General features: G+C 33.0%; 1 protein-coding gene and 1 pseudogene across 1 annotated transcript; both read right to left on the bottom strand.

The window, feature by feature from the left end:
* Positions 1-35107: 35107 nt before the first annotated feature.
* LOC134264896 (uncharacterized) lies at positions 35108-36538 on the bottom strand (annotated as a pseudogene).
* A 3699-nt stretch (positions 36539-40237) lies between these two features.
* Positions 40238-41409, bottom strand: LOC134264893 (leukocyte elastase inhibitor-like). Its single transcript, XM_062747149.1, has one exon. It carries the CDS (start codon positions 41366-41368, stop codon positions 40238-40240), a length of 1131 nt encoding a protein of 376 aa, XP_062603133.1. The 5' UTR covers positions 41369-41409.
* Between the last annotated feature and the right edge of the window lie 30680 nt (positions 41410-72089).

The raw sequence follows: 72089 nt of genomic DNA, 5'->3' as shown, positions 1-72089 counted from the left end.
AAGCTTCATTAAAGCTTCTGTAAAACGTGTTAAAAATCCCAAAGAAATTTTCATTGAAATATGTGACATAAACAGCAACCAATGCCTGTTTTATGGACAAATGAGCAGGTGGATTTCAATGATTAAAAATTATATAATGGGCATCAAAAATGGGTACCGTCCTTGCCAACAAAAATTATAAGAACTTATGTACTATTTGCCCAATTTCAACAAATAATATCTGATGATGTATCACTGACTTTAAGACACATATTAAATTTGATATACATCATATCGAGAGAAGTTTACAATGTTTTTAAGAAACGTTTGATAGTAAAAAAGCTTCGTACTCAAAGATCACCCTTTATTTTGAAAAAATGAGTGAAAAACGACAGCGTGTAGGAATGTCTTAACAATTATTTTAAAATATCAGTAACTGTAGTTATTCAAGTTTGTTTCATATTCAAACAGATAATGGAACATGAATCTATTGCTTAAAACACGCAATACAAAATTTACCATAAGATGTACTTGATAAAAACAGTAATGGTCCGAAAAGAGCAAAGGTATGCAAGAACACAAAGACAGATTTATATGCAATTTTCTTTAAGGAGGCTCAATACACCACTTTTTGATGACGTACTACACAAAAAATAAACCTCCATTGTGTCGACCAATTCCCTCTGGGGACGAAATGTACAGATACCTCTATAATATGAACCTGACCTTTAAAACGCTTTAAAAATAGATGAAACATGTGGTGTTATAAACAGTGAAAACAAAGTAACGGATTCATTTTACATAAACCAAGAAGAATTGCTTTTACGCAGAAACCAAAGAAAACAACAGTCAAATCTTTGTCAAACAAGTAATGTCAGTTTTATAGCGATGCATGCCGTGAGCTCTATCTATTAATGACATGTTTGTATGGAGGAAATTCGTATTTAAAGTTCAACCTTGTTGAAATTAAAAAGTTATTTAATTGCACTATTTATTGTGTTGGTGTTAATTTATATATTTGTTTCATATATTTAAATGTATACTCTGGCAATTCAAAGCTTTGTGTTCTGAATTTTAGATCTAATGGCAAACGTTCCTTTGTGTTTTGAGTCTTGGGTAATTAGGAAATATAACTCTTGAAAGTGGACTTTTTATACCAAATATTTTTTAAATTGGATTTTTCATTTCGTTTAAACATTCTTCATTCAAATTGACACATTTAATTCATTGTTATACATTCCTTGTCTCTTCAGAACTCATTTTCCTAATGTTTTATGCATAGATGAAAAAGAAAATGACATTAATTTTTTTTAGGAGAAAATTATTTTTTCTAATGAAATTATTATTAGGTATTATGAGGTATTTTCACTATGTATACTTGTCTTAAGAAGATACCCATCATTTGACACTGAAAGTTCTAAAATTCTGTTAATAATAAACTTGAAATAAAACATTTAACTAAAACTAGACAAAAACTAAAAAATTCTATAAAAAATATTTATGATATCAATACCCCCATCTGGATATTTGACATCTTCATTATAAGTGGTGCTGTATCGAAATCTAAAATAAACTGTGGATGTAATGAGCCACCTTAATATCAGTGGTACTGTTGTTCAATTTCGTATTCGGGGAGACAGTTTAATTTTTGGAGGAGTCTAAAAAGCAATCTTTTTGCAAAAAAATTGAAAGTTTATTAGAGGAAGGACCTAGAATCAGGAATCCAGTACATTAAATTTCTTCATGACAGCGTCCAAACCCTGCACTCCTGAAGAGTAAAGGGGTTTTCGGGATAAAAAGAAAGTTTATACATTTTCACATTAACAATATTCGCTAGACTTTTTACCTTTTGACTTGTTTTTATTTCCAAACTTGAAAAACCACCTTTCAGGAAGAAAAAAAACAAGTCCAGGAAATCATTGAATCTGCTATTTTCCAGTATACTAAGGGTCATACCCAAAAATGTGTTCCAAATACAATCAGAAATTAAATAAAAACTTTAACTATTTAAATCAAAAGAGATTAATAAGTAAAATCATAAAGACTAAATTATTAAAAAGCTTCTTTTGCTTCTTTCCGAGCCCTGATGACATTATTTATTGAACGTCCCTCGTATGTAGATATGGATTCCACTTTGTATGGCTTTATCAAGGTGTAGGGGATAATGTATTATTTTTAAAAGAGTTTGTACAAAGAGTTCAGGATAACTATATGCAAGAATGACACTCCTCATTGAGCTCTTACAGTAAACTGGATTTTTATTGTAAATTCAAAATTCTTTTTGAAACGGAGAGGTATCTAGATGTCATAAACAATGCATCTTTTAGAGAATCACTTTGTAAATTAAGAACCCCTAGTCATGGTTTGGATATTGAACATAGTCGATTTAAAGGTATTCCTAGAAAATATACTTTGTCTCTTCTCATTGTATACAAAGTACTTATCGAAAATTTTCTTGATTTAGATCACTTGCTATATTGCTTTGGGTACTCTGATGCATTATGGGTAAAAAAGAAAATCCAGCAGGACAAATATGGGTAAAAGTAACTTTAAGAAATTAGACAACTTATTAAACCTTTATAGAATCAATGTAAATTTATTTGAGAAATTTTTTTAGATGAAACATTTTAAAAATTCGATACCATTCTCATTTACTAAGTTAAAATCGGATTTTCGCTCATTTTGAATTATTACAATTGTTCTTAATTTTTTCAAATTATATTCTGTTGTAAAAGTGATTGTATCTAAGTTTTCGCCTCAATTCACCCACGAAACATCATCTGATTTCTATAAATTACGTTTTTTAGGGAAATTGAGCTATTCTTGTTTTAGTGAATGCTATTCTATGTTTGCAACATATTTTTGTGATAGCTATACTTTTTTCGGACCCTTTTTGTGATTTGCTTGAAATTAAGATTTATTGTTTTTTGATAAAATCATCGCAATTTAAACAGTTCTGAAAAAAATTGGCATTTTTTATCACAAGAGAAACAATTATCAGTCGAAAGAAGTTAAACAGAAATAAATAAATATAGAATTTGATGAAATGTGCTATCATTGCTGGTGTTTGTGCGATACTTGATTTGCGTTTTGTCGCGATTGATACAGAAATGCTATGCTTGATTTGAGTAGAATACTTTTTGAAGAATGAAGGCGTATATAGGGGGAGTATAATCCAAAGACACTGTCTCAAGTTTATATAATTAAATATCTTGTTGATGAATACACGTAATATATTTTCACTTATGTTTTAAAGGTATGTAAAACGGAAAAAAGGGTTTCACAAACTATTGGAACTTTTTCCAAAGCTCATAATAGGTGTAAGACTGAATGCATTAACCACGATATGCTACGTTGTCTTCTTGTTGTTTATGTGTAAGTTTGCTTAAAAAGAAACGAATTTGTTGAGAAGAATAAGGTTTTTCAACCTATCATTAAATTTATCTTGGGTCGTTTTGTTTTGGCTTACTTCTTTCACTCATCTGTTAGACCTTTGTTTTTATACTAAATTTGATTACGAAATGTTCCGTTTACTTGATCAATACACAGAGCTCACAGCGGATGTGACCGATCAACAAGGGATGCTTACTCCTCCTAGGCACCTGATCCCATCTCTGGTATTCCGGGGGGGGGGGTCCATATTTATGTCCTGCTCAAATGTTTGTATTGTTTGTATATTTTTCGACTAAATTAATGCTCATTATCTTCACTTTTTTCTCCATTTCGGAAATATTCGACTTTTAGATCGAATGGGTTCAGACGCCATTAAAAAACACACAATGCATTTACTTTTTCGTAATTTAAACACAAGACTTCGAATAGAAACCCGGTCCGTACATATTCAAAAATAAATCTTTATAGCTAAAGTCATTTGATATAAACGTACCCATTTTCGACAAAATAAGTCTAAAACATTTTCAATCAATATGTCTTTCAGTACAATATATGAATAATGCAACTTTTGTAATATTTCACATATTTTCATACCATCATCAGACCTCAGAACTTAAAACTAAGAATCTGAAACAGAATCTATGAAGATTAAAGTTTAATTTAAAAAAAAGTGGCATTATATCCCCATAGACAGATCCAGAAAAGCGGATATAGGTCAGGTGATCAAGACCTGACACAAAGGAAAAAATATCAATAACATAATTAATATATACTGAAATAAAGTTTTCCCTTTCTGTATCTGTATAACAAACTATCAAAGCAATGCTTACCTATCGAGTTTTTGAAATAGTGATGAAATAATGAAATCAATTTCTGCATAAAATCGTTCAATTCCTGTCCGTTACTTCATATGAAATGAATGATCTAATCCTGCACCTTTTATAAACCACCTGTAGATGTGGAGATCATGTTTTTTTATCTATACATTTATGTGATGTAAAAGATGAAGATAAAGAAAAGCAATCGATCTAAAAAATTTATTTAAAATACAAAAGCAAAAGGCTAATTTTAGCTTATTTAATATTATCAAATTGTAAAGGTTTGACATCTTCAAATCCAATGGATTATGACGTCAAACTAATCTTAAAAATCTATTTAAAATACAAATATGTGAAGAGGGCAACAAAATTGACCTCTGGGAGTTCTAGAGGTAGGATCAAGTGCCCAAGAGAAGTAAAAATATTGACCGGTTAAACCCATCGTGAGGATGTGATTTGATGAACAAAGACTTAATTGATTAAAGGTCTCTTTCAAAGCTTTAGTTTACACGAATAAGAGTTGTTCTTTTCTGATTAGATCAATAAGTCATGAATACGGCAAAAAGGTATGAAATTTTTTTAAATAATGTATTTTTTATCTATTCGAAATTAATTATACATGCATCATTGTTTTAAGGAAATATCGGTTGTAATAAACCACTGATGTTTCCCATAAGCCTATTCACCCCGTTTCTTATACGAATAAAATAGTTGTTTTTAATGAAAGGCTTGCTATTGACAAATACGTTTATGATACAAGAACAATAACAATCTTCCTTTAGGTTAATACTACGCACATTCCAGGGTGGGTATAATGACATGGTTTGAAAACACAGTCTTTCATAAGGTGGAATGCTGACTGATTCAACAGATTTTCAAGCTCATGCTATAGGAAAGAAGAAACAGTAATAGATGCTTACTCCTTCACGACATTTTATTCCACCTTAATTTCAGAGGTCCATGTTGGTTCTGCTTATAATACATATTGTTTTTTTTTTAATCTGGTTGATCATTGCAAGTTATCATAACACCTTATTTTCTTCTTTCAGTTTCACTGTATATCACTTGGACCATTAAAATAAATAAAGATACTTATCGATTTTTTTTACAGGAACATGTCTCACTTTAAAATTGATAGTAGTCAGAGCATGCTCAAATGTATAAGATAAAGACTCATGATAGGATGAATTTAGAAGCTAATTAAGGGTTCCATCATCAACAAAACTTCCATTGTAGATGTTTATTGGCATACAAAAAAGAAAGCATTAAAAAAACTTTTTCGGGCCCTTAAACTGTAGTATTGAGGCTGCTGGCGATGCTCGTTGTGTTAAATAAGGTAAAGAATTTGTATGGAAAATCGAACAAGTAATGGCGTCTAGTCTGTTGCAATCAACATCAGGATCTGTGAAATTTGTATGTATTTCATGCATTTTATCTAAAGGAATTAAACATACTACAGATGAAGATGAATATTTTTTACAAATATTGAATCATATTTTCCTTGTTGACTCCTTTATTGTACTTGGTCTGAATTTTTAACGCACAGTCTAATTTTGAAGGAAATTTTATTGTTTACCCTAAAAATTATCAATATTTTTCGCAAAATATGGAACAATAGACACCATCGACTTCTAAACTTCTAAAAAAGGTCCCTTATTAGCTCTGACGTTATTGCACCATACCCCAAGGGTGAGGACCAAAATTTATACAAACTTTGATTTGAACTTTTTAATATATATATATATATATATATATATATATATATATATATATATATATATATATATATATATATATATATATATATATATATATATATATATATATAGTTGAAAATAGTTCACAGTCGATGTCACACAGGTGAAAATAATTATAAAAGAAAAAGAAAATGAAGTTTCCAAATTTCATTTAACACAAGCGCTTTCTGGATTTCATAATCCGTCTTCAGGTGTACATAAATTGAACTGATTGTTTTGCTTAGTAACGTTAACTATGACGTCATGACGTCATGAGAGTCTTTGCAGGGAAGGAGGTAATCTATGACGTCATAGTATGGCTACGTTACGTAAAAGTTAGGGAAAATCAAATTGGACTAAGCAAAACAATCAGTTCAATTTATGTACACCTGAAGACGGATTATGAAATCCAGAAAGCGCTTGTGTTAAATGAAATTTGGAAACTTCATTTTCTTTTTCTTTTATAATATATATATATATATATATATATATATATATATATATATATATATATATATATATATATATATATATATATATATATATATATATATATATATAAAGCACTAAAAATGACCAACGACACGAACGATAAAAATTGTCAAATTTTCGGGACGCCCTGTCCCTTCCTCAGGACAAAGAAAAAAGTTAAAAAGTCATAAGAACAAAGGAAAAAGAGAAACAAAAACAACTAGCACTACTACTAAACTACTAAACACTAGATATTTACATACTTAATTACATGATGAATTGGAAATTTTTAAAAACACTAATAAAGAAAGAAATCCGGACCGCTATGAAATGCGTCCGGTCTATCGGGTATACTCGGGCGAAGTGCGATTTACATAATTGAACGAATTAATTATGCTAATTAATTACGACAATCAGTAAATCGTACATTGTTTCATTCTCTCAAAATGGCGTAACTTTACTTAATAAAGAAAAATCGAAGAAAAATAATATAGCAGGGATATTTAAACATATGAATTATGATCAATTATAAATTTTGAAATATTTAAGGACTTATTACCGGGAAAAATAATAAACAAAGGTGTAAGCAATACGTAGTTATGAGAGTTGTTCAAAAGTTGGTGACGCAAATTAACTGTAGAGTTTACACTAAATTGAGAGAATAATCTTGTTTAGTATCATCAGGAATTGGGTCTAGTTTACGTTCATTCTGGTGAAGTCATTCAGTTTGTTAATACCATTAGGGCGGAATGACTTCAATCTGTGCATCCAGAACTTTTCTTTGCTTTTTCTCTGAGCATCTGTCCATCTTGGGTTATGGTCAATCACCACTACTGTCATGTCCTCCCATTTGTGACCCTCAAGGTTGAAATGTTCCCCAACGGGTTCATTGAGTTTTTTGGTCCTAATGGTCGAACGGTGGTTATTGACTCTCCTGCGGAGATCTCCTGTTTCACCAATATACTGTTTGGAGCAAACTTTGCAACTGATGAGATAAATGCAGTTGTCAGTATGACAGGACAAATTCCCTAGTATTTTGTAGCTGCGGCCTGTAACAGGGCTGTTAAAACTGTCTGTGTCAGTGCTGTGCTTACAAAGAAGACATCTTCTGTCAGAGCAAGTTTTAAAGCCCCCATTAGGTAATGGGTTGTCCAGTCTGGTTCTTACTACCATGTCCTTTAGGTTCCTTGGGCGTCTGTATGCAGCCAATGGGGGTTCCTTAAAGACCTCTGCCATTCGTTTGTTTGAATGGAGAATTGGTAGGTTCTTTTGAAGGATACCGCTAAGGTTCTTAAGGACGGGATGGTATGTGGTTACCAGAGGGACCCTGCCGCTATTGTCTTTCTCCTTGTAGCGTAATAGGTTTTGCCTGTCATGTCCCGCCATCTCATCAATAGCTGTTTGTACGGTGCGGGCATTGTAGCCTCTTTTGCATAAGTGGGACTTAAGAAGACCACTTTGCTCCTGATATAAGGCAGGGGACGAGCAGATGCGTCGAATTCTGGTGGCTAGACCTTTAGGCACTCCCTTAAAAGTGTGTGGGGGATGACAGCTAGAGGGCATAAGATATAGGTGGGAGTCTGTGGGTTTGGTGTGGAGACTGAATTCGATTTCACCATCAATCAGGGTAGATGTAGTATCTAGGAATACGTTTTTCGAATTGGATACGTCTACTGTAAATTTGATCGATTGATGAAAGGTGTTGGCAAACGTAATGAATGCCTCGAGGCTCTCGCGACATTCCACCCACTTCATCTCTATATCGTCTATGAAACGCAACCAGCTATGGGGCCTAAATGGTGCTTGAAGTAACAAGTTGCGTTCCAGTTATTGACGCCGTTGAGTCAGACATAGAGAAGCTCCTTTCAATGCCAGACAAGACTCCCGACAATTTGAGTAAGGAAGAGAGATCTGCCTTACAATCATTAAAAAATCGGGATGACATTGTAATCAAGAAAGCAGACAAAGGCTCTACAGTTGTAGTAATGGATAAAGAGACTTACATGGCGGAAGCCCAAAGACAACTCTCAGACGAACGTTTCTATAAGAAACTGGACTCTGACCCTACTAAAGAATTCTCCACCGCCATTACCAAAACTCTTGACGATATGTTTGAGAAAAATGAGATTGGTATCAACGTCTATGAGACCTTAAATCCTATTGACTGTAGACCAGGACAATTCTATCTGCTTCCTAAAATACACAAAGAAGGCATGCCAGGTCGCCCCATAGTCAGCGCAATTGGACACCCCACGGAGAAAATTTCTGAATTCATTGATTTACATCTCCGTCCACACGTAGAGAATTTGCCATCCTATCTCAAGGACACCACGGACTACATTAACAAGACGCCCTCTACTGGCCTCCCAAATCATACCCTCCTCGTGACTATGGACGTCACATCTTTGTACACCAATATTCCACACGATGAGGGTATCGAAGCCTGTAGAGAAGTCTGGGATAGTAGGTCCATACAAATTCCTTCTACAGAGTCCCTTGCTAAGCTCCTTGAACATGTTCTCAAGTTCAACAACTTCATGTTTAATGGAGAACATTACCTGCAGGTTAATGGCACTGCTATGGGTACGAAAATGGCACCGTCTTATGCCAATGTCTTCATGGGCAGACTGGAACGCAACTTGTTACTTCAAGCACCATTTAGGCCCCATAGCTGGTTGCGTTTCATAGACGATATAGAGATGAAGTGGGTGGAATGTCGCGAGAGCCTCGAGGCATTCATTACGTTTGCCAACACCTTTCATCAATCGATCAAATTTACAGTAGACGTATCCAATTCGAAAAACGTATTCCTAGATACTACATCTACCCTGATTGATGGTGAAATCGAATTCAGTCTCCACACCAAACCCACAGACTCCCACCTATATCTTATGCCCTCTAGCTGTCATCCCCCACACACTTTTAAGGGAGTGCCTAAAGGTCTAGCCACCAGAATTCGACGCATCTGCTCGTCCCCTGCCTTATATCAGGAGCAAAGTGGTCTTCTTAAGTCCCACTTATGCAAAAGAGGCTACAATGCCCGCACCGTACAAACAGCTATTGATGAGATGGCGGGACATGACAGGCAAAACCTATTACGCTACAAGGAGAAAGACAATAGCGGCAGGGTCCCTCTGGTAACCACATACCATCCCGTCCTTAAGAACCTTAGCGGTATCCTTCAAAAGAACCTACCAATTCTCCATTCAAACAAACGAATGGCAGAGGTCTTTAAGGAACCCCCATTGGCTGCATACAGACGCCCAAGGAACCTAAAGGACATGGTAGTAAGAACCAGACTGGACAACCCATTACCTAATGGGGGCTTTAAAACTTGCTCTGACAGAAGATGTCTTCTTTGTAAGCACAGCACTGACACAGACAGTTTTAACAGCCCTGTTACAGGCCGCAGCTACAAAATACTAGGGAATTTGTCCTGTCATACTGACAACTGCATTTATCTCATCAGTTGCAAAGTTTGCTCCAAACAGTATATTGGTGAAACAGGAGATCTCCGCAGGAGAGTCAATAACCACCGTTCGACCATTAGGACCAAAAAACTCAATGAACCCGTTGGGGAACATTTCAACCTTGAGGGTCACAAATGGGAGGACATGACAGTAGTGGTGATTGACCATAACCCAAGATGGACAGATGCTCAGAGAAAAAGCAAAGAAAAGTTCTGGATGCACAGATTGAAGTCATTCCGCCCTAATGGTATTAACAAACTGAATGACTTCACCAGAATGAACGTAAACTAGACCCAATTCCTGATGATACTAAACAAGATTATTCTCTCAATTTAGTGTAAACTCTACAGTTAATTTGCGTCACCAACTTTTGAACAACTCTAATAACTACGTATTGCTTACACCTTTGTTTATTATTTTTCCCGGTAATAAGTCCTTAAATATTTCAAAATTTATAATTGATCATAATTCATATGTTTAAATATCCCTGCTATATTATTTTTCTTCGATTTTTCTTTATTAAGTAAAGTTACGCCATTTTGAGAGAATGAAACAATGTACGATTTACTGATTGTCGTAATTAATTAGCATAATTAATTCGTTCAATTATGTAAATCGCACTTCGCCCGAGTATACCCGATAGACCGGACGCATTTCATAGCGGTCCGGATTTCTTTCTTTATTAGTGTTTTTAAAAATTTCCAATTCATCATGTAATTAAGTATGTAAATATCTAGTGTTTAGTAGTTTAGTAGTAGTGCTAGTTGTTTTTGTTTCTCTTTTTCCTTTGTTCTTATGTCTTTTTAACTTGTTTATTTGTACTGAGGAAGGGACAGGGCGTCCCGAAAATTTGACAATTTTTATCGTTCGTGTCGTTGGTCATTTTTAGTGCTTTATATAAATTTCCATCCGTGACCTTGTATCTACTTGGTAGATCCGACATTTAGGATATACAGTGTTGTTGGTTTTTTAGTGCTTTATATATATATATATATATATATATATATATATATATATATTATTTATTTATATATATATATATATATTAGTATTCATATTGATGTTATAAATGATGAGCAGTTTATTTTGGGAAAATAAATTGATATAAATTTCCATGTTAAACTTTTTACAGAATGATTCTTGGAGCACCCACTGTGACGATTTTGTTGTCATTAAAGTACAAGTTGTAAAAATAATTACGTAATATAAAAGGACGGAGAAAAATAATGAAAATTGCTAATACTTTAAAAATTTAAAATAATTGACAAAATGAATTGCTGATTTCTTCATTATAAATATTATTTTCTAATTGTTTTGACAAGTTGTATATGTTATACACTGTTGGTTAGGGAATACAACATAGTATGTTTAACTGTTCCTAACTATTGCTGTTACTTGCTTGTTTTCTCTCGGGCAAATGTTTGTCAAGCCAGTGCCTGATATTTTGCTGGAAGACCCTTTTTTATATATTTTTTTGAAAATCAAAAATGAGATTTCAAAACCACATTTAATGATCAAGGTTTTAAACTATAAGCGGTAAATAAATTGCCTTAGTTCACAGTCATACATTGTACGTATATTGGTCAAGTAACTTCCTTATTCCGGGTCTGCACTTTAAAGCAAGAAGAAATATTCTCCTGAAAATATTTAACTCTAAATTCATAATGTCCTAATATTAAATTAATTGTTCCTGGTTTCTAAACTGATATGATTAGAAGGTATTGTACACAACCCAAGCCTTAGCTTAAATATGACATACATTTGGCTAATGCACGGTCTCCAATTTGTCTGTACTTCCCAGAGCTATTGTGGGAACGACAACATCTTAAAGAATATATAACTTTAAAGCTGTGTTTTAGCACTTCAACTTATCGCAACAGCTAAAACGTCGAACGTTTAGCGTAGTGGAAGAGCGTCTGTTCTAGAGTCGCGGAGTGTAAGGGGTTGGTTTTAATTACGTCGCTGGTTCAAATCCTACTGTTGGACCTTGAGATTAGTCCTTTAGTGGATGCCGTATAATATTAGTTACACAGTCAGTTAGTGACCTAATACGGATTCATACAGGGTGTGAAAAGGAAATCCGTATTGGGCGAGGCGAAGCCGAGTCCCAATACGGATTTCCATTTCACACCCTGTATGAATCCGTATTAGGTCACTAACTGACTGTGTTACGAATTTATCCCGCTGAAGACCTTTTTCAATATAAAAATAAATATTTGTGCATATTATTATAATAGTCAGTTTTAATCAAATAACAATCAATATAAAATATCGTTACGGTAACAAGAAATTCAACTACATGCATGTAAACTACCTATGTAAACCGTTTCTTAGCCGCCATTTTTATTTACAATAACAACGCTTCGAACGGAATCGCGTGCCCGATTTTCATATTACTCCTCGACGGAGACGTAATACGGAAAATTTCAGGGCGTCATGTGATTAGCTCTTATCCAATCAGTAATCTACAAATTTGTCTGAAGCGGGATAAACAGAGGTTCCGTATCGCGGTACCTGGATGCTGGCACGAAAATGATATTTCATTGCTCATTGGACATGAGTCCGGAATATGTCTAAACGATACATTGTAAAGACACCTTAAAGAAATCCCACAAGACTTACTTCATATGTTGCCATATTCTCTAGAAACCAGGTATTCTGCATCCTAATGTCTGCTGTTGCCTTAAGGTCAGTACAAAATAAAATCGACAAATAAAGTAAAGTAGAAGATTCAATGAATACCTTTTATCAAGTCGCGCGGTAAAATTCCCTTTTTCATTCCGTATTTCTTTTTTTTTTAACTTTTATTGCCCATGTATCATATTCGTTTGATATACTAAATTTACTTACAAAAAGAATTTTTTTTTACAACATATTTTTTGTCAGACTTATAACAATAAATGAGATATCTAACATTAATAATTAAGTGTGAATCATGAATGTTACAATACAGGAATATTTACATTAATTTTACTTTGTTTGACCCTAATAAAAAGCATTATAAAATTACAAGTGATAAATGCACATAACACACAAGATCTAATCACCAAAGTCTGTCTTGCGTATAAATACAGGGACTGTGCCGTTATTGTTTTAAAAAGCGAAAAAAAAATTGTCTGTTATACGACCCATTAGTATTTCTTTGTTGAAAAAATATAGTTTATCATTTTAGATTGAAAAAATAAATAACACTTTGATTATTGTTATCTGTTATCATTGTGCACTATTTTCGTTTCCGGATTAAGCTGTTCCAAGGGCTGTTCTATCAGCTGCAAGTTACATGAGGGATAGGGCGGAGAATTTAATTAGAAAATCAAAATTGCGGAAAAACAGGAGATAAAAAATGTAAATATAAGCATTGAATTGTCATTTTGGGAAAGATGCAGTCTTATAACTGCAACATTATACATCTATTGACTGAGTTTGAGGGCAACATGTGTTTTGTCGGACCCAAGAACAAAATTGTCTGTCTGAGACCGTCAGGCCGAAGGCAGACAGTTTGGTTCGAGTGTCCGACAAAACGCATTTTGACCTCGAACTCTGTAAATAAATGTTTTGTTTTACCTTTTATTTTTAATTTTTTTGACATACATGTATTTTATACTATATTCCGTGATGTAATATCAGGTCTGTCACTGTTTAAACCAACGAATGAAAATGAGATTAAGCTCCGCCCATTCTGTGACGTAAGCGGTCAAACATCTCTCCGAGCGGTCCAACATCTCACTCAGCGGTCCAACCTCGATTTTTTATGCCCGTTCAGCAAAACATTAAGTATGATAGACTTTTTTTTAGTTTAGATTTGTATAGGAACAATTTTTAAAGATATAACAATATGGTGTGTACATTCAAATTTTCCTAGCGCGCTAAAGTGCGTTACTCAATTTGTTTGCACACGCCATTGCAGTTATGAGACTGCATATTTCCAAAAATAATAATTCAATGTTTAAATAAACGGAGAAAGATTACATTGTCACAAATTAAAAGCTGGAGTATGGTTAACAGGTAAAAGTTCATCGAAATTTGTAAGCACATTCTATGCTAAATTAAGATCTCTATTGAAATTGTACTTTCCTTTTTTATAATTAATTTCTTCTCCTTTTTGAATTCTTTCTAGAGCATTGAAGTAGCAAACGTTTTATTTTCATATCTCATATTGTTATCTCTTAAGAAATTGTGTCCACAATAACTTAATGCTTAAAGGGGCATGGACACAGTTTCAGTTACAAATTTCAAATTCATTTTTTCATTTTTAAAATATATAAGTAAGGTCATTCTAATGATCATAAAACATTTGAACGTCAGTTGTCGAGATACAAGACATATTTACAGCCTCAAAACTTTGTATTGTAAACAGGGACCGTGTCATGGTTTTGTTTACATACATGTAAGTTAATGTGCTAATATATGTTAGTTCAATGCAGATAATTCAATAAAGATGTAAATTCTTAATTCGATTCAAAAGTTTCTAGTGATTTGCTAAATTTAATTTTGTTATGAATATGATATTTTCTATTTGTAAACAAAAGCAAGGCACGAGTCTTGTTTACATTATGAAGAACTTTAAGTTCAGTATCTCGTTTATTAATCAACAATTAAATGATGTTCAAATTTTTGCAGTTGGTTAGATGATGCTTTAGTTAGGAATTGTAAACATTAAAATTGGTTTTAAAAATTCAGTGGAAACTGTGTTCTTACCCCTTCAAAGAAGCCCAACATTTCTGATGTTTTACTGAGCGGGCTTGAGAAAAATCGACGTTTAATGACCGCAGATCAGAGTGAGATCGATGTTTGACCTCTTGCAATGCTGGGCCCATAACGTCATAATCACTGGTATATCTTATTAAGGTTGTTGACAATGGATAGGATTTAACTGCGGATAGACGAAATCTGCCTCGTGATATGTCAAAAACAGTAATATATAACAAAAACTTTATTAACGGTGTTCTAGAACAAAATGCATTTTGTCGACCCCTTTAAAAACTGTTTAGTCTGTTTTGGTCTGAGAAAATATATGTTGCCCTTGAAATCGGTATATAAACTTGTTTTTCATATTAACCATTTGTATACACATGCATATATATCAATATATGTGTAAATATATTTTTGGGTTCACCAGCAAATCCAAGTTAAACAAGACTTTCATCACATTTGATTAAATTCATTGTCTTAGTAGTTCCGTAGGGTAAGTCTAAGATTCGAAAAATTTACAGACAAAAAATGGTTGCTGGAAATACTTTTAAAATGTACAAATTCTAAGAATAGTTTAGCGTGTTTACATTCGTAAAATGATGTTTTTTTTACTCTCAATATTCGATTAACAGAAAATAGCCTTTCCATTTGATAAACCCATTTTGCCAACTTTTTCTGCATTATATAAGAAAGGCAAACATTTACATTCTACTTGGTCGAGTGATATAAAAGGAAATCTGTTAAACACGATCGTGTGTTTTTTTTTAAAGATAACAGTAACATTAATATTATTTATGCAAAAAAAAAAAAAATAAATAAATAAAATAAGAAAAACGACAGTTCCCAAAAAGGCAAAATGCAAAAATAATCAAAAGCCAGAGTTTTCGACAAAGAGTGGATGATTGAAATTAAATATATTGAAATAATAAGAAAATAAATTTGGGCATATGTTAAACCATCTTTTGTATTTATGCAGTCAAAAAAGAAGTTTATAAACATTTTATGTCAGACAAAACTATGCATTGTATAAAAGGAAACATATGGCGATTAAGTACACTATTCAAAAACAAATTCCATAATTCGGATGCTGGATTAAAATAGAAAGGACAATATGTTCCATGGACTAACTTTGGGTTAGTCTAAAGGTTCACTTTACAAATATTGGCCGTTTTCCCAAAGGGATTTTTATAAAAATCAATCATGTAAAATATGAACTTAATTAATCACACGTTACTTTAATATTACATGATTATTTATATGTTTGTGTTTATAATCACTACATGCCAATGTTGGAACTGAATAAAATTCCATGGTAAATTGCATCACAGATGACCATGTTATAGCAATTGAAGTATGCAAGAAATTTCAATTCTCTGAATGTTAATTTGGTTTCAATTATTGAAAAGGATAGAGTCATTGTGAGTCTTTTGTTAATATCAATTATTCAAGTAAAGATATACAGAAATCGGTAATACAAGATTCTATACAGATGATGGTACCTTTACTTTAAACATGATTAGATTATCTTTTATTTAGTTATATACAGATAAGATAATGCTCTCTTTTAAAGCTAATAAATAGCAAGAAATATTTTATTTTCTTAAAGTTTAAATAAAAATTACAGCCACTATAGTCTTGAGAATGTAATACCATTTGACATACATGATGACTTTATTTATGTATTTTTGGTGTCAAACTAATCCAACATTTACATAGTGCTAAATAATTAATTTATATTTCCTAGTACAAATGATTCAACATAAAGTCTAGGATATACTCTTGACCACGCTCCGTTGCAATTTCAATAGCCTTGCTCATGACAGCACCATGTTCAAGATATTCAACAACCGGAAATTTCCACTCTCTACAGCACAACATAGAGGACTGTCATTAGAGAAATAAGCAAATTAACGTTTGCCCCATGCTCAACTAGATATTTCACAATATCGAAATGACCTTCACCACAAGCACAATGAAGTGAAGACTCACAAATGTCATTAACCTTGTTAACATCCATCTGATCAATAAGAAATTCTACATGTACCATGATATTTAAATGACTGTCTTAACAAGCGAAAGATAAACAACTGGCACCTACATTGATATCGGCATCATTTTCTATCAGAAACTTCACGGTCTTGATGGCTAGATTTAGCTGCGTAACATAATGGAGACTGTCCTTTGCGGTCACATTGATTAACATCAGCACCACGTTTCATATTTTTCTACTTTTTTGTGGTCAGAATATATCAAAATTTATATTATGATACATTTTTTGTTTTTCTTTTTTATGTGTTTCAACCTGAAAGTAAAGATGTTCTTTTGTCCACGTTCCCTTGCAATTTCAATAGCCTGGTTCATGTCCGCACCATGTTCTATAAGATATTCAACGACTGAAATTTGTTTATTCTCCATAGCACAATATAATGGATTGTCATTAGAGAAACCATGTAAATTGATATCGGCCCCATGCTCTACTAAATATTTAACAATATCGAGATGACCTTCACCACAAGCACAATGGAGTGGAGGATCACAAATGTCATTAACTTCGTTAACATCCATCTTATCAATGAGAAATTCTACAACATCTAAATGTCCACCTTTACTAGCGAAAGATAGACAACTAGCACCGACGTTGATATCGGCACCATTTTGTAGCAAAAACTCCACAATCTCCAGATGTCCAGATTTTGATGCGTAGTATAATGGAGTATGTCCGCTTACGTCACACAGATTGACTTTAGCCCTATGTTCTACAAGATATTCTACAATACCAAGATGACCTGAACTGGCAGCAGAATGAAGTGCAGGATCACATTTGTCACACACGTCATTGACATCTACCTTATCGATTAGATATTGAACAACAGTACGCTTGCCATTTTCACAGGCGTTAGATAGACAGTTGGCATCAATATTCACATCAGGATAATTGTGAATCAAAAGTTTTAGAAGATCTAGATTGCCTTTCCGGGATGCAGTATTTAAAGTAGGGGGCTACTCGTGTCAAACCGGAAGCCGGAATTACCGTTTTCGGTTTAAAAATTATGGTACATATAACATTAGCAAAAATGTAAACAACGTCTACAGAAGTGTTGGAGGGGTGTATAAAGATGATTGAGGGTATTTTTTTGCAAGGATTGAGATTCATACAGTATGTAGCAGAAAATTGAATAGATTTAAAACACAAGCGCGAGGTCAAATGCCGGACATGCTTTTCAGATGCGGTATATTTATTGCCTAGGAGGTTACACTGATACTAGACGTTTATGATTGCATTGGTATACCTCAGATATTTCCGATACATATGTACAGAAAACGTGGTGAATAATTTGCTATTATGTCGTTGAATAAAACTTTTCGTTTGTTGTTTTTATTTATGCACAATTTGTATGCTGTGCAGATGGGATTTTCCTACTTTCGTTTTTGACGGCAAATTTTCTACATACGAACTCAGGTACTCAGTTATAATTAAAAACCAACAACACATGTTTCTAATGATGTATTTGCAATTTCAGACATAATTTTGCTTGAAAGACACCACTTATAATTTTTTCATAACTAGTAATAAGCATCCAGGAAAGTCAGATCATCAGTAGTGGACATGTTCACAGTACATAATGAATAAAGAATTAAATTGAGAATAAAATTTATGTTTGTGGTTAGGAAAGGGTGTGTAAATAATGAAAAAATTGTTCTTAAGAAGAATATTTCACTTTTTAGCTGATTTATAAATATCTTTGTCAACATAAAAGGCTTCAGCTATTGAACTGCGATGGGGGTACCTGTATGTTTTACCCCATATCTCGGTGAAAAAACAGATGACCAATACATTTATCATGCCTATAAGATACTTCAAGCATTGGTTGCTATGATTTAAGACAAAAAAATCAGGGTAAACAAATTAATTATTCTAATAGAGAGCTTTCTTTGAGTTTTGAGCTCTGTTACTTTATTAGTGAAATGAGATTAATTATTCAATATTTTCTTAATTTTAAGCAGAAATGTGTACCATAGCCTGAAATTATTAAGTATTATCCTTATCCTTGAAATTTATGTTCAAAAGAATTTATTTGCCATGTGCTATGACATAAAATGAAGACAGTCTTTATAACAGTGATGATTTTGTTTTTTCTACAAGAGGGTACATGAGTGTTTCACATCCTATCTCAGTAAAAATATCGATTATCTTTGTACTTTTTGTGCTTTTGAAGTAGATAAAGTATCTATTTATGTAAATCAGGACAAAAATTGCACCATTATCCAATTAGTTCTACGAGTAGGGACCTACCTTAATGGAAACTGTTCATCCCTCTTCAAGAGATTCCTAACAGCACCGTTTGTAATAAGGTGCTTCACTATACGTGCATCTCCTGATATAACTGCTGCAGTAAGAGGGGAATCCCCATCTGCTCTACACAAATTAACGTCAGCGCCTTCCTTTATTAATGTTTTGACTACGTCGTAATGACCAATAAAACAAGACAAATACAGGCATGAAAAGTTGTTCTTATCACACTTATTGACGTTAGCTCCTTCTTTAAGCAGAAATTTGACAACGTCAGTACAACCAAGAACAGAAGCAATCACTAACGGCCACATTCCCTGGTCATCAAAGTAATTAATACATTCATATTTCACGCAACTCAATATCAGTTTGACCATATCAAGACTGCGGCTAGAACAAGCGAGATTTAAACAAAACGACTGTGATTTTAAATCATTACCAAATATGACTCCCATAATGTCCTGACCACTTTTATAATTGATGAGACAAATCTTTTTTTCGACAGACAGGCTTTTTTCTCTGACAATTTCTATGAGACCTGAGAGTAAACGAAGATGTTTATATGCAATTATCCAGCTTACAACTCGTGTATGAGATGTGTTCAAAACAGCAAGCACGGTATTAACTGCAAAATATTCCTTTGCTTCTAAAATGTTTTCTGAATGACCTGGATCTATGTCATGAAAAAAGTTTCTTTGTGCTATTATTCAAATGTTTATTAGTCTTGACCTCAAAAAACAAGTTTTTAATATCATTATAATTGTATTTTTTCAAAGTTTTACAAAATACCGAAACAAATGCTTCGTTCTGTGAAAATTGTCCAATGCTGCTGAACACTTCATGAAGATTGAATCGTTTTATGTCACAAATGATACGGTCTACCAACCCAGGAAAGTAATCAACACCGACAGGAATAAGATTTTCACTGTATGTTGACCCCTCCTCTACGAATGTTAAAAGGTTGTAAATAGAACTTGAGGTACAATGTTCAATAAAAAAGTCTTGAAAACATCTTCCAAAGTGAACTGTCACTATTTCGAATAAGCTGTCATGAATTAAAAAATATTTACCATCTGTGTCCTGCACCAGATATGACCCTTTCAAGACCTGCAATGCATGTACAAGCTCTGAATTAGATGTTGACCTGTCTAATCTACAGCATTCATAGACTTCTCTCAGACATTTCTGATCTAAAGATTTTGGAGAAACACAATTATCTCTGATGACACAGTACACCAAGCCTGCATAATGTATTTTGTTTATCTCTCGCACATGATCAAGTTCTGAAAATATACACTGGTATGGATGCAGAAAGAAATGTTCACCCTCAGATTGATATTTTTGAGAAGACGAAAATAATCTAGGGTAGGGTGGTGTAACTTCGACCACCTGGTTAATTTCGACCGTTCAGAAATACCCCCGGTACCATTTTCTTTTTGGCGTATAATTGTGTATGTACATTTATATAATGCAGAAAGAAAACGTATTTTTAATATATTGTGTCCAAAATAATTTTATTTCCATGAGCGTTATTAAGATCGTTTTTGGAAAATTACATCAAAGAATAGGTTTTATCACCCGAAAAATTACAGTCGAGTATATTTTTGCCACTACGGCGAACTATCACCTCAGAAAAATCTTGCATGGAAAGACAATTAATGGATATCCCTGACGTGAGATTTATCAAATATTATTTTGAAAATGAAATTTATACCCTTTTAATTTATAGTATTTAGTTTTTATAAATTAAATTGCAAACCAGCTGAACAGAAATCGGCCAAAGTTATCCCTACATGAATACGGCGGGCGTCAGTGGGTAACTTCGACCAATGTAAAATGACGCAATTTACTATCTGTCACCAGAAAGAATTAATGACCGTCCGGAAAAAATATTAGGATAAGAATTATGTACATTAATACCTGGTAGAAACTAGTACTAGTACTACTAGTGAAAAATCATTTGTTTTATTTACATGCGGTTTAGATGCCTGTACATGTACTTTTGCTGCATGCCTTAACCATATTGGTATATCGGCGTCATAGACATCTGGTGCACTCGATGTCTTCGAATTAGGTACATTTAGAAAATTGTCCTTTTTTTGGTCAGTATTTTTACTCGATTTTTTGTGCTGTACAGTAGTAAAATTTAAAAATTAATATTTTTTAAAACTATATTTAGAGCTGACGCCAATTATTTCCTTTGTATTGACTCATCGGTCGAAAATACCCCGTGTGCGGTCGAAATTACCCAACACACGTATCTTGTTAATCGAACGCATTTATTTCATATTATGACCACAAAAATATACAAAATCGATGTAATCTGAAAGATATAAGGTGTTTCAAAGGTAAAAGGATCCAGTTAAAGTTGTTGCATAACATAGCAGTGACATACTTTAACAAATTTTAGGTACAAAAAAATAATCGGTCGAAATTACACCACCCTACCCTACATAACAGTGGAAACATTGACAATTTTCTCGGTAGCTTTAAATCTTCAAAATATTTATTCTGTAAGTGACCATTTTTACAGTGATTTTCTAGCATACTTTTTATGCTTTCATCATTGAGCTCATTTTCTTCGTCATCTAAATCGATGGTATGATTGATATATGTAACAAAACTATTCAAAGACTTCGACTCCTTAAACACAACAGATCTGCAACTCATAAGTAGTTTAGATCCCGACTCTAATAAACTTAGCACATTTTCAGACTGTCTGCTTAGATTGTTATGTAAACTCATATCTAAACCATATACTTCTAGCTCATCATCTAAAACGAATAACTGCTTGAAATTCAATTTTCCATAATCTTCTTCAATAACTGAGACTGGAATGATCTCATATCCCTCGTGTGCAAGCTCCAGAGCGATATGACGGATGAGAAACGTTTTTCTTCTACCACCACTGCCGGTCACTGTCACGAAAGGCAAGGACTTGAGTTTATCACGAACGGACTGATAAGCAGGAACTTTCGCAAAAACTTTATTCTCTTCTTTCCACTTTCCTACTTTTTTCTGAAGTTGTTCTGAGATAGAAACAAAATATACCTTTTTACAAGTTTCTGTGTAATTAACAAATAAATCAAGCGATTGCAAAATGATGGCTACATCATATCTCTGACAGATGCTTTTGATAACAGTGGGTTTTTGTTCGCTTTTTCACATACTTTTGACGATTTAGAATTGAAACCACATACTCACCCTACCCCCTCCCAGTTCACACACCCTATTATACATTCCGATACACACACACGCACACATCACACAGACTCCCACCAGCCTTACACCCCTCCCCCCACACACAGATTCTCACACACATAACTACATTCAAATACATTTAATAAACTTGATGCAGAAATTATTATTACGACTGCAAACAGTTGTAAAGACAAAATGACGTAGCCATCAAAATGAAATCTGATTTCCCCTCTCAATTAAGAAACTATAAACTCCCTTCTAAACCATGCTGATGGTGTAAGGGAGTAGAATATGTACCTCTTATGTTCTTTGGGATGTGATCGTCGACGCATTTCTCTACAGTTTGAAGTCTTTCTGTGAAACCTGCCAGACTTTGTTTAACAGAAGACCGTGCTGAGTGATCTAGATCTTTGTTTTAAAGAGAATCTATTTCTCCATCCAGTTGACCCCCAGCGAGTCTTTGAACAATTTTGAATTTGAAATAAATGTGTTTAAAAGATTTTTGGAAGTTCTATTTCAAACAATTAATAGAAAGCTACGTTTGTGACGGTAAATATTTTTTTTCGTCCTTGGCATATTGTCACCGGCAGCAATATGCATCGATGGACGATAATATATGAAGTAAGGGTAGGTACATATTGTCGTCAACGTTTTCCTTATTTCTCAGTATATTTATCAGAAGTTTATATGCAGATAAGGACATTCTGACATTTTAAGTCACACAATTTTAAATACAATATGGTGTATTTTGACGTGTTGATCAGATTAGCTTTAAATTATATGCGGTATAGTCTTTTCACAGTGTAGATAACAAGGTTGGATTTTAAAGGGGCCGACTGTTGTTTCATTGCGCAATATTTCGCGCATCATAGTAAAATGAAGCGTGTTCACTGTTTTAAAGCAACATTTTTCGCTTAATTATTAAAATTAACCAAAATTAAGAAATAATAGTAATGAAAATGTAACTACGATTCCATATAACTGATTTTTAACCGATTTTGAAATTGATATGTAAGTTGACGTTGACGTGTGTTTTGACGTTATGATAAACTAAAGCTCTTAGAGAAAGGGTAATAAAAACGTTATTGAAGAAATAGTAATAAACATATACGCTCTTGAAATTTAAAACATAGATATTTGAGAATATCTACATTATTTTTGTTATGTTTTCAAATGAATCCTTTAATTTGTGCCCGTCATATTTTGTAGGACTCTAATAAAGCAGAAAAATTCGTTTATTTTTGGCATTTCGAGATGCCCCCTCTGTTAACAAGACCGTAGAATTTTGTGTTTCTTACGTATATTGTATAATATAGAATGAGTCATCAAATATTATAGTTTGAAAAAAAAAGTCCATTGAAGTATATGTATACTTTGCTTTAAAGTGCTGAAAATTGTTATTTTCCTATATCATCCTATGGTAAATGAACCTCTATTTTGAGACGGTCCCTCAAAAATACCTGGACGGCAGATTTCCCTTAAACTCTGCATATACATTGAAGTTAATGTAAGCTACATATGATATGAAAATGAAGATTTTCGCTATTGTAGTTTTCGCACTACAAAACCACAGTCGGCCCCTTAATTCTAATGCAATTGTTTTGTAAAACACTTTTTGTTTGGCTAATGCACTGATGTTGAAGCAGTAAAACTAGCCTGGTTCCCTAGCTGCCCCTGTTTTGCTTCGTTTACTCCGTGCATTGTTCTGACCAATAAAAGGAAAGCATAGAATCTAATCCAGGTGGCTTTCCTGCCTTGGCAAGGATGAGACAGGGGGCCAGGCTACAGTAAAACGCGCATTAACGAGCGTGAGATCTTTTTCATTGTGACGTTATAATAGGGCGGAAGCATTAGAATGGGCATAACTAATCTTCTAATTTGGTATTTGACTATACACGTCTCCGGTAAAACTCAGTTTACCACCCTTAAATCAGCATTAATGGTCGCAAATATCAAATTAGAAGATGGTGTATTTTTAAAGTGTAGATCACAAATTAAAATTAAATGTAAAGTTGCGCATAATAAATGTGTAGGATACAGAAGTTAAAATATTTTAAATTTTGACAATGATGTTTCTTTAATTTAAAGAATCTCAAAGTTTACTATAAAAATTATCACTTAAATAATAATAAAAAAAATATTTTTATTTAACAATATTTTGTCTTCAATTTGGTCCCATCGGCATATGATGCACTGATTTTTTTTTTCTAAAATAATTTGATTCTATTCCCCATTTGAAAATTCGAGTTGTTTCTAGTTTTTGTAGTGAGCAGGAGCCATTCATCATGAATACCAAATGACTTGAATTATTGCTCAAATATTTATTATAAAATTCTTCCAGCTTTATAATGTTATTTAAAAGAGCAGAAGATTTCTCATAAAATTTTCGAAAAACCTATGTCCTTTTGTACTCCGAAAATATAAGGATGGCAAAGAAAAAACATTCCTTTACCTCCTTCAATTCTTTCCATTTTATTTCAAATTCGGTATCGTTAATTGACTGAGGTCCATGACAAACTGAGTTTCGACAGATCCGGACTCGCTCCAGATCGTCAGATGGATTTATATCCAAGGGATCTGGAGTTCCTCCCCAATCTTTTCTGGGTTTTCTAACTTCTGTCGTTTTTCCTATTATTTTGTACAACAATGATATGTCATAACTTGCTGATGTTACTGTTCCAGATCCTGTAAAACAGAGGCTAATTAGCAAAGCTATATGACAAATGCCTTGTGTATAGAATTCGGAGCTGAATTATTTAGAAAATCTGCTTGTAATTGTTTTTTTATTAAAATATATTGAACTGTGTTTATCATCCAATTTAATTGCTTCTATTTTTAGATAAAAAGTATAGAACTAGCTAAATGTCATTTTTCTTTAAACAATTAAATCCAGTGATTTGTCAAAATATTCCGTCCCTTTAAACAAACATTGAAAAAATAATAAACTTAAGAGACTATCTAATAGCAAGTTACCTATATAGCTAAGGGTCACAAGGGGTTGACTTGCATTAAGTTAGCCCCCCTTGTTCTTCAGAGTAGCAGATCAAAGAAAGATTGTGTATCTGTATTGTGAACCAAACAAAGCCTTTGGGGTTATCATTTACTAGTAATCTATTTGTAATATTAACAACACTTGGATGCTTAGTTATCAACATGATTTTTGTAGGTTTTTTTTAATCCCGTATACACACCCCATTCCATGTCTTTAGACAAAGCCATTATATAAATGAAGCCAAAACGTATTTTTGTTTTTACTTTCTTATACATTGAAAATAAAAGTCAAAATGGTTGATATTCATTTTTTTCAAATTATTTCTTAGTGTCGTTTACATAGGAGAAATGATTTGTGAATATCGAACTGAGTGTAGTTCACCTATGTAAAATGTCAACAGAACTCTAATATTATCAGAAATTTGGCCGTTTAAGTGTTGGTATATAAATTTGACATAATGATAAATCTTATTTGCTGAAAAGGTCATTGTATCGACCATAGAAATTACGAAATGAGGACTTTTATATCATCTTCACATTAATTATGTGTACAATCAGAATTAAAAAAAAAATAATTTTATAAATGATACATTACAGAGTTATATATTAATTGACAAAGCATATATCAATAATATGAATAAGCTAGGACTTATCGTGGGGAATGGTTGTATATAAAGCTGAAAAGTTTTATGCTGTCAAATATTCCACAAGTTCCATACAATCAAATAAATGTTCGTGTTGTAAAAAGTTACATTTTTTCATATTTCGTGATTTCAGAATGTTTCAAGTCCTTTTAAGTATCTAAATTGGAAATATTGCTATGACATCAAAATTCGATGAATATATTAATAACTTTAGTTGGTTCGTGAGGTGTGTGAAGTTCAAATTAGCTCAAATGTAGGACAATATTTCCAAGAAATACATCTGTAAATTATTCCAAACTTCTTCTCATTTCCAATCATTCCAAAATTTCACAATGATCAGCGGCAGTAACGTAAATACTTTCTATCTGTTAATCAATGATAATATTTATAATCTGCAAAGGTATAAACTTTATACCTCATATAGATTTGGAGCTATTTTAAAAATAAATTTTTGGTTATCTTGACGTTCGGCAAATCCTTAAACGAAACATAGAATGTAATTTTAAAAGGACAATCTTTGATGTTACAACGAATACATATTTTAAATCAATAACCTACAATTTTTAATCTAACTGACAAAAAATAAAATAAATTTGAAATTTTATGTACCTCAAGACAAGTAAATTTTTGAAAGCGTATTGTCAGTATTCTTTAGAATTGGCCATACAGCTCTTTTCCCTCATTTAATGGTTTTTCGCTTCAAATTTCGATTTTTTTCATAAAAGTGCTATTCGATCCAGATCACACAATTAAAAAAAAAACAAACATGAATAAGAAATAAATCCCAGCTGATATTTTTCACTGTGTTTTTTTAAATTAATTTTGTTTTTGAGCTATCGAGTTAAAGGGGAAAATATAAAAATGAATATTTTGAAGCAAGATCCAGATAAAATACAATCTCATAAATCACTGGATATAAAAATTATCAACAAACTACTTACCAATAAAACGTTGTCGTTAAAGCGTACCCGTCTGACTTAATGGAAAATAAAACAAAAGCTGATTATTAGCTTTCTACCTTTCTGGTTACCTGAAACTAATTTAAGAAAAGAAGTCTCGTGAGAACTTAAGTCATAGATCCAGATACGGTTTATAGGTTATCGGACAGTGTTATACATTATCTACTAAGGGTTTAATCAACTTCAAGGTGAAATCTCTTTATGAATGTATTTCTCCAATTATTTTCAGTTTAATACAGAATTTACATTGATTTAAGATTTCTAAAAAAAAAAAGAGTTAGATGCATGCCTCAACTTCAGAATTATTGTATGAAATCTTCTCATTTAGGTTTCCTTGACTGCTACACTTGTATGCGTGCATTTCCAACAATTATGCCTAGACTGTTCTGTTCACTATCAACCCTTAAATCTATACCTCTCATCTTTTGTCCTAGAGTTGCCCTGGTTTTAATGTTTCAAGTATCTCTAATTTTGATTCTGAATCAGGTGTTTACCAAAAATATGGAAGTAGGAGGGTTGTTCAAAACGTTCATGAACGATGTCGTTATATTACTCACAAGAAATTTAAAATAAGCACAACATAATGCTTAAAAATATTTGTTTTGTTGATGTGTAAAGGTTCATAAACATGTTTTGTACCTGCAGAGCACACAAATGTTACGTCAAATCATAGAGTCAATAATATCTAAAAAATACTTTCCCAATACATTTCACACAGTATAATTCTATGCCCAGTCATTAATTTTTTTTTCTCATACTTAACATTTATTTTTTAAGATTTGCTCTTGTTGCATAATTTCCTCTGTTAAGATTTTAATTTCTTTTATTACCTAACCCCGCTTCACAGGATAAACCCTTCCGAGGCTCCTATGTCTTTACTTGAAGTTCTAACTTTTTAAAATTTATGTTCAGACATTTACAGTTCAACAGTTTCTTCACAGATTGTCCTCGTCTGATACAGAGTCTCTGTCACTCAAATACTGCCTGTACTATTCGTACACACATGTTTAACTCGCTGATGAAATATCCCATAGGTACCAATGGCGCCCAGTTATTTGCAGACCTATTTTTGCATTCACATGAAACAGAATTTGTGCAAAATCTTATGCGTAAAAAGAAGAAAACACTTGCTGTAGCCTTCAACTCAGCATTTAGATATATCGATGTGTTGTCAATTAACAATTGTAATTTCTATTCTTATGTCGATACGATATATCCTGGTGAGCTTGATAAAAAAGATGCCACAGAGACTGATGAAGGATATGGAGATAAATAACAGTATTCAATATCAAAGTCCATAAAACAGTACAATTGAAAATAGGAGCAGAGCAAACATGGACTTCCGAATCATCATAGGTGGGATCAGGTTCTAGGGAGGTGTGAGCATCCCCTGCTGATCGGACACACCCTCCTTGTTATGATGGGGAAATAATATATGTTTCATTTTTGGATATTATTCTTGAAAAAGACGTTAACGGTAATCTAACAACCAAGCTCTAAGATAAACGTGATGACTTTAACTTTTCTATCGCCAACTTCCCTTACTTAGCAGCAACATACTCTCATGATCTCATCACCTGCATATGGAGTTTATGTATCTCAGTTGATTCGATACGCAAGAGCATCTTCTACGTATGAACAATTTCTTGAACGAGGTGACTTATTGACAAACAAGTTTATGAAAGAAAAATATCAGCAGTCTCGTTTGAAGTCATCATTTCGTAAGTTCTGTGGTCGATACAATGACTTTGTCAGCAAATACAATTTTTCATTTCGTCAAATGCTGACTGACGTTTTTCATACTATTGTAAGTCCATTACAAAGTGTGTTTTGAAAGTTCATTCCACATTTTTCTTTTATTTCCGTAAAGAAATGCGATAAGATATTTATAATTTCGGATTTTTAATGTTAACGGTCCATTAATGCTACCGATAAGGTCTAATTGTCTTTTGTTGAAACTAAGAGGGAAGGGTTGCCATTAAAACAGTTGATGTCTGTGAGAAAAGTTAGGGATAAACCATATTTGTGATATAGACTATGAGATTATAGTCTCATACTATATATAGATAACAGACTATGAATTGTCGATTGCGGTGATTTAAATGTGTACAAAAAGATCTTGTATTTTGGAGGTTCTATGTGAATAGTTTGGAAAACCTAGTAAAGCTTTTACATGAAGGCTTTGTGTTTCGAAATACCAGTGCGAATGTTTATGATTTAAACCCCTTTTTCTGCGGGTATTTCTAGCCCAAATGAGGATGTAATGAAAATATCCGTCAAGGCTGTCCATCTATCACTCGATGATGATGAAGTGATGAAAATGCTTCAAAACTTTTAATCTTAACTTTACTAGTGAGCTCAAATATGAGAAAATCCGCCTTCCGGAAACTCACAGGATGACAGGAATTCTAAATGGCAACAGGTTTATTTGTGCGAAAGCTTTTCTGGCCGAAAATTTTCTCCCAACTATCATATGCGCTGGCCTAAAATGCTACATCTATCAGATGGACAGCCCTCCAACAAACGCATTCCTTTTTGTACTCACTGCTGGGAAGATAGGCACTTCAAAAAGGACTGTCCTAACAAACCTAGATGCATGGTATGTATGAAAGAAGAACATAAGCAAGATGACCCTGAATGTGAGCACTTTACAGAGCCTAATGCCGATATAATTCCATTCTCTGGAGAGGCAAAATTTCTACTATTGTAGCATTAACATCTTTGGTTTTGACCACAAATCATACCAATACGCAAAATTAATGTAAAGCGGCGACATTCCATAAAGTAAGTTATCCAATCGGCAAAATCAGCGCTGAAAGCGAAGAAAATCATCAATATGGTCACCCCGTCCCCTTTCTTCCAATCAAGTATCCTTGATTACAGAGATAATTGAAGCCAAGGGTGCTTAGGTCCTAACGTTTGCCGAAACGCTAAGAAGCTCTGAAAATTCCACCGTGTTTGTAGAAACGACCTATAACAATTTCTGGGCATCTGGACTTGACGCGACCCAGATAAGTCAGACTTGTTCCAAGTCGTGGCCGGGGAAGAACGCCCCGGGCATAATTATTGGAGAGCTGACTTTGTGTCTTCGTTCTAAACCAGTCGTAAGTCTAGGTCTTTGTCCACATCTAGAATACGAAGCAAGGACTCGTCCCAATGAACGTCTCAGAAATTATCAAAGAGCTAAAAAAATTACGTGAAAAGGAAACAAGGAGTCTCCCGTAGGAAAGTCCAAAAGTCGACAAGTGACGATAGATAGACACTTTTTCTACTCTATGACATGTAAGGTATTCATGGTTGATATGTTTATAATATTGTCATATTCATTACGAAATATCTACAATAAAAACAATGATTTATATATGTCATATCCAAGAAAAATGAATTCCAATATTATTGTAAATGGTCCGTTTCATGATTATTCATATTCAAGCTATAGTAGAGGTGTTTCTATTTTATTGAAAACAATTTAAACGCTGAAATACTTGATACGCTGTTCGAGATAAAAAGAAAATAGAAAGTTTAGATAGAAGGAAGGTTGTCAAGCTAAGGGTTGATCAGAGTAACAACATAATTCCTGAAGTTTCTTCAGAAAAAATAGGTATGCATATAGAGACGGTTGGATCTTTTATCGTTATATAAACCATTCTTAAAGATTTTGTTAGAGTTGTTTTGTTTCTCCATGATATTAATTTTCTTCATTATTTTTTCTACATAAAGGACGCAACTCTATTTCATAAGTGACTGCTTTATTTAATGATTTTTGTTTTTTGTTGAAAATAACAAGTGTGTATTGGATGTAGAAGTCTACCATTTAACCACTGACGTCTTGGAAATCAATTTATAAACTGCTTATCAGATTTTTGGAGAATAAAAGATTCTTTACTTTTCAGGTTTTTGTCTGTTTGTTTCTTTGTTTGCTTGTTGTTTGACATACCTCTCGATAGTTTTTCTCTCATTTGGAGACACCATCACTTGTTTTCTCTGAAATCAGAGCCATTGATCGATGAGTGATCTTTTTCGTGCCAAAGCCTTCTGCAACTTAGGGCATCGGTTTATATGGTCTGATCCAAAGGACCGGTCTCCACATCCCGCAGTGGATTCGAGCCCACAAAATAAGGATCAGCTCCTTAATTAATCAACGACTTTAGAGCTAACGTTCTTACCACTGCGCCACACCGGCGACCTTTTTTCAGGTGTATAGTGTATATGCAATCATGAATCGCATTCGTAAACAATTTCAAGGTCGCAGTTTGTAATTATTTACTTCTTTAATAAGTAGTAAAATAAACTTGCATTTAAGTTTACTTAATTTGACTTTTGTCGGAAGGTATTCTTTATAATTTCAAACATTGGTGTCCCCATCAAAAACACACTAATTATTATCATATCTCAAGAGAAAATCATGAAATTCATGTTTCATGTAAAATTAAATATTATACCTAATTTATCACATGTATATATAGGGTTTCTGCCTCCGAGTCATACGCGAGTGAATGCCCCATATTCGTTCAAATTTAAAAAAAAACGTGTAAGGTATTGACTAATATGTAAATGGATTTCAATATTTAAAGGATATGAAGACTCCCAATGAAAGGGACCGTAACACAGCTGCATAAAGTACAATTCATATTTATATTTATTTTTAAAAAATTTCACTTTAATAATAAGAGTTTTCCGATTCTTAAAAAAATTGATGACATCAATATTCTCCAAAATATAATGAGCCCTCCTCCAAGCATCCTTTAGGATGTACAGGATGAGGGCCATTCTATGTAATGAGCCTGAGGCTCAAAAAGGGTATCATATAGCATTTTCCTTCGAGCCAGCGAAGCGAATCTCATTTTTAAAGAAGTTAAAAATATCTTTATGACGTATGTATTACCTGAATACCTGTAGTATATAAGGCACAACTCCACGTGCCAAATCATTTTTTAAAAGAAATGTTTGTGACAACTCTACATATAACTTGGGTGGGAAATTTGTATCCATGCTGTATTATGGGATGGGTATATGATACCCTTTTTGAACCTCAGGCTCATTACATAGAATGGCCCTCATCCTGTACATCCTAAAGGATGCTTGGAGAGGGCTCATTCTATTACATATCGCCTTTCGGCTCTGCAAAGGGTATCATATAGCATGTTTAAAGTGTTGATCACAAACATCAAGACTCCTTAGTGCGATCAGTAATGTAAACATATTTCAATGAAATCATACATCATGGTTGAACTTTTAAAATCGTTCCTTTATATTATTAAGTTCAAAAAACATGTTGAAATAAATTCATTGAAATTAACTATTGAAGTCATACTATTATATCAATTTAACCAAATTCAATTTAGAATCAATAATACCAAATTTAACATTATAAAAATTTACAATTAACTCTGGTTGACTACCAGTATTGGTACTGTAATACGTATAAAACTAATAATTGAAATTCTCAACCATGTCATTATCAAATGCAAAAGCATTTGGAAATAAAAAGAGAATCATTTTTTATAATTTAATAAAGACAAAGAAATCAACTCACATGTAGATTATATAATGCAATAATCAAAACATCATTTAGAAAATATAAACATTAAATCGACAAATTATAATATCATTCTTCTCACACCAAAGTTCATTATTCCGCACACAGTCAAATTTATCTATTTAATATCGCTGTTGCAAATTGTCCATCACTTGACTGAATCACATTAGGTTCTTTAAAATAAAACTTGAAAAAAGTCTTTGAAGATGTCCAGTTCGCAGTTTCTAACAGATCCTTCATGGAAACTCCTGAGAGATAGGCGGCAGAAGCAGAAGCTCCACGAAAAGAATGCGCTGTAAAGTTCTCAATGCCGGAGAGTTCCAAAACTGTCCTGAGCCATCTAGCTAACGTACAAGTTGTCACAGGAAGAAAAGTTTTATATGAAACAAATAAAGTTGAAGATTTCCTGTATTCTTTTGTCCTCCTCAAGTACTCTTTCAATGTAGAATAAACACAAATGCTTTTGTCAGAATATTTACACAGTGTCACTTTATGTGCAGGACTACCTGGTTTACAAGTTTTTAGCAATTTGTTAATAATAAAAACAACTTTATCACTAAACATTTCCATATTCTGTAAATCTAAAGCCAATAATGTTTGTGCTCTAGAAGCTGTAGTGAGTGCAATAAGGGATATTAACTTAAGAGTCAACATATGTAAATTTACCTTACTCAGAGGCATTAAAGTACGTAAAAATCCTAAAACTTTTGAAACATCCCAAGTACGTTTTACTTTTGGTCTCGAGGGATTAATATTAAAATAACCTTTCATAAGTTTTGGTATCAATAATGAGGTTTTTATCCATTGAATACCGAAAAAAGGCAAGGTATTTACTAGCATAGATTTTTGAGTATTTATCACGGAATAGGAAAGTTTTAACTTCATTAACGATGTCAAATATGTTATAACATTCACTTCAGACGGTTTATAGGGATTAATACACCATTTATAACACCAAAAAATCCCTCTTTTCCAACAACACTGATATTGTTTGTTTGTTGCTCCCCGTAAAGATGCTGTGATGATTTTTGCATCCAAGTTTGAAAGTCCTGAATTCTGGAGTGCTCGCCTGATACAATACAAGCGATCAATTTCATTTTCCGAAGGGGATGTACTTCGCCTGTGTGAGTCATTGTCAACAAGTCCTTGTGCCGAGGCAGCCTGATTGGAATAGAAACAAGAGCAGACATTACTAATGGAAACCATGTCTGTGTTTTCCATAATGGAATTATGATAATGGCTTCTTTGACACAGTCATCAAAAATTTTATTTATAATTCTACCGATCAGTTTGAAAGGTGGAAAGATATAAGGACGAAAATTGGACCATGACATTGTAAATGCATCAACGTGATATGCTTCCGGGTCAAAATTCCATGATACAAATTTATTCAACTGTTTATTCAACCTTGAAGCAAATAAATCGATATCTGGTTTAAAAAACTGATCACAAATTCTTTCAAAAATTTCTGATTTTAGCATCCATTCAGTTGAATCTGAAAATTTTCTAGATAATGAATCGGCATAAACATTTTCAATGCCTGGAATATATTGTGCAGAAATTAGTAAATTTCTTTCAAAACACCAATTCCACACTTCAACTGTTAATTTGTCGAGTTGCTTAGATTGCATACCACCCATTGCATTAATATATGAAACAACTGTTGTATTATCAGTTTTGAAACAGATATGTTTTGAAGAAAACTTCTTGAAAAAAGATTTCAATGCAAAAAATATTGCAGGAAGTTCCAAAACATTAATATGGAATTTCGCTTCCTCACATGTCCATCTACCTCCTGTCATTTTATTTTGAAATCTCGCACCCCATCCTTTTAATGATGCATCTGTTTCAACCCAAAAATCAACAGAAATGGGTTTAATCGGTTTACCATTCAAACTCCTAAGATTTGTATGCCACCAATCTATTTCGTGAAGACTAATATCAGAGCAAACCATATAAGAATCATAATTGTCATTGTTCAGTTTTAAATTCTTATCCTTATCCCTTTCTAAATTTCTGTAATGCAAGGGACCTTGCATAATAGCATTACAAGCATGTACTAACAAACCAATCAAGGATGAAAATTTTCGAATCTTACAATGTTTTGTTGATTTTATTTCTTCACAGCAATTTAAGATTTTTTGTATCTTTTCCTCTGTTAAATAAATTTTATATTCAACAGTATCAATTATAATTCCAAAGAAAATTCTTTGTGTTGGAATACTAACCGATTTCTTGATATTTACAGTAAATCCAAGATTATGTAACCCTGAAGTTACCAAATTTGTTTGGTTTAAACAATGAAAATAATTTTGATGCATGATCAGGGAATCATCAATATAATAACAGCATCTAATTCCATTCTCTCTGAATACAGCATATATGGGTTTAAGAACCTTGGTAAATATTCGTGGACATGATGATAGTCCAAATGGTAGTACTACAAATCTGTAAAATTTTTCTTTCCATTCAAATGTCAAAAACTTTCTGTAATCTGAATGTACACTTATACTAAAACATGCATCTTTTAGATCAACAGAAGTCAAAAAATCATCTTTTTGGATCAATTCTAAAGCATAGGACAAATTTTCTTGCTTAAAATGATGATACTCAATGTATTCATTTAAATTCCTCAGATTAATGATTGGTCGTAAACTTCCATCCTTTTTTGGTACTAGAAAAATATTAGAGAAAAAAGCATCTCCTACGTCAAAAATTTCCTCAATAGCACCTTTTTCTATAAGGTTTTCTACTTCTGTAGAAACCAGATCTTCTTCTTCCTTATCAAATTTAATTTGTTTTGGCATAGATGTTTGTAAAGGAATTTCCATAAATTCAATTTTATATCCAGCATAAATTATATCTAAAATCCATTGATCATCTGTAAAATTTGTCCAATACTCATAATTAAGTTTCCTTACCTTTACTTGTAGTACTTCTTTGTCGTGTTCATGTACTGTTTCTGACTTCGACCTCTCTGGGTACTGTTCAAGGTCATGAATCTTGACCTGCCTCTGCCTCGGTAAGCATTGTTGTACCTTTGCATTTGGCTGGAGTAATTTTGATTGCTGTAGTTTTTTGTAAACGGCAAACTATTTTTGGGTTTTGAATCCCAGAATGGGGATTTAATACCAATGGGATGTTTATTTGTGTCCCCCATTTCTTTCAGTTTTGACATACAATTGTCCCCAAAAAGTTGATCAGTCACTGGAATTTCAGCGGAAACAATTTTCTTGTACCTTGGATTCAGACATGATTTGATTTCATTTCTGCGTTTCATAGATCAATTGTAAAAACTGTTTCCTAGCATGCTAATGGCATCGCCAAGCATCTTTTTGTTTTTAACTGATTCTGTGTCTTGTTTGCTAATCATAGATTCCGCCATCTGAACAAGAGAAATTAACCCTGTTGCAATAGACTTCTGAATTATCTGTAAGTTTAAATCAACTGCATGGGCATTTTTTCCCATAACATCCCATATTTCTTTATTAACACGAGGGACTTTGAGATTGCAATTCTCTGGACGTGCGTATTGTTTTTGCAACTCAGTCATAGCTTCTTTGTCGGACTTAACAGATATTGCTGCATTTACAGCTTTTGCCAACCCATCATTAACTTTAGGACCAGTTTTTTCAGTAGAATTTAATTGGGGAATATCCCACAAATCATTGTCCTCTTTCAGATCATTATCTATGGTAATTTGCAAAGCTTTACTATCAAACACATCTTTAAAGGCATCATTTGGATTAATACCTGGGATTGAAGGTGAGGGCTCTGGGCTATCTAAATAACGCAGATCAAAATCAAACTCATTTGGCCCATCATACACATTATAATCTACACTGTTTTGATCATAATCTGGAACAGACACAAACTGTTTTACAGGTTTGTTACTTTTATTGTATACATCTGCCTGTGTTACAGTGCAAGATTGAATCTGTTTATTGTTGCTGACATTGCGTTCCATAGATTCTGAAACATTATTATGACCAGAACTGCGCGCCGTATTTTCGGCCATTTGATTTGACAATAATGAAATCGACTCAAGTATTTTATCAATCCCCAACTGAGTTTTCAAATCATTGAAATTGATGTCATGAACTATTTGAGGGTTTGTATCTGTGCTTACCTGTTTCTTAGATTTCTTTGTTTTTGCACTTGTTTTATCTACCGTACCTGAGGTCGGCGCTTTACGCTTCACTCCCCTCATAGTTTTCCTGTCATCTGTGGCATTACCATGATTACTAGCCGAACTTCTGGTAGCAACTTTATTGCCAAATAATTCCTCAATATCTGAGAATTTCTCAGTATCGCTGTCCCTAAGAGACAACATGTCCTCATTATCGGACGCCATTTCCGAGAACACGGCAAAAATTTAATAAAAATTTAACAAAGCAAAACTTACCTGACTTACAAAAACAGGAAATAAGTAAATATAAGTAAATATTGCTGTTTTACAGCATAAACCCCCCAAATAAACTTGAACAACGTTCGTAGTTAAACAGATTTTTGATAATCGAACACCACCTGTGTTACAGGTGACTACTTGTCGCTCGCTCAAAGAAAAAGAAAAAGAATGATTTGGCACGTGGAGTTGTGCCTTATATACTACAGGTATTCAGGTAATACATACGTCATAAAGATATTTTTAACTTCTTTAAAAATGAGATTCGCTTCGCTGGCTCGAAGGAAAATGCTATATGATACCCTTTGCAGAGCCGAAAGGGGATATGTAATAGAATGTCAAATAGTTTTAATGAATGTGTACGCAAAATGTTGAAGGAGAAGCTGATGGAAGACTTTTACAGAGATTCGTATTTCTAGTAATCACGAATTTTTATGCGCCCGGATCGAAAGATCCGAGGCGTATATTGTTTTTGTCCTGTCTGTCTGTTTGTCTGTCTGTTTGTCTGTTTATCTGTTTGTCTGCAAATTTTAACCTTCGCCATAACTTTTGAAGCATGAATGGTTGAGACTTCATATTTAACATGCATACTCCACTAAGTAAGTTCTTTCAAATGACACCAAGGTCAATGACCTTGTGACCTTGACTGTGACCTATATGCTAAAAATAGTTTTTTTCTGCCAACTTTAACTTTCGCTATAACTTTTGAACCATAAAAGATAGAGACTTCATATTTGGTATGCATACTCCACTGATGAAGTCCTTTCAAATGACATAAAGGTCAATGACCTTGTGACCTTGACTGTGACCTATATGCTAAAAATAGCTTTTTTTGAACATTCACCATAACTTTTGAACAATGAAAGATAGAGACTTCATATTTTGTATGCATACTCCACTAATTAAGTTCTTTTAAATGACACCAAGATCAATGACCTTGTGACCTTGACTGTGACCTATATGCTAAAAATATGTTTTTTAACTTTGTTGCCGCCGGGCGCATAGTGTTTCACAAACACATTTTGTTATAAATTAAAATACGATATACAGAACTATTCTTTTGTCATATTGAAATCAGAGTCAGCTTTAAGAATAATAGCGTTTTAAATAATTTTTTGAAACAAATCCTGATTTGTAACCATATAAACATCGATATAAAAAAAACAAATATTTTATCATAACGTATATTTGTATAGTGATCATTTGTATCAAATAATATTGACATCTATCTTCAAAAAACAAAAACTAAGACCAGTTGATTAGGAAGAATTGCTAACAGATAATGAAAAGGATGAAAAAGAGCAGCACCAATCTCAATAACTAAAAAAAAAATACAAGTACATAAATAAAAAAAATATTTAAAATAAAATCTTTACAAACAATTCAAATCAGCAATCAAAGCATTTAACACAGACGTCCGGAAATTCCAGAGGTGAGAAATAATTCGAGTTGGTTGAAATTACTCTGACATCAACGTTTATGCCTTGGTCTGAAATTGATCGCACCTGGTGCGTTTTCTTCAGCATCGATCAAGTAGGGGTTGGTTAACACTAAATGCAGTTGATAGCAGCATTTTAATACAAAAAAGAGAATTTAGAAAGTAAGTAGCAGAGATCCTCTTTAAAAATGATGTTTCCTTGCTCTCTCCGACTCAAGTTTAAAAAATCGGGTCGGTAAATAATATTTTTTCTTTAAAAAAATTAAATATGCATTTTGACAGAATAAAAGACAGATTTGAAAATTAGAATATCGTTTCCTGGAGGTCAAAAAAAAAATTATGAGGGGTCATTTTTGACAGTCGGTCGGGAGAATTATTTTTTAATAGCCTTATTATTTATTATACCGTTATATTGTTAGGTGGCCTTTGTCGTTTATAGTCAGTAAAACACCCAAATCTGACTGACTAACGGACACTTTGTCATCTCATGGTGTAAGCTTTTCAGATCTATGATGTATAGGTTTAAATGATAACTTTTTATGGTTCAGTTAAGTTTTGCAGGAAAAGTATGTCTTATGCGTATATATATTTTGCATAGAGCGGTGTTTACATTTACCAAACTCTTTCAGTTTTTTGCTGTTTTGGTTTAATGTAATGATAAAAAAAATAGATCAATAGCATTTATTTAATGCTATGATTCTGAAAAATTTGGCTGTAAATCAAGCTTTTAGAATTTTCATCATGTTCTGCATAATTTTTTTTTCGTAAAATTAAACAAATAATACAAATAAATCTTAATTCATTTGAATTCAAATTTTGTTTTATTTGAAAAATAAATTTTCAAGCATTTCTATTCATTTTTCAAAAAAAAATGTATTCTAAACTATATCAAATAAATTTTTAAATATTTTTTTTTTCATTTAGTAATATTTATTTTAAAGCTTCTTAATATTATTTGATGCTCAATGCAGAATACATTTGCAAATAAAATAGGGGGTTACTTCCCGCCATATAAGCTTATCAAAATTACATTGTTATTTGTCAACCCTATATAAACTTCAGTTTTGTTCAGAGTCCAATTTATTTTGCTTCACAGATTTACCTGAACAGTCGTCTCTATCTAAAAATGACATTTGTATGCGTCTGTATAGCATGAAATTACAGAAGTTATTCGATATCAGTTACACTAGTTCATTCATTACTCCAATGCAAAGTAAAAAAAACTCACAAAAACACCTTCAACAGAATAAAAATAAACAAAGAGGAAATTTCAAATAAACGATTACATGTTCTACATATATATGCATCAGGTAGCAGGTAAATGCAGTCAGGTGTAACAAAAGCAAAGAGTTTAAAAACCCAGTGCAGATATACTAGACAGAAAAAAAAATTGCATATGCGTATTCACAATTCGTTTTCAGATTTAAGTTTTAACTCATTTTACCTGCCATTACGACCTTACTCTACGTTGGAGTAGTAAGACTGACTTGGTTAGCATTCTTAAGACTTTGATGGTAAACGGTATTCTAACGATGTTCTGTTCTACCTGTATGTCTTTCCAATTTTGCAACATCCCTAATCTGAACAAGTACATGTCTTTCAATAAAAAAAATGGTTAAAGCCATATACAGCTTTTTTGAAAATCGCATTCTTGGAAAGCCACAGCAGCCTGTTTCTGCCATGGCCATCGAATTGCCATATAAAACCTCAATTGGGTATGCATTTGACAAAATGGATTGACATAACTTCCGAAAGACAATCACATCCACAGATTCTGCAAAAGCTGACCAAATATCTACATTCAGGGAATGATGGCAGTCCTATATAGTTTTAAGCACTCATTTGCCTTCACTGGATGTAGTTTTAAGATTTCATTTGTGGTTGTGTTCATTTTCTTTCCGAAAACTAATTTTTACCTTTTGAAACATTTGTTTTTATTTAATTTATATGTTGCTTTATTTTTATTATATGTATATGTTCAGCAAAAATTATTTACATAACGCACTATTTGAATTTTTTTGGAATAAAAATATGTTACATTTTGATCTAATTACACGGTTAAAAATGCAGAGATATATTAGACCAAATTTAAGAAACATGTTATATAGATTTAATGGTGCAAGAATTTATGCAATTGAAACACTTTCTATACACTTAAATATTATTCACAGTCGTTTTATTATAAGACAAAGTAAAAATAAATTGATTATTCAAGTTGGTTTTGTAAAACGACCAATGAACAACACAGTTCCGGTAGAATTTTCTCTGATAAGGAACAAAAAGGGGTGATCAGCCTTAAATATCACTGGCGGATCCGGAACTACATAGCAGGTTGCTGAAACCGTAAGAGCCATTACCGCTGCGGCTTCCGTGCCTTCTTCGTTAACTTCAACAAATGCTTTGTGAATTGCACCAGAAACATACGTTTCCTCTGGCGGATTATCCATCATGGCGCTGAAGTCGGATTTATATTTGGAGAAAATGTCGGTAATACCCATTCCGGCAAGAACATTGACAATCTCAAACGAACTCTCCAGTTTAAATTTTGGAATAGTGACAATAACACCTTTGTAATACAATTTTTGTGTGATTTCATAAAGAATTTCAGGAGAAAGGTTGGATTCTACCTCAGACAACCCATCTATTTTATTTGGAAGAAATATAAGCATACTCAGTTCCTCTCCTTTGTAAGGAAGATTCAACACTTTGCAGTCGAGGGACTCAGAAACACTTATTAGCCATTTCTTCTCTCCCATGTGCATCATATCAATCATTTCCGTTTCGATCTCAGAAATGTAAAATTTTTCACGTTCTGTTTCCGATGACTTAAAGGGATTTTCCCAATCGCCTTTAAAGTAAATAGCATTTGCCAGTACAGCCACGGTCAGATTATTAATAACACCTGGTGGAATCAGATCCTTGATTTTATTATTAGTCTGTTCTTCAACCCACGTGTTAATTATTGATCTTGATCCCTCGGGATTTCCAACAAAATCTAACAGTTCCAACTCGCTATTATAAACCTCGATAGATTTTTGTTTGTAAGACTCTCTGATATGCAGTCCAAGTTTGGAATAAATTCGGTTTGCAATGGCTAGCTCAGTCCCTTCTTTATATTTACCCGTGAGGGTAAAATGTAGGTCCTTGTACGCCTTGTGTGGATCAGGAATTCCGGAGAGACCCAAAACTTGTTTAATTTGAGCCTCAGACTCACCTTTGGTGCCCAGCATAGTTAACATTAAGGCAATCGTCACACTGTATGGAGACAAAATCAAATTGTCATTCCCTTCCGACAAAACGTTGTAAAGTCTTAAAGAAAAGTTTGCAACGACACTCTCCATTTTGAAAAAAAAATACTAAAGAGCCAACGTAATCAAGTTGTATGAAAATTGCACACTATATGCACAGATGCAGTATTCCAATTTCCTTTATTTTTTTCCTATTTGGAGAAGGAAACAACTCGTGTCAATTTACACAAGTTTTTTTTTCTTTTCTATCTACCAAATATTGAACGAAATTCCCAGCCACAGTTTATCAAAGCATAATTTTTAAACTCTGGATTCCGCATGTGCACATGTCCTACAAAAACATTGTTTTTTAAACTATGTTGAAACGCTTACCATGACATCTGATATGAAGCTAACAAAAATTTTAATTTAAATCACTGCTGGCAGTACAGACGACTATTCACAATTTTGAAGTGTAACAAAGATCAGATTGAAATCTTATATTGTCATGTTGTTATTTTAAAAATCTAAGCAGACATGGGTTGTTATTAATATATATAGTTGTTTTTATACGAAAGATTATTATGGAACAATTTCAGCTAAATATATGGTATAGTCGTGGACGTCACAGCCAGTTAACCATAAAACAATGAATTTTACATATGGATTCGTAAACTGTATTGAATTTGTGTTCATGTTAAGGTGGTAAAGGGCTACAAATTAATGAAAAACAATCATAGGAATTTTTACAAAGAATCTTAATAAACACTGTCATTTACACAATTCAGCTATATATTTATATAATACTGCACGATAAAAAATACTGCGTATGTATGAAACACCCATAAACAGTACACATACACAGAAATTCGCTTTATCAATTTATCACGAAAGCAAAATATTTGCATATAACGTACATGAAATAATGTGAATTCCAGCATGTTCCAACAATCTCAGTTTTATTAGGCATAGTTAACAATAAGTTCATTTACCTGATGCTAATAAGCATTCACAACAGACTAAATCTGATGCAAAAATATATAAACAAAGTAAAAACTTACGCTGTAGTAGGCCAAATTTCACATGACAATGCTTGAAAATGTTTTACCACCTGGATGGAAATATTAAACAAACCTTTTTGTCAGGTACATGTTAATTCGACCCAAAATTATTCGTATGAAAAGCACCACACTCCCCGTCTGAATGTAAATAAAAATCAGTGCAAAAAATCTTAAACAAAGTGTCAGTTTCACTAAATATACATTCTCTATATCAAATGAATATTGTCAATACAAAGACACACGATGTACAATCTCTGTTACTGATCTAATATTCAAAGATATTTTTACTTTAAACATATTGTGTTGAGTATTTCAATAAGGATTGGGCAACAGGCAATGCCTATGCACACCCTCTCTTTTTCCATCTTTCACAGTATTCACTTGAACCTTACGAAGCAGTTGTCCTCACTTGGAAATGTTTTCACTACGATTGACAAAGGCCATTGATTTCTAGCACAGTTTGGATCGTTGAAAAGAACTTTGTCACATTCGCTGACATAGGGTTTATCAGATTTCTATTTCCGACGTGGTTGAAGATATTCACATTTCAGGCGAGACAAGAAAGTATTAGCTAAACCCTGTACGCGTTTCCACTCGCTCTTCAGAATGTCCTTTGAACTGATTGACCCAATACATGTAGTATCCAACATCATACTTGTGAGACTTCTGCGTGAGTAATAGCGATGGTGATAGTATGGTGGGGTTATCCGGATCAAACGATACGGAATTCAGAGGTCGGGCATTAACAATGGCTGATACTTCAGCCATTAGAGTGTTCAACAGATCATGAGTCAAGTTATGCTGGTAAGACGGCATCGAGTAAAGAATCTTCTTTGCCACCCCAGTCAGTCGTTCCATTGCTCCATCAAAATATGCAGAATATGGTGGGTTGAATATCCACTTCGAGTTGGATGATATTAGCAGATAAGGGATCTTTGCATGGATCTCTTCAACATTTACACAGTCAACCGCTAGATCATCTAAGGCCCAAATAAAATTCGTGTCTCTTTCGGACCGAAAAATCTTTACTGCATCACGCTAAGCAAATAAGCGTTAATAGCGCGTTTTGAAGGCAGCTAAACTCACAGAGTTGACAAGCTTAATATGAATAGTACTGGTCACCAGACATGTAAAAAAAATTCCCCAATGCTTAGAATTCGAACTGCCACGCGAGTCTTTCGGGTCAGTACTTGGTAAGGCCCAAATCCGTCCACCCAAACATTCGAAAAAGGCGGTCTTGGTTCTAAGCGGTCTGCTGGCAAGTTGGTTATCTTTTGTGTAGAAAGACAACCCTTCATTTTGCGACAAGGCACATAAGCTGATATCAAGAAAGATATCAATCGTTTACATCGAGATAAACACATTGAAATATGGTTGATCATTGTGAGTTATCTAAACAGCTTATTTTCTTCTTTAAGTTTCACTGTATATTACTTGGACCTTTAAAATAAATAGATATACTTATAGATTTTCTTTTACAGTAACATGTCTCACTTTAAATTTGATAGTAGTCAGAGCATGCTCAAAAGTATAAGATAAAGACTCATGCGAGGATGAATTTAGAAGCTAATTAAGGGTTCCATCATCAACAAAACTTCCATTGTAGATGTTTATTGGCATACAAAAAAGAAAGCATTAAAAAAACTTTTTCGGGCCCTTAAACTGTAGTAATGAGGCTGCTGGCGATGCTCGTTGTGTTAAATAAGGTAAAGAATTTGTATGGAAAATCGGACATCAAAGTAATGGCGTCTAGTTTGCTGCAATCAACATCAGGATCCGTGAAATTTGTATGTATTTCATGCATTTTATCTAAAGGAGTTAAACATACTACAGATGAAGATGAATATTTTTTAAAAATATTGAATCATATTTTCCTTGTTGCCTCCTTTATTGTACTTTGTCTGAATTTTTTATGCACAGTCTGATTTTGAAGGAAAGTTTATTGTTTACCCTAAAAATTATCAATATTTTTCACAAAATATGGAACAATAGACACCATCGACTTCTAAACTTCTAAAAAAGGTCCCTTATTAGCTCTGACGTTATTGCAACCATACCCCAATGGTGAGGACCAAAATTTATACAAACTTTGATTTGAACTTTTTAAGGATATATATATATATATATATATATTAGTATTCATATTGATGTTATAAATGATGAGCAGTTTATTTTGGGAAAATAAATTGATATAAATTTCCATGTTAAACTTTTTTACAGAATGATTCTTGGAGCACCCACTGTGACGATTTTGTTGTCATTAAAGTACAAGTTGTAAAAATAATTACGTAATATAAAAGGACGGAGAAAAATAATGAAAATTGCTAATACTTAAAAAATTTAAAATAATTGACAAAATGAATTGCTGATTTCTTCATTATAAATATTATTTTCTAATTGTTTTGACAAGTTGTATATGTTATACACTGTTGGTTAGGGAATACAACATAGTATGTTTAACTGTTCCTAACTATTGCTGTTACTTGCTTGTTTTCTCTCGGGCAAATGTTTGTCAGTCCAGTGCCTGATATTTTGCTGGAGGACCTTTTTTTATATACTTTTTTGAAAATCAAAGATGAGATTTCAAAACCACATTTAATAATCAAGGTTTTAAACTATAAGCGGTAAAATAAATTGCTTTAGTTCACAGTCATACACTGTACGTATATTGGTCAAGTAACTTCCTTATTCCGGGTCTGCACTTTAAAGCAAGAAGAAATATTCTCCTGAAAATATTTAACTCTTAATTCATAATGTCCTAATATTAAATTAATTGTTCCTGGTTTCTAAACTGATATGATTACATGTAGAAGGTATTGTACACAACCCAAGCCTTAGCTTAAATATGACATACATTTGGCTAATGCACGGTCTCCAATTTGTCTGTACTTCCCAGAGCTATTGTGGGAACGACGACATCCTGAAAGATATATAACTTTAACGCTGGGTTTTGGCACTTTAACTTATCGCAACAGCTCGAACGTTTAGCGCAGTGGAAGAGCGTCTGTTCTAGAGTCGCGGAGTGTAAGGGGTTGGTTTTAATTACGTCGCTGGTTCAAATCCTACTGTTGGACCTGCAGATTAATCCTTCAGTTGAGACCGTATAAAACAGAGGTTCCGTATCGCGGTACCTAGATGCTGGCACGAAAATGATATTTCATTGCTCATTGGACATGAGTCCGGAATATGTCTAAACGATACATTGTAAAGACACCTTAACAAAATCCCACAAGACTTACTTCATATATTGCCATATTCTCTAGAACCCAGGTATTCTGCAACCTTATGTCTGCTGTTGCTTTAAGCTCAGGACATATTTGGAATACAGTACAAAACAAAATTGACAAATTAATTAAGTAAAGTAGAAGATTCAATGAATACCTTTTATCAAGTCGCGCAGTAAAATTCCTTTTTTCATTCCGCATTTCTTTTTTTTTTTTTAACTTTTATTGCCCATGTATCATATTTGTTTGATATACTAAATTTACTTACAAAAAGAAAAAAATTTTTACAACATATTTTTTGTCAGACTTATAACATTAAAAGAGATATCTAACATTAACAATCTGGTGTGAATCATGAATGTTACAATACAGGAATATTTACATTTACTTTGTTTGACCCTAATAAAAAGCATTATAAACTTACAAGTGATAAATGCACATAACACACAAGATCTAATCACCATAGTCTGTCTGACGTATAAATACAGGGACTACACCGTTACTGTTTTAAAAAGCGAAAAATTTTGTCTGTTATACGATTCATTAGTATTTCATTTTTGAAAAAATATAGTTTATCATTTTAGATTGAAAAAATAAATAAAACTTTGATTATTGTTATCTGTTATCATTGTGCACTATTTTCGTTTCCGGATTAAGCTCTTCCAAAGGCTGTTCTATTAACTGCAACTTACATGAGGGATAGGGTGGAGATTTTAATTAGAAAATCAAAATTGTGGAAAAAACAAGAGATGAAAAATGTAAATATAAGCATTGAATTATCATTTTTGGAAAGATGCAGTTTTATAACTGCAACATTAAGCATTTATTGACTGAGTTCGAAGGCAACATGCGTTTTGTCGGACCCAAGAACAATATTGTCTGCCTGAGACAGTCAGGCCGAAGGCAGACAGTTTGGTTCGAGTGTCCGAAAAAACGCATTTTGCCCTCGCACTCTGTAAATAAATGTTTTGTTATACCTTTCATTTTTAATTTTTTTGATATTCATGTATCTTATACTATATTCCGTGATGTAATATCAGGTCTTTCATTGTTTAAACCAACGAATGAAAATGAGATTAAGCTCCGCCCATTCTGTGACGTAAGGTGTCCACTATCTCTCCGATCGGTCCAACATCTCACTCAGCGGTCCAACCTCGATCTTTTATGCCCGCTCAGCAAAACATTAAGAATGTTAGACCTCTTTAGTATAGATTTGTATAGGAACAATTTTTAAAGATATAACAATATGGTGTGTGCATTCAAATTTTCCTAGCGCGCTAAAGCGCATTTATCAATTTGTTTGCACACACCATTGCAGTTATGAGACTGTATCTTTCCAAAAATGATAATTCAATGCTTAAATAAATGGAGAAAGATTACATTGTCACTTATTAGAAGCTGGAGTATGGTTAACAGGTAAAAGTTCATCGAAATTTGAAAGTACATTTTATGCTAAATTAAGATCTCCATTGAAATTGCACTTTCCTTTTTGGGAGTTGAACTATGTTCAGACTCCCTAGGCCGTCGCGCAGTAGCGCAGTAATTTTACAATGTATTATATAGCGGCCGTCGTGATGTTTCTGTATCGCCAATTTACTCCCCTGTGATATTCAATACAATCTCGTACCAGTCTATATAAACTCGAAGAAACTTCCGCAATAAAAATAGTCCATCTCATTTTTCTGAATTAATCTAATTTTCACAAATGATTTGAAAGTAAATGAAATAGAATTTTATTTAACTTAATTTGAATAGCATATTTTTGTCATCTCTCTTGAGAAATGACACGTAAATTTTGATTTCCGTATGAAAAATAGTCACAGTTTTCCGTCATTTATCATTCAGAAATCCTCGGCTGACTCCACTACGCTCCATTACAAAAAGTGCTAGGTCATCCAAGGAGCAACAACTGGTCTAACTAGTCTGACAAAGATGCGATTGTCTAAATTCAAAGGAACGCTAAGGTTTTACCCTTCAGCAATAAAGAGACAGAACAACGTTTCTTTAAAAAAAAAAATACAGCGGAAAATATCACTGTCAGACATTTACTTGCTCTGACAAGTAAAAGGATCTGTTAGACTGGAAAATTTTTGTCAGACCAGATACATGCAACTCATTTTTTTACGTTGGTAAAGGGAAAAAATAATAGCATAAAAGTTTGTTGATATTCGATCTCACAATTTCAAATGACATTAATTTTGCCTCCTTAATTTCATGAAGTTATCAGCATTCAGTTGGTCATGTGTACAACACCAAATCTGAACTTGAAAAATGTGTATGTACTTGCATTGCAGTATTACCTTATAAAATGTATCATTCGATTTTATTATATAATTAAAACAGTTAAAATGAATGAATACATGCGTATATGTACGGACACAATGGTATAATAATCCCAATGATCGATCTGTGAGAAAGATCGCTCCTCATGATTACAACTGGTTTTTTTTTCTTGTAGTAGCTCGTTAAACTATGTCTGATTTTTAATTACATTTGCATCATATCAAAATCACAAACTTTAAGTGTCACTCGCATGGCGCAGTTGTTAAAATAGTTTGCTTTAGTGATTCAAAGTAAAGCGTTAATTGATTCTTAAGTCGCAAGTTCGAATCCTGTGGGATCCATTTGGAGATAAACTCTTTTGATGAGACCATATAAACCGAAATCCCATGTCGCAGTATGTGCTTGCACAAAACGATCCCTCACTACTCAATTGTTTTGAGTGCCGTGTATAGGTAAATATTTGTAAGCTTACATGTAGCTAGTTCCATCGACAAGTGGTAGTGTCTCAATATGACTGAATAATTATCGGACGTAAAACAAACAAAATGTAAAGCATTCAGATACTTGCTTTTATAAAGAAATTACTTGAAATGAAATTTAAAATTATGGAATAGCAAAACTTGATGATTTAGTTATAAAGATAGATACATTTGATAAAATAGATAAGCACGGAGTTCTATAAAAATTACTTATTACTAGTATGTCCGAAAAGAAACATTCATACCCAAAAGAGAATTGCAAATACTTGATTTAATAAGAGGAAGAAAAATGACAATTAAGTATCTGGTGATGGTACAATCGAATATAAAGAGTGTTTGTTTGTTTTTTCTTGGGACAAATATCTTGTACACATTCTAAAGAGAGTAGGGGGCGTTTTGATTCAAATGCTTCAGAAATATAAGGGTAGTGTTTGAGTTTGAGTAATAAATGGTACTGAAAGTCTGAAACCTACCCACAAAATAGTATTTTTGAGTTTGGAAAAATTATTTTTTTAGTGGTGGGGGTTGTTTGTTTGGTTTGGTCAAATTGTTGAGGTAGGAATTAAGAAGAATAAATCTAGAACTAAACTAAACTGTTCGTGCGCAATACATATACAGTTTTTTTTTTCAATATATGGCACTGTAGCTTTCCGGTCTGTCAAAATCTTTTTTCGGAGAGCTACAGTTCTGCAGCTTATTTAAGAGCAGTCCCATGATCTTGACTATTCAAATGCAATAGAAATTATTTTCAATGTTTCATGTTGTATCTCTAACAAATCATTTCTAGCTGACTTGAATCTGAAAGCATGAAACTGTTCCTATACTTTCCGTTAGATGTTTCAGATAACAATGTTCAACACCCATGAGTAATTTCAGTACTTTGATTTTTTAATTAATTTCTTCTCCTTCTTGAATTCTTTCTAGAGCATTGGAGTAGCGAACGTTTTATTATCATATCTCATATTGTTATATCTTACGAAATTGTGTCCATAATACCTTAATGCTTAAAGGAGCATGGACACAGTTTCAGTTACAAATTTCAAATTCATTTTTTTCATTTTGAAAATATATAACTAAGGTCGTTCTAATGATCATAAAAAATTTGAACGTAAGTTGTCGAGATGTAAGACATATTTACAGCCTCAAAACTTTGTTATGTAAACAGGGACCGTGTCATTGTTTTGTTTACATAGGTTTATATGCTAATATATGTTAGTTCAATGCAGATAATTCAATAAAGAGGTAAATTCTAAATTTGACAGTGTGAGAGATTCTAGTGATTTGCTGAATATCATTTTGTTATAAATGTGGTATTTTCTATTTGTTAACAAAAACAAGGCACGTGCCTTAAATACATTATGAAGAACTTTAAGTTCTGTATCTCGTTTATTAATCAACAATTAAATGATGTTAAAATTTTTGCTGATGATTAGATGATTTAGTAAGAAATTGTAAACATTAAAATTGGCTTTAAAAATTCATAGGAAACTCTGTAGCCTTTGAAGAAGTCCAACATTTCTAATGCTTTACTGAGCGGGCTTGAGAAAAATCGATGTTTCACTGCAGATCAGAGTGAGATCGATGTTTGACCTGTTGCAATGCTGGACCCATAACGTCATAACCACCAGTATATCTTATTGAGGTCGTTGACAATGGATAGAAATTAAATTCGGATAGACGAAATCTGCATCATGATATGTCAAAAAACAGTACTGTAATATATAACAAAACCTTTCTTAACGGTGTTCTAGGGCAAAATGCATTTTGTAAGCCCCTTAAAAAACTATTTGGTCTGTTCTGGTCCGAGAAAATACATGTTCCTCTTGAACTCGGTCAATAAATGTATACTGTTTCTTGTTTTTCATATTAACCAGTTGTGTACACATGTAAAACATCAATATCTGTGCAAATATAACAAGAAATCTGTGAGCCAATGCTCACTAGTAATACCCCCGCTCTGATGTAAATAAGCACTATCATATTAATATACACAAGTTCAGTTACAGGCAGATGCACAGAAAAAAATGAAGTTGACATCAGATTCATATCAAAATTAATCCACCATATGGCATGCCTAAACAAAGAAAGTAATAAAATTTGAAGCATCCGCTATGAATAGCTAATGAGAAAACTGCGACAAAAATTTGTTATTTGTGAAACAGACAGAAGCACAGACAAACAGGAAGTTGATATCCGATTTGAAAAAAATGTATCCCAACATATGGCATGCCATAGAGAAGATTGTGTTAAAATTTCAAGCATCTACAATAAGTATTTGCAGAGAAAACTGCGACAAAAATTTGCGATGTATGAAACGGACAGACGCACAGACAAACAGGAAGTCAACATCAGATTTGTGTGAAAATGTATCCCACCATATGGCATGTCTCATAGAAGATTATGTTAAAATTTCAAGCACATACGATGAGTAGTTGCTGAGAAAACTGCGACGAAAATTTGTAATGTATGAAACGGACAGACGCACAGACAAACAGGAAGTTGATATCAGATTTAAACGAAAATGTATCCCACCATATGACATGCCTCAGAGAAGATTGTGTTAAAATTTCAAGCATCTACGATGAGTAGTTGCTGAGAAAACTGCGACGAAAATTTGTTTCGGACGGACACACAGACAGACAGACAGACAGACAGACAGACAGACAGACAGACAGACAGACAGACGGACGGACGGACGGACGGACAGACAGCTAGACAGACAGACGGACAGACACACAAGGGTAAAACAGTTTACCCCCCTCTCCTTCGGAGCGGGGGTATAATTATGGGTTTACCAGCGAATCTGAGTTAAACAAGACTTTCAGCAGATTTAATTAAATTCATTGTCTTAGTATACGTAGTTACGTAGGGTAAGTCTAAGATGTGAAAATTTTACAGACAAAAAATGGTTGCTGGAAATAATTTTAAAAATGTACTAATTCTAAAAATGGTTTAGCGTGATTAAATTCGTAAAATAATTTTTTTTACTCTCAATATTCGATTAACAGAAGATAGCCTTTCCATTTGATAAACCCATTTTGCTTATTTTTTCTGCAGTGTATACATGTAAGATGTAATGCAAACATTTACATTCTACTTGTTCGAGTGAAATAAAAGGAAAATTGTTAAACACGATTGTGATTTTAAAAAAATGATAACAGTGACAATAATATTATTTATGCAAAATAAAAAAAAATAATAAAATAAGAAAAAGGATACTTCCGAAAAAAAAGCAAAATGCGAAAATAAACGCCAAGGAACTGATGCAAGTTTTCGACAAAGAGTAGATGATTAAAATTAAATATATTGAAATAAAAAAATTAAGTCGGGCTTACGTTAAACCACTTTTTGTATTTATGCAGACAAAAAAGAAGTCTATAAAAATAACTATGCATTATATAAAAGGAAACATATGGAGATAAAGTACACTATTCAAAAACAAATTTCCATAATTCGGATGCTGGGTTAATATAAAACGAACAACTGTGCAATATGTTCCATGGACTAACTTTGGGTTAATCTAAAATTGCACTTTACAAATATTTGCCTTTTCCCAAATGGATTTTTGTAAAAATCAATCAAGTGAAATATGAACTTAATTAATCACACCTTACTTTAACATTACATGATTATTTACATGTATGTCTTTACTATCCCAAAATGCCGATGTTGGAACTGAATAAAATCGCATGGTACATTGCATCACAGATGACCATGTTATAGCAATTGAAGTATGCAAGAAATTTCAATTCTCTGAATGTTAATTTGGTTTCAATTATTGAAAAGCATAGAGTCGATATGAGTCTTTTATTAATATCGGTTATTCAAGTAAAAAATACAGAAATCGGTAATACAAGATTCTATACAGATGATGGTACCTTTACTTTAAACATGATCAGATTATCTTTTATGTAGTTATATACAGATAAGATAAAGCTATCTTTTAAACCTTATAAATAAAAAGAAATATTTTAATTTTTTTTATGTTTAAATGAAAATTACAACAACTATAGTCTTAAGAATGTAATAACATTTGACATACATGATGACTTTATTTCTGCATTTTTGTGTCAAACTTATTCATATTTTTACATAGTGCTAAATATTTAATTTATATTTCCTAGTACAAATTTTTCAATATAAAATCTAGGATATCCTTTTGACCACGTTCCGTTGCAATTTCAATAGCCTTGCTCATGACAGCACCATGTTCTACAAGATATTCAACAACCGGAAAGTGTCCACTCTCTACAGCACAACATAGTGGACTGTCATTAGAGAAACTTATCAAATTAATCTCTGCCTCGTACTCTACTAAATATTTAACAATATTGAGATGGCCTTCACTACAAGCACAATGGAGTGGAGGATCACAAATGTCACAGACCTTGTTAACATCCATCTTGTCAATAAGATATTCTACAACATCTAAATGACCGCCTTCGCAAGCGGAAGATAGACAACTAGCATCGACGTTGATATCAGTATTATTTTGTACAAGAAACTTCACAGTCTCCAGATGTCCAGATTTTGATGCGAAGAATAATGGAGTATGTCCGTTTTCGTCACACAGATTGACATTAGCACTATGTTCTACAAGATATTCTACAATACCAAGATGATCTGAACTGGCAGCAGAATGAAGTGCAGGATCGCACTTGTCATCAACTTTATTGATATCCACCTTATCGATTAGATACTCAACAACACTAATCTTACCTTTTTTTACAGCGGTAGATAGACACGTGGTATCAATATGTACCTCATGATCACTCTGAATCAAAAGTTTAAAAATATCTAGATTTCCGACACAGGCTGCAAAATGCAATGGGGACAGGTCGTCTTTGTTCAAATGATTGATAACAGCACCTTTTGAAAATAAGGTGCTTCACAAGACATGCGTCTCCTGATAGTATAGCTGCAGTGAGAGGAGGGTCCCCATTTGATTAATGTCTCGACTACATCGTATCGGCCATAAAAACAAGAATAAAACAAGCATGAATTACATTCTTCATTACACAAATTGACATTTGCTCCTTCTTTAAGCAGAAATTTGACAACGTCAGTACAACCAACAGTAGAAGCAGTCGCTAATGGCCACAGATCCTTAACATCAATGTAATTTATATACTCATGTTTCACACAACTCAATATCAGTTTGACTATATCCTGACTGCTGCTAGAACACGCTGCACTTAAACAAGAGGACTGTGATTTTATATCATTGCCAAACACTACTCCGAAAATGTCCTGATCAATTTTATCAGTGAGACAAACCTTTTCTTCGCCAGGCTGATTTTTTCCCTGACAATTTCTATGAGACCAGAGAGTAAACCAATATGTTTATATGCAATTATCCAATTTACAACTCGAGTGTGAGATGTGTCCAAAAAATAAAGCATGAAATTAACTGCAATATCTTCTCTAACTTCTAAAATGTTTTCTAAATGTTCAAAAGTTTGGTCTATTTCATGAAAAAGTTTTTTTTGTCTTTTTATTTAAGTGTTTCGCAATCTCGACCTCAAAAAATAAATGCTTAATATCATGAATTTTTTCAACGTTTTACAAAATATCGAGATAAATGCTTCGTTTTGTGAAAATTGCCCTATTCTGCTAAACACTTTGTAAAGATTGAATCGTTTTATGTCACAAATGATTCGGTCTACCAACACAGGAAAGTGTACAACACCGACAGGAATAAGATTTTCACTACATATTGACCTCTCCTCCACGAATGTTAAAAGCTTGTAAATAGAGGTAGAGGTAAAATGTTCAATAAGAAGTCTTGAAAACATTTTCCAAAGTGAACTGCCACTATTTCAAACAAGCTGTAATGAATAAGAAAATATTTACCATCCGTGTCCTGCACCAGATAAGATCCCACCAATATCTGCATTGCATCTTCAAGTTCTGAATTAGATGTTGACCTGTTTAATCTACAGCATTCATATAACTCTTTAAAACATTTCCTATCTAAAGATTTTGGAGAGACACAATTATCTTTGATGACAGAATACACCAAGCCTGCATAATATGATTTGTTGAGCTTTCGCATAATATCAATATCTGAAAATATACACTGGTATGGATGTAGGAAGAAATTTTCACCTTCAGATTGATATGTTTCATCAGACGAAAATAATCTACATATCAGAGGAAACATTGGCAATTTTTTCAGGTAGATTTAAATCTTCAAAGCATTTTTTTCTGTAAGTGATTTTCTAATATATTTTTCATGCTTTCATCATTGAGCTCATTTTCTTCGTCATCTAAATCGATGACAAGATTGATATTTGTAACAAAACTATTTAAAGATTTCGACTCCTTAAACACAACAGACCTGCAACTCATGAGTATTTTAAATCCCGTTTCTTATAAGCTTAACACATTTTCAGACTTCTTCTTCGTTTGTTATACAAGCTCATATCTAAATCATATACACCTAGCGCGTCATCCATAACGAATAATTGCTTGAAATGCAGCTTTCTATAAAAGGGAATCTCTTCAATTTCTGAGACTGGAATGATCTCATATCCCTCGTGTGCAAGCTCCAGAGCAATGTGACGAATGAGAAACGTTTTTCCTCTACCACCACCGACAGACACTGTCACAAAAGGCAAGGACTTGAGTTAATCATGAACTGACTGAGAAGCAGGCACTCCCGCTAAAAGCTTGTCGTCCTCTCTACACTTTTGTACTTGTCTCTGAAGTTGTTCTGAGATAAAAACAAAATAAAGCTTTTTACAAGTTTCTGCATTATTAGCAAATTAATAAAGTGATTGAAAAATGATAGCTAAATCGTACATTTGACATATTTTTTCGATGACTGAATTCTGACGCATTTAAAAAAATATTTTTGATGATTTAAAATTAAAAACACATACTCATATTAACACACCATGATCAAAAATCACCTACACATCTTCTCAGACACACACACACACACACACACACACACACACACACACACACACACACACACACACACACACACACACACACACACACACACACACACACACACACTCCTAACCCCTCCCCTCCCCCTTCACACACAAACACTCACATACACAACTTCATTCAAATATATTTAATAATATTTGTCGTATAAATGGAAATTACGTCAGTTAGCAGCCGTGAAAGCAAAATGACGCATAATAGAAATAAAAATCAATTCTGTTTTTTTTCCTTTCATTTTAAAAACTTAAAGCTCAATACTACACTATGCTTATGGTTTAAGAGAATAGAATCTGTACCTCTTATGTGTTTTGGAATATGATCCTCTACATCTTGAAGTATTTCCGTCAAAACTACCAAATTTCGTTTAACAGAGGACCGTGCTGCGTGATCCAAGTCTTTGTGCTGTAAGGAATTTATTTCGCCATCCAGTTGGCCTCCAGCAAGTCTTTGTATGACTTTAAATACACAACCCATTAAAGCATTCATTTTATGATTATTTATGATTATAAACTCCCTTAATAACCAAAGCTAAAGAACTCGAATGTCCCCCTTCTAATGTTATTGTGATTCGAATTAAAACCACGTGATTTAGGTTTATCCATTCAAAGTTATACGATAGAATCGGTTTAATTAATAACATTTCAGTAAACAGGAAATTGCTGTAGTCTGTTTCTTTTGAAAACATACCCATTGAAAAATGTGATTCCAGGCCTTTCTGAGGGGAATGGGGGGGGGGGGGGTTTAAAAAGCCAATATACTTTAGCTTTGCTTTTGTGATAATTTACGGCAAAAATGGAGCCTTATAGCGACAATTGTCCAAAAAAGCCCGATAATATGGTTGAAAAAATGTATAATATCATCTTCACTGACCAACCTTTGTATGCCTTTATATATGGCAATTGTTTTTAATGCCCATAGCAGATCTTTCCAAGCACAACTTACCAATTGTTGAATTATTAGCAACCTTTGCACCAATTATGCATGTTTTCATTTTACTTCAAATATGTGATTCAGTCAATCTATGCTCGATATAAAAAAGTTAAAGGACTGCAAAAAATGTTATGAAAAAATACAAAGATAAAAAACTATGAAAGATGTCAGCGGCATTTTTAGTTGTTGTTCAATAGAAATTTTGCATAATAAAATGTAGTTTGTTTCTGATTCAGAACACCAGACTTCAGGGTAAAGGAAAATGAGCTGCATCTACTGACCATTTAAATGGACAAAACATTTCTTTACATACTCGTTATCAAGTGGGGTTTTTTTTGCCAGGGAATCCACCTGAAAATTGTATTTACCGTTAGTACAACAAAGGAATTTAACGGCCGCAAATCGCCTTGCATTATAACTTAAAAACAAGATGTGTTTGTGAAACACTGTAACCTTGAATGGCAACATAGTGAAGATTAAACTTTTCTTAAATGTACATTTTATATATTGGTAACCAAAGGTAGGGTCTCCTAACTGGAAATACAACTGTAAAACATGAAATTCCTATCACCATCTGCTCCCAAGTTATCGCCAGGTAAATTTTTTTTTCAAATGTAGGCCCTACAGAAATCTTCAAGATTAAGGTCTGAAGGCCAAGGTTATTGGTATTTAATAGGAGTTCTTGCCACAAAAAATATACATGTGTAGTATGGAAGCCCACCTCTTACCATTCAATAGTTATTGTCAAGGTTTAAGTTTTTCATTAGTATAGAAATCTTCAAGGTCAACGTCAAAAGGTCAAGGTATTCAAAAAACGGCATTGTCTCAAAGAATACATATGTGATGTATGGAAGCTGTAGCCGAAACCCCTCAAAAGTTACGGTCAAGCTCAAAAATTTGAAAACGTAGGTCAAACTTCAAGGTCAACGTCAAAAAGATCAAAGGTGTTTGTATCAAATGAAAGGTCTTGTCACAAGGACTAAATAGATAAAGTATAAAAGAACTAACTTTAAAAGATACGGTAAAGATTTGTTTTTTTAAAAGTAGTTCAAACTCTAAGATCACGGTCAAAGGGTTAAAGTTATTGTATCCAATTGGGATATTTTAACAAAGATTACATATGTAAGTATGAAAACTCTAGCCCTTACCGTTCAAAATATTTTGCCAAGGTTAAAGTTTTTTCATAAGTATGTACATCTCCAAGGTCAAGGTTAAAAGGTCATGGTTGTTGGTATCCAACGAAAAGTCTTATCACAAAGAATACATATATGAAGTATAAATGTCCTGATTACTTCTGCTCAAAAGATATGACCGATGTAAAACTTTGGAATTTTTGTGTAAAAGTGGGTCAGACTCCAAGGTCAAAAGGTCAAATATGGGGGTACACAAAGAAAGGTCTTGTCACAAGGAATACACATATTAAACATGAAAGTCAAAGCTCAACTAAATCAAAAGTTATGTAGGGCCTTCTCACAAGAAATACGATCGTGAAATACGAAAACCCTAAAACCACTGTTCAAAAGTTATAGCTGGTGATAAGTTCTTGAATGTACGTCTAAATCCAAGGTAAGGTCAAAGTTATTGGTTGGTTTATTAAGGTCAGACGATACGTTCCACAAATTTCTGTTTTGTTAACTTCATAATTTATGAAAAATATAAGAAATGTTAATTACTTTCTGATATCTAAAATTGTTTCTAATTGTTTAAAAAAAATTGAAACACTAAAAATGTGATTTGGGCAAACTTTAATTTTTTTCCCTAGAGGATTATATAAAAATGCCATGATCTGATATCTCCCACAAATGCCTGGTAAGGTACTTCAATATTTTGTGAGTAAACATTTTAAGGTAGTGTTTATTCGATGACAAGTCTTTGAAAAAATTATATATTATTGAGGAACGTCTCGTCTATCCTAAAGAACGGTCTTCTCACAAGTACATATGTGAAGTATGAAAGCCCTAACCCTAACCGTTCAAAATTTATGACCAAGGATAAAGCTTTTAAAAAATAGGTCAAACTCCAAGGTCAAGGTCAAAGTTCTCGATATCCAAGATATAGCAAGAATTTAATATGTCAAGTATGGAAGCCCTAGCCCTTACTGTTCAAAAGTTATGGCCAATGTTAAAGTTTTTTCATAAGTACGGAAATCTCCAATGTCATGGTCAAAAGTTCAAAGTTGTTTGTATTAAATGAAAGTTTTTATCATTGTTAGAGCCTTGTTGCGTTCATATTTGTGACATTGCAGCATCAACATTGCAATCAATGTATAAATATGGGTTTAATATGAGTATTTATTGTTTTTCAAAATCCAAACCTTCATTGAAAATAGACCCCCGATTTTCAAGAAATCATGTAAAACACGATTTTCATCAACAGGATTAATCAAGAGAAAAAACTCCACAATTGGGGTTTAAAACCCATGTTGTACTTTAAATCGGTCACAGGTATCCAATGAAAAAAATATATATTTCATATTTTTTCATGTAGCATTTTGTAATAAATAACAGTTAGAAACGGCCGTTAATACTTTAACTTAGTTAAAAGTGAAGAAAAAACTTTAGAAAACCCTTGATTTTTTTAAAACATTTTTTAAAATAGTGTAATGACCAGGGTGATTTTAGCTTAGTAGAATCCAATATATCGTTCTTTTGATAACCAACAAAGGAAACACGGTACATACTTGACGTAAAAACAAGTGTACACTACTGTACTCAAATAACGTTTTTGATTGCGGATCAAGCCGATCAAAGATCTAATTTTCATTAAATTGAAATATAGTGAATATACATATAACTCCTTACAAACATTTCAATCAGCGTATCACTGTGCATGGCAAAGTTTATATCAGGTTTACAAAAATGTAAGTTAAACCAAGTTCATAATAAATTTAAATTACTAGTATGTAATTTTGATGATAGTAATTTACGAGGAAAAAATCTTATCAAATTAACAAATATCATTAAAACAAAACTCGTTATTTTTTCAATTACCTAGCCGCTCAGGGACGTAAAGCTATGTTTGGTCTTAAAGCATCCATCAGTGAATTATATCTAAACCACTATACAATTTTATCTCTTTTTGACACATATGTAAGCAGCATTTTGAATTATGGATGTGAAGTGTGGGGTCTTCAAAAGGGTCCGGAAATTGAAAAAATTCATTTAGATTTTTTAAGGAATGTACTAGGAGTAAAAATGAATACAAATACTGTGATGCTATATTTTGAAACAGGCCGTATGCCTATGTATATTTCACGTATCGCTAGAATGTTTAAATACTGGTTTAAATTGTTACATACAAGCAATTGTATTTTGAAAGCGGCTTATGGTATGTTATATAGTGAGTGTGAGAATCCAAATTTTAGGGGTAATAATTGGGCATGTGTTATTAAAAAACAACTGTGTAATTTAGGACTTAATTATATCTGGAATGAACAGAATAACTTGGATAGTCGAATTAGTCTTTGCATTATACAAGAGAGACTGAAGGATAATTTTGTACAGAACTTATTATGTGATATGGATAAAGAATCAAAATGTAGTTTATATAAACACTTGGTTCGTAACATCTGTCTACAGTACTATTTGGTGAAGCCTATTCCAAAAATGTTAAAGAGATATATTTCTAAAATTCGTTTGTCTTCGCACAACCTATTAATTGAAACTGGTAGGCACAAAAATATCCCAAGAGACCAAAGATTTTGTCCAATTTGTAAATCACATAAAGATATAGAGGATGAATATCATTTTATACTCATATGTCCTAAATACGTAGACTTGAGAAAAAAATTCATTAAGAAATATTAATGGAGTAAACCCTCTGTGTTTAAATTTATACAGCTTATTAGTGTTAATAATGTCAAAGAACTCTGTAATCTTGGAAAATATATTTTAAAAGCTTTTGAAATAAGGAACTGCCAATAATTTATATGTGTCTTATGTAAACTTTACATGTATATTGTATTTATTACATTTGTAAATCTGTAAAGGACAGTTATAATATCCCTGTCATACAAGGTCATTGTGATTTTTTTCCATCATATGTACAACCGTTCATTTCCTATGTAAATATTATTGTACATTTTGTTATATGCCATAGGATGTTTATCCTGAGCAATAAATAAATTACAATTACAAATCAAACTTTTTAAAAAGGCCTAGATATGTTTAATTTTTATGTCGCTTGCATGGCCCAGTGGTTAAAGCGCCTGTCCTAAAGTCACGAAGTTGGAGTTGAATCCCACTGTGCGACATGGAGACCTATAAAGTATAAACAGAGGTCCCGTGTCGCAGAAGGTGTTGAGAGAAAGAACATCTCTCACTGCTCAATGACCCTGAGTGCCGAGTATAGGACAAAATTTGAAAAGTATTGTATAGAAATCACTTACCCTATATTCGATGGACGTGGTCAGAAGGACACGTATGAGCGTGAAATCATATAAAATCCAATTGCATCTTTGAAACCAAACACTTAATATTTCAATCACGCGAACTAGTCCGACCGATTCCTAAGCTGACTTACAAATGAAAGATTTTTTAAAACTATGGAACAAGTCATTTAACCTATATCACACTGTTGATTATGTGTAGATACCCGATGGGCGTGGTCATAATGGCAACTCGGGAGCTACGCTCCTTCGTGATTATGACCACGCCCATCGTGTATCTACACATAACCAACAGTGTGATATAGGGTAACTACTACTTGTACCATAGATAGGTATGATTTCTTTTAAAGTGTGGGTTTTCTGTACATAACCCATACCTTTTCTATAACTCCACCCATCGAGTCTGAACAAAAGAACTATTTATAAAACGATCATGCACGGTTTTTAAATAAACAATCATACGGGCTTGATATATCAAAAAAAGGAGTAAAAACTTTTAATTGTATAAAACATTTTGTAATTAATAACAGTTAAAAACGGCCATCATACTTTAACTTGATTCAAAATTGAAGAAAAAAAAAACTTGAGAAATAGCTTGATTTTTTAATTTTTTTTAATAGTGTAATGACCAGGGTGACGTTAGCTAAGTAGATTCAAATACATTAATATATTCGTTCGTTATTGATAACCAACAAAGGAAACACGGTTGTTAAAACGCACTTTGAAAAATTACGCACTGTGAAAAATTTTTTCAAAGTGCGTTAAAGTTGGGACCAGGCTAACACACTTTGAAAAAATTAAATTTCTTTTCAAAGTGCGTTAAAATCGACCATATTAACGCACTTTGAAAAAATGTCAAGCTTGATCAATACTCTTACAAATAATCGGTATGATAAATAATTGACTCTGGTTGAATAACTTTCTGGTGATAAGGTCACTTCAGAATCCGAGATATTGACGTTTTAAATATTTTAGGTTTTGATAAATATGACAAAAGGGAAATGTTTTTTAGACAAAATAAAGAGATAAATGTTTAAAACCATTATTTCGTTTCTTTGTTAAATTTTTAGTCTGTAATAAGTAGATGTAGAGGGATGGGGGAGGTGCTAAAAGTGAACGACTTAAACATAGCATTTATCTTTAAAAAAGGGACAACTAGATTTTTCAAAACTTTGAAAATTCTTTTTCTCTCATACGTTTAACTGAACTTAAAAATTTCTAATTTTCATCTGTCTTAAATTAATTCAATTACTGATAGTTTTCAACGTCATGCTGGTAATATAAATGCATATCCATTGTTGGGGTATAGTATACATGTAGGCATCGAAACCCGGCGAAGGGCAAGAGTAGGGGGGCTTTGGGGCTTATTACTCCCCTCCACCCGTTTATTTGTTACCGATGCCTGTGTCTTGAAAGAGAGAGAGTTAGCCTGAGATTTTCTACAAGTTGTCTTTTCCTCAACTGGACGGGAGTAAATAAATTCAAAAGACTTTTTTGAAAGATAAATAACACTCAAATACGATCTTTTAATTACTAAATTCCAAATCCAGAAACTTTTTTTCATATGTCTCAATGGTAAAATATATTGATGTAAACTTTTATGAAAGTGCGTTGAGTATGTTCCAAATTTAACGCACTTTGAAAAAAATTTTCAAAGTGCGTAATTTTTCAAAGTGCGTTGCCACAATGCAGTGTATATCAGATGTCTGAGGTAAAACATCTTATATTTTGGACGTCCTTGTTTAATCCTCGAAGTATTGTTTATTTGTACTTTCATAATCTCAATATATGATTTAATTATGATATGTATATGATAATGGGTGGAATATATCTTATGTTGTTGAAAGGGGTGTTTTGTATTGTAACCAAACACTGAGAAGCTTTTCTTATTTTAATTCATTTCATAAAACCTCATTATTTCAATATGAATAAACAAATATTGCCATATTTATGCATGTTAAATAAAATATATGTTCTAAATTGATTTTATTACACATTTTTCACAACCTTATAATTCTTAAAATATAATTGAATACTCAAATAATGTGAAGTTGTTCTTAATTTTATTATGTACTTTCTTTCATTTAAACATAAATGTCAAGTCCATGTTTGACAGCTCATTTTTATTAATAAAGGATACGGAGATAACGAATAGTATTCAAGATCAAAGTCCATAAAACAATACAAAATAAGAGCAGAGCAAACATGGACCCCCGAAACATCATATGTTTGATCAGGTGCATGCTATGGAGGAGTGAGCATCCCCTGCTGATCCAGCTTAACAGCTCACATCAAAGAAGTTGCCATTACATGCATTTGCAACCATGTTTTCATAATATTCTTTCATACATGTAATACAATTCTTTAAATTAATCAAAAACTTTTTTAAACATCTACTCCATATCGGGCTAAACCGTTATCGTTAACTTTTCTCCTGTTTGCTCCTGTTTTGTATTGTTTTATAAACGTTTGATTTTGAATTCAGTTCGTTATCTCCGTATGTTTCACTCAATATAATTTATTTTTTCACGAATGACTCTATATTTTTTTCTTAAACGTAAATTAAACGTAATTGTTGTAAGTGGCCTTTATTACAATACCACATAAATTAAACAAAACAAAAAGCGTACAACAGTTGCACATGTCCATATTTGAATGTATTTTAAGAGAGACTTTAAGGTACATATTAAAAACAGATATGGATTTAAAAAATTGCAAGAAAAAAAGATGGAACACGTTTTCAAAAACACGTTACATTACACATTTTTTATTACATTAGATTTATGTTATATAAAACGTGCCCCTTCCAGAGGTGCCAAATGGGAAATACGAAGACCTAACCTCACAAATGCCTGGTACATAAAGCAACGAGAAGAGCTTCAGAAGCATCAGTTAGGATGGTCTGGAGATTAAAACGATATCGATCAAGTGATAAAACACGGTACATGTACATGTATTGCAAAATATGTCCGGTATTATACATCCGAGAAAAACTCTCAAGTTAATATAACCGTCAATGATAAAATGCTAGAAATTGATTTCTTTACATATGAAATTGAAACAATTGTGACGCCTTCAAGAATATTGCTACACTGTTTTGTAAAACGTTAGATGAAATACACACTCTGTTCAAAGCTGATTTTTACACGTACAATATATGCACATACCTGAGGAACATTATTTTATACTACTTCTCCTTTGAGGTGGTGATAAGTTAGTCATATTGTAAGGGGCACATTCCAACCTGTACTCTTGTTTCAGCTTTTCGCAGTATGTCCTGCTCCAAAACATGATTAATAATTTAAGATGATAACGAGGCTCCGACATTCTCCAAATATATAATACAGGATTGATCGCACTATTCAGAAATAATAATATTGCACATAAGGAATGTACGGTGTTACCAAATGCTGAACTGTAGTCCAGGATAGGAAACGTAATGATGACGTAATAAGGTGTGGCAATGACCAAAAATGTAACCGTGATGACGGACACTTTCTTGGCGATTCTAGATTGTCCGTTTGTGATTCCGGGAAACGTGGACGATATGTCCCCCGTCCGTCGTGTGATTTTACGGATATGATGTAATAAGAAAATGTACATGATGCCGTTGGATAATATAATGGACAAAAGAAGAATTTTGGTGGTTTGGCTGACATTGTTTTTCTTTAACTCAAACATATAGAAACAGCCGATTTTATAAGGGTCATTTTCGCTGTAAAAGATTAGGAATGTAGTTATTCCTCCCATGACCCATAATATCACACAAAGAAAAGTCAACCGATTTTCTTTCACGTATTTATAATACTTCATACCCAAAACAAAGACCAAGCAGCGGTCAAGGTTATACATTGTTACAGTGAATAAGGACACGTTGATGCATAAAAATGCAGCATACTTCTTAAATTCGCAGTTATTTCCATATTCGTAAACGGAAAGAGGAAAACACACAAAAATACCCATAGAAATGTCGGATATAACCAAATTCACTGACAGAATTTTGACTTGGAAGTTAAGTCTTTTACATTGGTATAAAATGACCAAGGCGATGAGATTTTCTAAAACAACTGTTCCTCCAACAGGGATGAGCATTCCGTCTGTAACTAATGGTCGTGAGATATCTTTGTTTCCTAATGTTGAGTTATTGTTCGTCTCCATTCTGAAGTAATCCTTTGTACAGGTTATTTCTTAGATTGCCTGTTATATACTAGCAGTCAGTGTCTTCTTTTGTCTTACTGCACTGACTGCTGTGTCGTCGAACAATAACCTTTTATATTCCCAGATATTATCACATACATGTAATAATGTCTTTTTCTAATTGGAAGACAGAACAGATAGAAAGCAGGAACTAATTATATACTGGTTCATTTCTCTTCGATCATTAGATTTCATACTACAATGATTGGTAGATTTTATTCTACAAAAAGAGATGCAAAAATTTGTTTATGAGTTTTGATGCTTTGTTATTTCCTTTTTAGGTAAACTGAGCCAGTCAGGTAACCTATTGCTATCTGCTTTTGTCCGTCGTGCGTTAACATTTGAACATGTTCAGCTTCTTCCCTGAAACCACTCAACTGATTTTAACCAATTTAGGCATATAGCACCTATATGTAACGGGTAACAAAAATTATGAAGTTTGTGGTCCCTGCCCTCTCCCCAGCGGGTGAGAGATGGGGACAAGACCAGTAAAATCAACGCAACAAATTTAATTTTCTTTTTAACTCCTGAACATGTTAGTATGATTGTAAGAGGCAGTAAACATGGTAAATACATTACCAAAATAATGAAATTCATGAACTCTGGTTCAAGGATTCTAGTGCTAGGGCGGACTTACTAGTATATAGATTATATAGTATAAGAGCAATATTTCTTTTAAAAAAGAATTTTTCTCTGCTCCTGAGTATTAAACAAGCAAACAATGTTTACTTTAACTGAGGAAGTGTTTCTTCCTCAATTGTGAATTTCGTGGCCGTGACAGATGCTTGTTTAGGCAGCGTTATGTCTAATGTTCATTACAAAGCATTAGCACTTAAACGTATAAGAGGCTTTCCGATAAACATTTTGGAACCTTAGCTAAACCAAAGTGTTCAGCGGTGTTGCTGTGGTCAGCTGAAAATACTAGAAATAATACACAAAGTGAGCGACCAAAAACGGTCGCGTAAATCTAAGGTTAATGCAACACTTGGATCTGTAGCTCTCTGCTTTATCTGTCCGAATTTCTCAGGGGAGAACTACAGTTCCGCAGGTAAGGATATTAGAAATATGTAAAAGGAATCTATTTTCTTCTCGATCAAACTAACCTATTATTTAGCATTATTATTTTTGAAATCAACTTTTGATAGATAATTTTTCTAGTAAATGATACACCGAGAAGGATAATGAGATAACGAAAAGTATTCAATCTCAACGTCCATTAAACAATATACAAAATAAGAGCAGAGCAAACAAGGACCTCCAAAACATCAGAGGTGGGATCAGGTGCCATGGAGGAGTGAGCATCCCCTGTCGACCGGTCACACCCGCCGTGTGCTCGTTGTCATGATCAGGAAATAACGGAAAAAATCCGTCTTCAATTCAGTGTATAAATAATGGACTAACAATTTGTATGAAAAACGTCAGTCAGCATTTGACTCAATGATAAATTGTATTTGCTGAAAAGGTCATCGTATCGACCATAGAATTTACGAAATGATGACTTTAAACGAGACTGTTGATATTCTTGTTTCATCAACTTGCTTGTCAATAATTTACCTCGTTTAAGAAATATCATACGTAGAGCACGCTCTTGCGTATCGAATCAACTGAGATATATATACTCCGTATGCAGGTGATGAAGGTATATTTCTGCATAAGTAAGGGAAGTTGACGATAGAAATGTTAAAGTCATCACGTTTATCATATAGCTTGGTTGTTAGATTACCATTAGTGTCTTTTTCTAGTAAAATATCCAATTATGAAGCAGAAGTATCAGACTCTGTGGTATCTTTTATCTCAAGCTCACCAGGATATATCGTATCGACGTAGGAATGGAAATCATAATTATTAATTGACAATACGTCGTCGATGTATCTAAATGTCGAGTTGAAGGCCACAGCAAGTGTTTTCTTCTTTTCAAGCATAAGATTTTGCATAAATTCTGATTCAAATGAATATGAAAATAAGTCTGCTAATAACGGAGCGCAATTTGTACCCATGGGAATTCTAATAGATTGTTGGAATACCTGGTCTCCAAAAACCACATAGATATTGTCAATCAGAAACTCAAGCATCTTCTTGATGTCGACTTCAGAGTACTTATGTGGGCAATCAGAATCTATTTTAACAAAATAATTTTTCTGAGTCATAAAAAAAGAGATCAAGGTTACCCACGCAAATTAGTTCTTATGATTTAGTTAACGATATGGATGTACAAACAAAATTACTGCACATCAATGTGTGAAACATGTTAATCAGATGGTCACACACTACATATTCACGCAAGTGAGAGGAAAGATTTACATGTAATTCAATTTCACGTGAAATAACAAATACAATAGATATAGCTGTTACTTTTCTGTTTTTTAATAAATGTGTTAAAACTAATAAAATTAGCATATATTAGTATTATAGACATGAAGACACATTTTTATGAACTCACGCGCATGCACGTGCGCTTCGCTCTTATTGGCTCAAACTAAAGTCTCAATATCTTTCTTGTTTTTTGACAATATACTTTTTAATTTTTTTTTTTAATTTTAAATATAGTCATATATTAGAAGGTTCTACAACATGATACATAAAAATTATCACGAAGGCACGCGCATGCACGTGCGCTGCAATCTAATTGGCTTAAACTTTAAAAACCTATAACTTTCTTAGTTCTCAATAAATCAGGATGAAATTTAGATTATGAATAAGTACAGTAGATTCCTACATTATGCTACTATCAAAATTGAATGCTAAGACATGCAAGCACGGACGCATGCACAATGCGTAAAATAACAAAAATACTTGAAAAATAGTATAATTTATATCTGTATTATTTTCTTTTGATTCTCAGGAATTCTTTAGCCATCATGCCATGATCATCTTACATATGCATGCAAGTGTGTGCTCATGCAAAACGTTAAATGATATACAGTTGATATATAGTTGATATCTTTGTCACTTTTATATTTTTGAATGAAATCCTTCAATACTGAGCAAACCAAAAAAAAAAAAAACGTTTTACAGGAATAAGGCACAGAAAGCGATTTGGGGTGCGGTCCCCGTTACAATTAACTCTGGTCTCTATTTGTTTGTAATGTTTGAAGGAAGAATTAGAAATTGTATTATGTACACATAACATGCAGATTCATAACTTAAGTGTATCGAAAATGATATAATAAATGTACTTTATCATAAAGGTTGCAGAAATTGTGTACGGTGTTGGCGTCAATTTCGGTAACGTCAAAATGACGTTATTTTACGTGACGTTAGAAAAGAATTAATTTCAAGGGTTTTTTTTTACTTACATTTATGATAAACTCAGTAATGTCGTCAAATACATGTATACAATGCATTTAATTGAAAATGGAATTTAAAAAAAAATGTTTTTTTTTTTTACTTTTTGTTATATGAAAACTTAATGGAAAATTAAAAGTATCATTACACATCATAATAAAAATGTCAAAATATTGATATACAATTGGTTATCATAAACTTCGTGGACTGAGGCCATAAAATTAGTACTATATAGTCTGTGCTTTCAAAATTTATATGGAACATAAAACAATCAAAATTTTAAAAATATTGAAAATTTTAGCTTGGTACGTTCATCATTTGCCAATTATTATCAAATAAAACCGACTATATGATCATCCGGTGTATTGTTGATATTTGACCCGAGTTGAAAGTTGACCCAGGGGTCATTTTTCAACGTTGAATACTGAGACCAAAGGTGTTGAATTTAGACCCTAGTCCGTTGAAAACTGAGCCGGGTCGTGGAATTTTGAAAATGAATTCAGTTTTAAATTCAACAGTATAAAAAAGCATGTATATTGCAGCCCGGAGGACCGGGTTCCTCTATACATATAAGTTTAGGTGTTTGTGTATGGGGATTGGGGTGGGAGTAGTTATTTAGAATTAAAGGTTTTCTAAACATTGAAAAGACTGTTAATCAGAATGCTCTTTCCATTAATAAATTACAAAATACGTAATATATTTACTTCCATAAAGTGAATCTGTAAAAATATAAACGTGTTTCATATTTATTATATAAAGTTGCTTGTCATTTACTATCGAAAAAAACGACGGGTCCCCATTTTTAGAACATCGAATTTAACTTCTCGTATAAAAATGTACTCTGCACAGTTCGTGTTTTATATTCTTTTTAAAGTTTGAAAAATAACACATTTTTGAATATAGGTGATGCATGTGTCTAACTTCAATTTATATTTTTATGCAGCCAACATTTACTTGAGGAATTGATCAAGTTTAAAATGGTACCGTTTTTGTTTGATTTTTATCCGACTATACGTTTTCAAAATATTCGCGACTATCGTCTCCATAAATTAGACGCATGCCCTTTCACACATATCGAAGCGGTTTGATGATCAAGACTCATTTTCATTGTTTACTTTATATATTTCACGGGCGACAATTGATCGTTACATCAATGTTTTCTTGTGATTTGTTTTTCACAACTTTCATTTTTAAATCGTAGGCGTCGGGAACGAGGGGGGGGGGGGGGGGGCTAGAGATGCTTATCCCCCCCCCCCCCAACCGTCACTTTTGAAAATTTGAAATCACCATTGTTTTTATCAAAAGTCAGTAACATCAAAACGTTCAACTTTTCTACTCTCTAAAAAAAGCATTCCTCATGACAATTTTAAAACTATATGTACTAAATTTGACTAGATGGGATTTTCTGCCCACCTGATTGATATAATAAAGATAAGGCTCACTTTCTAGACATCAGATTTCCAGAATTTTTGTTCATAGTTTTGGACTTATTTATAGATGCTATGGCTTTTGAAAGTATTATCAAAATGTAAAGTTGTCATGCTTGAAGATAACTGAAATTGTAATCTGATCAAAATGTACATATATACACGGGATAATAGGTTTATTTTTATTATTCTTAAAAAGGGAAAAATTGAAACCGAACTAAATTATGTATATAGAGATATTGATAAATCCCATAAAACAACTTCCCAGTTCAAAAAATGTTAAAAACACTGAGGTGGAGTCAATATTCAATAGGGTCAATTTTCAACTTGTTGAGGTCATCAGGGATAAAAAAAAATATCAAGCGGTGGTAAAGTGACTCTGAGCATAAATTCAGCGACTCTTGGTATCAATTTTCAACGGAGAAAAAAACTCTCGTTTCAATATTCAACGTTGAAAATGAACCCGGGGTCAATTTTCAACTGGGGGTCAATATTCAACGTTACACCGGCGCTGTGGCCATTTATTTCATGACGTCCGACAGAGTCAGTGTTTTTTAATGTCCGCTTCTTCTACCTCATACACTTAATCCGATGAGATTCCCTGGAGCTGAGCAAGGACTGAAACCCGCTTTGATATCTAATACTTCACAATGCCATGAATTTTCAATGAATGTTACAAATATTCCAAGTGGATTTGGAGAGATTCTCACTTGATTGTGTGTTCCAGCATATTTTACTTTTGTGAGTGCAATATTTACAAATCATGATCAACATCATTTTTGACGTAATTGATTTTTCACACCTTGACTACATAATTGATGATGAGATCCCTTCGTCGATTGCAGTGTTCATCAAACTACATTATCATATGTCAAATAAAATGGGGCACTTGTATGAATCGGCCGAAGAGTGCCATACCGAGCGTGATGAAGTATCTCAAACGATGCAACCGGGTTAATGACAAAAATAAATTAATTATCAATTTATGCTTGTAAAAAATCTAATACTTAATCTAAATCACAATCTCCAACACCACCCACCTCATTTAATAAAGTCCTATCCAATGTAAACTGCCCATGTTGAACGCTTTGCTTCATGTAGCATCAAACATAGAGTTGACATACTTTATTGTGAGGAAATTCAAATTTGAAACCATAATTATCCTTACATAAATGAGTATATATGATAAGATCCAATTTTGGCCCTTTAAAAATCAACATTTTAGAATGCTTAATTGATATTTATTTTGAAGAAGAGATTATATTAGAAATATTTCTAATATATTTTTCCCATTTATATGCACTCTTTAGCTTTAAATGACATGAGAAATAATGCTATTTTTGCTATCTAGCAAATATGCCTTTTAATTGATGTTTTTTCTTCTTATGGGAAACATAGAGCGCGGTGTAGAACATACATAATTTTTCTGTCACTAATCAGTATTGGATAGATACATCTTTGGTAAAAAAAAATATAAAGCTTGTTCTAGGATGCGCTCTATATTTTCTGGAAGAAAAACTGCTTGAAAATAAACAGTTTATTCAAAATATGCTAAAATGGCGGGAAAACGTGATTTTTATGATGTCATATCTCTAAAATGACAGCATTCTGATCAAAATAAAAATGACCAATAAAGGTCGCATATATAGCTGTACAAATTAAAGCTATATATAAAGTAAAGATAAGATATTCATTTTAAGGGGCTAATCGAGACACTTGCCATATATCGCTCTTTTGGTGTGTGACTCTGAGTGATGTCCATTGGACAGATTCTGAAAGGGGTGTATACTGATGCAGTGTTACAACGCACTTTGAAAAATTACGCACTTTGAAAACTTTTTTTAAAGTGCGTAAAATTTGGGTCCAGGCTAACGCACTTTGAAAAAAATTAAATTTCTTTTCAAAGTGCGTTAAAATCGACCATATTAACGGACATTAAAAATGCCAAGCTTGATCTATACTCTTATAAATAATCGGTATGATAAAAAATAATTAATCTTGGTTGGCTATCTTATTTTATGATAAGGTCACTTCAGGGCATGAGATATTGACGTTTTAAATATTTTAGGTTTTGATAAATATGATAAAAGGGAAAATGTTTTTTAGACAAAATAGAGAGATAATTGTTTAAAACCATTATTTCGTTTCTTTTTAAGAAGTTTAGCCTGTAATAAGTAGATGTAGAGGGATGGGGGAGGGGCTAAAAGTGAACGACTTAAACATAGCATTTATCTTTAAAAAAAAAGGACAACTAGATTTTTCAAGACTATGAAAATTCTTTCTCTCTCATACGTTTTACTGAACTTAAAAATTTCTAGTTTTCATCTATTTTAAGTTAGTTCAATTAATGATAGTTTTAATTCAATTATTGATAGTTTTCAACGTCATACCGGTAATATAAATGCATATCCATTGTTGAGGTATAGCATACATGTAGGCATCGAAACCGGGCGAAGGGCACAGGAAGGGGGTATTTCGGGCATAAAGAGAAAGACTTCAGAGAGTGAGATTTTCTACATGTTGTTTTTTCCTCTTCTCGACAGGAGTAAATCAATTCAGAAGTTTATGAAAGATATATAACACTCAAATACGATCTTTTAAT

This window comes from Saccostrea cucullata, unplaced genomic scaffold (assembly GCF_032062105.1).
Source record: "Saccostrea cucullata isolate Sc308-1 unplaced genomic scaffold, CSIRO_AGI_Scuc_v1 ctg1433, whole genome shotgun sequence".
Lineage (NCBI taxonomy): Eukaryota > Metazoa > Mollusca > Bivalvia > Ostreida > Ostreidae > Saccostrea > Saccostrea cuccullata.
Note: the sequence above shows the minus strand (reverse complement) of the source record. Positions and strands in the feature narration are given on the sequence as shown.

Excerpts from the sequence above, each read along its gene's own strand:
- LOC134264893 (XM_062747149.1), bottom strand. The coding sequence starts at position 41,368 with ATGGAGAGTGTCGTTGCAAACTTTTCTTTAAGACTTTACAACGTTTTG.